This window comes from the organism of the source record quoted next, unplaced genomic scaffold, assembly GCF_019419815.1.
Source record: "Pyrus x bretschneideri cultivar Hongxiangsu unplaced genomic scaffold, Pyrus_bretschneideri_v1 Contig42, whole genome shotgun sequence".
Classification (NCBI taxonomy): domain Eukaryota; kingdom Viridiplantae; phylum Streptophyta; class Magnoliopsida; order Rosales; family Rosaceae; genus Pyrus; species Pyrus x bretschneideri.
In genome coordinates, this window is record NW_025999746.1 from 3,142,730 (window position 1) to 3,206,062 (window position 63,333).

The 63,333-nt window shown below is 35.5% G+C and overlaps 4 protein-coding genes, 1 long non-coding RNA gene and 1 pseudogene across 8 annotated transcripts; 4 read left to right on the forward strand and 2 right to left on the reverse strand.

Annotated features, from left to right (window-relative positions):
* The first annotated feature begins 2,150 nt into the window (after positions 1 to 2,150).
* On the forward strand, positions 2,151 to 5,409 carry LOC103941846 (subtilisin-like protease SBT3.8). The gene is given in 8 exon segments (XM_048566536.1): positions 2,151 to 2,188; positions 2,481 to 2,578; positions 2,662 to 3,488; positions 3,617 to 3,702; positions 3,916 to 4,161; positions 4,253 to 4,367; positions 4,431 to 4,620; positions 4,747 to 5,409. Coding segments are annotated over 8 exon segments (2,157 nt in total). The 5' UTR covers positions 2,151 to 2,165; the 3' UTR covers positions 5,319 to 5,409.
* A 677-nt stretch (positions 5,410 to 6,086) lies between these two features.
* LOC103941847 lies at positions 6,087 to 33,251 on the forward strand (annotated as a pseudogene).
* LOC125469323 (subtilisin-like protease SBT3.3) lies at positions 29,089 to 29,922 on the reverse strand. The gene has a single exon (XM_048566535.1). The coding sequence runs from the start codon at positions 29,642 to 29,644 to the stop codon at positions 29,210 to 29,212; it is 435 nt and encodes a 144-aa protein (XP_048422492.1). The 5' UTR covers positions 29,645 to 29,922; the 3' UTR covers positions 29,089 to 29,209.
* Positions 33,252 to 34,665: 1,414 nt separating the features above from the next.
* Positions 34,666 to 41,984, forward strand: LOC103940330 (subtilisin-like protease SBT3.10). 2 transcript variants are annotated; one of them, XM_009350425.3, is made up of 11 exons: positions 34,666 to 34,824; positions 38,507 to 38,753; positions 38,846 to 38,937; positions 39,045 to 39,142; positions 39,219 to 39,371; positions 39,446 to 40,107; positions 40,190 to 40,281; positions 40,370 to 40,609; positions 40,695 to 40,809; positions 40,905 to 41,097; positions 41,174 to 41,984. In XM_009350425.3, exons 2-11 carry the CDS (start codon positions 38,607 to 38,609, stop codon positions 41,737 to 41,739), a joined length of 2,358 nt encoding a protein of 785 aa, XP_009348700.3. In that variant the 5' UTR covers positions 34,666 to 34,824; positions 38,507 to 38,606; the 3' UTR covers positions 41,740 to 41,984. The 2 variants fall into 2 exon arrangements, with proteins under 2 accessions (XP_009348700.3, XP_048422489.1); XM_048566532.1 differs by lacking the exons at positions 34,666 to 34,824; positions 38,507 to 38,753 and having other exon boundaries at positions 39,050 to 39,142.
* A 4,615-nt stretch (positions 41,985 to 46,599) lies between these two features.
* On the reverse strand, positions 46,600 to 50,455 carry LOC103940326. Of its 3 annotated transcripts, XR_666291.3 has the most exons (5): positions 50,203 to 50,455; positions 50,048 to 50,110; positions 48,649 to 48,710; positions 47,549 to 47,653; positions 46,600 to 47,302 (listed from the first exon to the last, which is right to left on the reverse strand). It is a non-coding gene; the product is annotated as an uncharacterized LOC103940326 (long non-coding RNA). The 3 variants fall into 3 exon arrangements; XR_007251665.1 differs by lacking the exons at positions 50,048 to 50,110; positions 50,203 to 50,455 and having other exon boundaries at positions 47,149 to 47,302; positions 48,649 to 49,586; XR_007251666.1 differs by lacking the exons at positions 50,048 to 50,110; positions 50,203 to 50,455 and having other exon boundaries at positions 47,202 to 47,220; positions 48,649 to 49,586.
* A 1,877-nt stretch (positions 50,456 to 52,332) lies between these two features.
* On the forward strand, positions 52,333 to 53,594 carry LOC103940329. The gene is made up of 3 exons (XM_009350424.1): positions 52,333 to 52,917; positions 53,003 to 53,159; positions 53,374 to 53,594. The coding sequence occupies exons 1-3, from the start codon at positions 52,333 to 52,335 to the stop codon at positions 53,592 to 53,594; spliced, it is 963 nt and encodes a 320-aa protein (XP_009348699.1).
* The last annotated feature ends 9,739 nt before the right edge of the window (positions 53,595 to 63,333 follow it).

The following is a 63,333-nucleotide window of genomic DNA, read 5'->3' on the forward strand; positions in this document are numbered from 1 at the left end:
CATCTTCATGAACATGATCAGGTGTAGAGTGTAGAGGGGTGCTGTTCATGTACACTTCTGGACCGACTGGCACAACTCTAAATTTAGGACAATCTTTGACAATATTCCAACATTCCCACTGGTTGAATGATTTATTTTTGCTTTTGGTTTTGGCAGTGTACCAAACTTGTGCTTGAAGCTCCTACACAATAAAAATAAGTAACAAATAAATAATTATAAATAATACAAACAACATAATTATTATGTAACAAATAAGTAACAATAACATAATTATAATGTAACAAACAACATAATTATAATGTAACAAACAAATAAATAATACAAAAAAACATAATTATAATGTAACAAGCAACATAATTATAATGTAACAAATAAGTAACAATAAATAATAAATTTTGTACGTAACAAATAAATAATACAAACAATAAATAATAAATTATGTAGATAACAAATAAATAATACAAACAAATAATTATAATGTAAATTTGGGTATCAAATAAATAATATATTGTTACCTGATCCGAGTAATTTTGCCCACTTCGAATATTACTACTAGCTTGTGCCAAGGCGTCTCTCCACGTACTAAACGATTGGCTAAGTAATTTCCAACAACTGGACATCGATTCTTTGGTTCTTTTCCCACCAATTTTCTCAAGAAAATTGGTATGAATAAGACTCCACATTTCTCGCAACTGCATCTCATTACCCGTAAGCGAACTATGAGTAACTTCAACCCAGCTAGTACACAACGCAACATATTCAATAAGCGACCAATTCGTACTTGCACTAGTGGTCATTTTGTTGAAAAAAAATGGATTCAAACTTTGAGACAAAGAAAGGAATGTGATTGAAAGTAGTTGAGAAAATATGAAATTGTTGTGTAAGGTAGATGATAATGAAAAGGTATTTATAGAAAAGTAAAAACAATTTTTTTTCAGATTTTTCAGATATTTTTTTGAATTTTTTACAATTTTTTTAAATTTTTATTCAATTAATTAATCTCTGCCGTTGGATATAAAAAAATTTCAATTCCAACACTCCAGATTGTGCCACGTGTCACAATGGTAACTTTTCAGATTTTTAAAACTATCTTTTCATTTATTTTTTAATTTATAAAGCATTTTAATATCCACCGTTGATCTCAGATCGAACGGTGGATATTAAATTTGACTTAATTTTTTTTTTTTTTTACCGTTGAGATCGAACGGTCCAAATTAAGTGACCGTTGAGATCTAACGCACCGTGGGAAGCCACGCGACTTCCCAACGGTAACTGACAGCTTCTTTTTTTTTTTTTTCTGATTTTTGTGTCGGCGACGCGCCCCCACGCGCGGGTGGGGTGCACGCGCCTGACACAAAAAAAATTAAATATTGCGCTGACGCCACCCTGGCGTCAGCCTGACGTCACGCCCACCTCCGGCTCTCGGGCTGGCAATCCCCCATGGGCCCAGAGCTCGGGCTTCCCCCTTCCATCGAGCTAGCCCACGCTGGAGCCCTCCCACCGGCCCTCGGGCCCTTGTTTTGGAGCCTGTCCCCCTAGCCAAACCCAACGATGGGAATGCTCTTAGAATAGTCTTCAAAGACTGCTAACATCAATTATTAGTCACCTGATTTAACAATGAAAAGTCATAATGACACAAGAAAATGTTCTTCGGTTAGCTGCAGCTTCATAAATCCGTCATTCGTATATAATCAAGAGGGGGAGAAAGAGAGAGAGAGAGAAAGAAAGAGAGGGAGAATGGGTTTCCTTTGGCTGAAAGGTAAGAGCAACAAGCTTTACTACTTGTGGCAGTTAGTTTTCTGTTGGTTTTCAATGGCAAGAACACTCTGATTGCACCAGTTGATGCCAAGAGTAGAGTAAGTATATACTGCTTCAAAAGCTTGATATCTGTTTCTCTCTAATTTCAGCAATTTTCGTTGGGAAATGAATTCCACACACTCTTTTTCCCCTTTTGCACACTCTTATTTATTTATATATCTGGATTCTCTTTTGATTTATTCGACTGCAAAGCCATAAATAGACATGAGTGTGCCGTCGGAGAAAAATGGCGTGCAAAACTTTTTTACTATAGTACTTACTTTCTATCCGATGTGTAGCTGCACATAGTTTATTTGGATGAGAAGCAGCATGAGGATCCTGAGCTTTTAACCACTTCACATCATGAGATGTTGGCATCAGTTGTTGGCAGGTACAACAGTTAATTTTGCACATAACATTAGTCCCTCAAACTACTTTAATCTTCTCCTCAAAGAATGAGTACTTAAGTTTCAGATTAAGCGGCTTGAAGTCGCGCAAACAAAGTTTTGATTTCTTGAATAACAACTTGTTCAATATAGACGTTTGTAGATAAAATAGCTTCATTCATGGTTTTGCTGCTTTTCAAACTTAATTGCATGTCTGAAGGTGACTTAATTTAGTCTCTAAAGGTAAATATCTAAAAATGGTTGCTAATTATGCGTGGTTTAATCCATACATCACAGGAAAGAAGCCGTCATTGATTCAATGGTTTATAGCTATAGACACGGCTTCTCTGGCTTTGCAGCCAAGCTTACAGAATTGCAAGCCAAGAAGATTTCAGGTACGTACTTTTGAACTTACAATTATCTATGCCCCAAAATTTTCGGATCATAACTAATGATTATATTCCTGCTGTCCTGTTAGAGTTTTCTGGAGTTGTTCATGTCACGCCAAATAGCTTTTACTCACCACAAACTACTAGGAGTTGGGATTACCTAGGCCTCTCTTCTCATTCCCCCACCAATTTGATGCACGAGACCAACATGGGCGATGGGATTGTCATTGGCATCATGGACTTCGGAATATGGCCAGAGTCGAAAATGCTAAATGATGATGGGGTTGGGCCAATCCCTACCCGTTGGAAGGGCCGATGTGAATCAGGAGAGAACTTCAATGCCACAACACACTGCAACAGAAAACTTATAGGAGCAAAGTGGTTCATAGATGGCTTCCTTGCTGACAATGAGCAACCATTCAACACAGTATTTCGGGAGTTCTATTCTCCGAGAGATGGAGCAGGACATGGAACACACACTGCCACAACCGCTGCTGGTTCCTTTGTGGCCAATGCAAGTTACCAAGGGCTTGCCCTAGGAGTAGTCCGAGGTGGTGCACCACGGGCTCATTTGGCCATGTACAAGACATGTTGGAATGTGCTAAATTTTGTGTGCACTGCTGCTGATCTGCTTAAAACTTTTGATGAAGCAATATATGATGGTGTAGATGTATTGTCGCTGTTTATTGGCAATTACAATCCTAAGTTTGCAGAGGTTGATAAGCGTGACGCGATTGCCACAGGTTCATTCCATGCTGTGGCCAAAGGTATTACTGTTGTTTGTGCTGCAAACAATATTGGACCTGCTCCTCAGACAGTGTCGAATGTAGCACCCTGGATCATAACCGTGGCAGCTACCACCATCGACAGATCCTTCCCCACTCCCATTACTCTCGGGAATAACAAAACTCTACTGGTAACTCATACAAAATTTGTTGCAAATTAACTTCTCTAAATTGATCATTAATACGATTTTCTTTTTCTGATTAAGCATTAATATGTTTTCTTTTTTTTCTCCATTGATTTGTTTGAAAAATATTTTAGGGGCAAGCCATATTTGTAGGAAAAGAGGTTGGTTTCACTGGTTTGGTGTATCCAGAAGGCCCAGAACAATTCCCTACAACATATGGGTAATGTATTTATTTGCTAGTGATGCCGAAGAGAAAAGTTACCTAAAACCACTGTGACGGTATCTCAAGCTAATCATACACCGCAACGTTGCAAAGTTGAATTGCACAGCAGTGGGTGATTGGCTTGGATACCACCATAATGGCATCCTCGTTGTAAGTAAATTCCCCTTGACTTTGGGAACCAAAACCATAACACAAAATCCTCACTTGCAGTGTTTGCGAGTCCCTGACACTTAATACCACACATGCGGCTGGAAATGTAGTCATTTGCTTCACAACGATGCCTGGGCCAGCACAAGTAACCAGCGCTGTATCTGCTGTTAGAAGTGCAGGCGAAGTCAGGGTGATTATTGCTAGAAATCCTAGTAATCTCTTCGGTCCTTGCAGCGATGACTTCCCCTGCATTGTAGTTGACTACGAACTTGGCACCGAGATAATGTTATATATTCGTTCCACAAGGTATCTTGATTTTTACACCACCACAATCATTTTAGAATCAGTATTTTCTTTGTCAAAAAAATGTGACAAGGTTGTTCTTTGTGGTACACAGATATCCTACTGTAAAACTGAGCCCTTCTAAGACACTGACGGGGAAGCCTATAGCGACTAAAGTTGCTTACTTCTCTTCTAGAGGACCTAATGCCATCGCTCCTGCAATTTTGAAGGTACAGTCCTGTTAAGCAATGCATTTTTAGATTCAGCTGAATATACTTTTTTGTTGGTCGCAGCCAGATATAGCTACGCCTGGTGTGAACATATTAGCAGCCAGTTCGTATAATCCTGCTATGGATAGAGGGTTTGCCTTGCTATCAGGGACATCACTGGCAACTCCCCACATTGCAGGCATTGTGGCACTTTTAAAATCATTGCACCCTGGTTGGTCCCCTGCTGCAATGAAATCAGCACTAATCATAACAGGTTGATCTACAACCATAATAGTTAGTGTCCAAGCGATTGGCAAGTGTCCGTAGTGTAGTTAAATTGGATGGTTTTGAGATTAGGTCAGCACATTAATAATAACAAAACTTTTTTCTTCTTTTGCAGCATGGAAGACTGATCCGTTTGGAGAGCCAATCTTTGCTGAAGGGACAGGACAAAAGTTTGCGGATCCATTTGACTATGGAGGAGGATTAGTGAACCCGAACAAGGCAGCGAATCCTGGCCTCATATATGACATAGGCACAAATGACTACATAAACTACCTTTGTGCGTTTGGCTACAACACCTCAACTATTTCTCTGCTTGTTAAACAAGCAACATCATATCCTGTTATAAAGCCTTCAATTCTTGATGTGAACCCGCCTTCCATTACAATTCCAAATCTAAGAAATCCTGTAACACTCACTCGAACTATAACGAATGTTGGCCCTGTCATCTCAACATACAAAGCCCAAATCGAGCCTCCACCAGGCATCAATGTAGTTGTAAAGCCAGAGGCATTGGTCTTCAACTCGACAGTTAAGGCACTTTCCTTTACAGTTGCGGTTTCCACCACCTACCAAGTGAACATGGCATACTTTTTTGGAAGCCTGACATGGACTGATGGGGTGCATGATGTGTCAAGTCCCATATCTGTGAGAACACAAATCATATAATCCTATAGTGATGACAACTGAAAATGGATCATACTCATCCAGTAAATTGTAATAATGCAGATACATGGTTGAATAATCGAATAAGTATAATAACGATGAATATTTCCAAAGACTAGGTCTGCTTCCCTTCTCTTTTGTGAGCATAATTTGTTGATTATATAATTCACAATTGAAATAAGATGAGGGAGTATGAATGCTTGATGAACAACTAACTTTTCCTAGGTCATCCTACTTGAGAAAATCTTGGATGTCACTTGTTGTGTACAATCATATGTTTATCTCTTATCACGTGAGATATACACATGATTTTAAACCTTGAAAGGCCGGCGACTGTGACAAATGTGGGAAAAATTAATTCGAAGTATACAGCATTGGTGCATGCACCTCCTGCTGTCCTGCATAATAATGACAGTTCAGCCTCGATGTGGCTTTAATATTTATGGCAGTTAGTTTTCTGTTAGTTTTCAATGGCCATAACACTTTGATTGCATCAGTTGATGCCAAAAGTAGAGTATATACTGCTTCTAGTTTCAGCAATTTTCGTTGGAAAATGATATCCGCACACTTTTTTCTCCTTTTGCACACCCTTGTTTATTTATATATCTAGGTTCTCTTTTAGCTTATTCAATCCCAAAGCAATAAATAAACATGCGTGTGTAGGCGGAGGAAAATGGCATGCATAACTTCTTTTTATGGATAACTAACTCTAATATTTACTGTCCATCCGATGTGTAGCTGCACATAGTTTATTTGGGTGAGAAGCAGCATAGGGATCCTGAGCTTTTAATCATTTCACATCATGAGATGCTGGCATCAGTTGTTGGCAGGTAAATTTACACACATAACATTAGTCTGTCACGCTACTTCAATCTTCTCCACAAAGAATGAGTACTTAAGTTTCAGATTAAGCAGCTTGAAGTCGCATAGACAAATTTTTGGTTTCTTGAATAACTTGTCCAATAAGGACATTTATAGACAAATTAGCTTTGTTCGTGGTTTTGCTGCCTCTGAAACTTGATTGCCTGTCTGAAGGTGACTTAATTTAGTCCTAAAAGGTAAATATCTAAAATGGTTGCCAATTATGTGTGGTTTAATCATATGTCATAGCAAAGAAGCCGCCATTGACTCAATGGTCTATAGCTATAGACAAGGCTTCTCTGGCTTCACAGCCAAGCTTACAGAATCGCAAGCAAGGAGGATTTCAGGTACGTACTTTTGAACATACAATTATATATGCCCTAAAATTTGGGGATCATAACTAATGATTATATTCCTGCTGTTCAATCTTGACAGAGTTCTCTGGAGTTGTTCATGTCATGCCAAATACCTTATACACACCGCAAACTACTAGGAGTTGGGATTACCTAGGCCTCTCTTCTCATTCCCCCACCAATGTTATGCATGAGACCAACATGGGAGATGGGATTGTCATTGGCATCATTGACACCCGAATATGGCCAGAGTTGAAAATGCTAATTGATGAGAGGGTTGGGCCAATCCCTACCCGTTGGAAGGGCGGATGTGAATCAGAAGAGCGCTTCAATGCCACAACAGACTGCAACATAAAACTTACAGGAGCAAAGTGGTTCATAGATGTATTCCTTGCTGACAATGAGCAATCATTCAACAATACAGAATTTCTGGAGTTCTTGTGTCTGAGAGATGCTGAAGGACACGAAGGACACGGAACGCACACTGTTACAACCGCTGCTGGTTCCTTTGTGGCCAATGCAAGTTACAAAGGGCTTGCCCTAGGATTAGTCCGAGGTGGTGCACCACGGCTCATTTGGCCGTGTACAAGGTATGTTGGAATGTGCCATATTCCATATGCGCTGCTGCTGATATGCTTAGAGCTACTGATGAAGCAATAAATGATGGTGTAGATGCATTGTCACTCTCTATTAGCCCCAACAATCCTAATCCTATGTTTGAGGTTGATAAGCGCGACACAAAAGCCATTGGCTCATTCCATGTTGTGGCCAAAGGTATTGTTTGAGTTAATATTTAACACTGGGCTTTATGACGACGGAGGCCCAAGAACACAAAAAGCAAGAAGGAGATTAGGCTTGGGCAAATAGACAGCCTAGGAAGAATTAAAAACCATTTTTACAAGGAATAGGCAACAAGCCTACGGAAAAAATGAAGACAGCTCACTCCTAGCAAAAAGCATAGTTCGAGGGTATGGGCAAGCAAATAAACTGGTGACTCACCATGGTCTAGAAGCCTTCCCCAAAAGGCAAGGCTTCAGTCAGGCTAAAACATCTATAAAAGCAGCAAGGGACACCAATAACAAGGACACTCAACCAATCAATCGAAAGACATCCCACTTTGCTCTTAGACAAGCCAGAAACAAGAAAGCCTTAGTTTGTCCAAACTTCCCCCTTTTAGTCATAGATTCACCATAGAAAGCCATCTTTTATCAAGTTTAGAAGCTTTGCTACCTTGCCCCAGTGTTATAGTGTCGAATCCCTTTAGGAAATCTTATTTACATTTCATTTTCCAGAAAAAGAACCTTATACAGACTTAACCATCTGTGACAATCCATTGATAACCAAGAAGTCTAATTAACTTGTGGCACAAGTAATTAACCCAGTTCATAACTAAAAAAGAATAGTCTATTATACAAAAATAACAGTGGCACACTCAGATCCATATTAGCTTTGATTGTGAGCCCCAAGGCCTAACAAAGGCCCCACAGAGGCACCATTTAAACCAACAGCAAACTCACATTGCAGCACACCAAGCAGCAAATCTTGCCCGACAGGCAAGAACCCTGAGGAGTTGTGCGAGGGACAGATTTGGCTTGAACAGGTATTACCGTTGTTTGTGTTGCAGGCAATACTGGACCTAATCCTCAGACAGTGGCGATTTGCAGCTACCACCATCGACAGATCCTTCCCCATGCCTATCACACTCGGAAAAAAACAAAACTCTACTGGTGACTTATACAAAATATGTTGCAAATTAATTCTCTAAATTGATCATTAATATGATTAAGCTTTTTCTGATTAAGCATTAATATGTTATCCTTTTTCTCCATTGATTTGCTTGATAAATATTTTAGGGGCAAGCCATGTTTGCAGGAAAAGAGGTTGGTTTTACTGATTTGGTGTATCCAGAAGGTCCAAAACTCCTCCTTACAGCATACGGGTAATGTATTTATTTGCACTTTAAAAAGAGTTTGTTCTCTTGTTTGTTGGTGATGTCGAAGAGAAAAACCTACCTAAGACAACTACGGCGAATCTCAGGCTAATCATGCACTGCAGTGTTGGAAAGTTAAAATGCATGGCAGTGCATTATTGGCTTAGATACCGCCATAGTGGTATACCCGTTGTAAGTAAATTTCTCTCAATTTTGGGAACCAAAACCATAACACTGAACACTTACTTGCAGTGTTTGCGGGTCCTTGAGACTAAATAACACTCCTGTTGCTGGAAATGTAGTCATTTGCTTCACAACGGAGCCCAAGCAAGAACAAATTACCAGCATCGTATCTGCTGTTAGAAGTGCAGGCGGAGTTGGAGTGATTATTGGTAGGAATCCTAGTAATCTCTTGGGTGCTTGCAGCAATGACTTCCCCTGCATTGTTGTTGACAACGAACTTGGCACCAAATTATTTTACAAGGTAACTCAAGCGTGATTTTCTACATTTGTTCCACAAGGTAACTTCATTTTTACACCACTATAATCAATTTAGAATCATTATTCTCTTTGTAAAATTAAAATTTGAAATTTTTTTTTTTTAAAAAAAAGTGACAATGTTTTTCTTTGTGGTACACAGATCTCCTATTGTAAAACTGAGCCCTTCTAAGACATTGACAGGAAAGCCTGTATCGAGTAAAGTTGCTCACTTTGCTAGAGGACCTAATTCCATCTCTCCTGTAATTTTGAAGCTAGAATTTGCTACCAAATTAGTCCTGTTAAGCAATGCACCTTTGGGTGCATTTGTTGCACTGGATTATCTCATATTGGACTATCTTCAGAGACTACACTGGAATGACTTAGATTAGACTAAGCTGGACTAACTTGGTGACTCACTTGGTGAAACGTTTGGTACAATCTCAGACTAAAAAGCAGGATAACGAAAAACCATCACATTCATCACCCAAAAGACCAACAAAGCAAATCCAAAACAAAAGTCATACATTTTTTTTTATATAAAATTTTAATTTAATAAAGAATGATGTTAGGAGCTACACATACGATATGGAGTCATCGAATGAAGTACTATGTTGTGTATACAAAATGTATATATACGTTCTATATAATTTCTATTTGACATACAAACACAACTCGGGATCTTCTCCCTTCTTCCAGTAACTAGTGGACTGGTGCACTTGAATCTTGCATGCTTGAGTATGGACTCTCGATATTTGTTCTTCGCATATGAAAAGAGCTTAACCTCGTGGTCGAAGATAAGGACACGCCAACATTCCTCTCTATACTGAGCATGTGGAAATACACTTGAGGTGCCCATCCAACCCGCTGGTTTAGGAGAGGGAAGGACTGCAGGTAACAAATCGAAGCTGTGACAGTTCCTACAAGACCTCCGACGAAGACCTCCTGCCAATGATTAAGTAATCATCACATGAGAGATTCCCACGAGAGCAGCACATAGTAATGGAAGAAATATAATGCAGAGCTTTGCGGAATGGCCTCTATGATCAAACACTTTGATCTTCTCGGACAAATACCATGCAAGAAAAACCAAGAACTGCAAATAAAACTGAAGTATTTCAGCAAAAGGAATCAAACAACAACATTTTTCTGCATTTATTTACATAACTGAGATTAAATGAACAATTGTAAAAAGCAATTGAAATAGAATCGAGGTATATGAACGGGAAAGTACAACAAACAAAAACAAACAACTAAACCTAGTGCATCAGGCTACTGCCATCGCAGCCATTGTAGAGTCATTGCAAAGTAGATACATAGACAAACAATTAATAAATTTGGCTCTCAGTTTTCGAATTATTTATTAATAATTTACAAAAAACAACACTCAAACTCCAAAGCTCTGCATCTGCATCTAAATTCCTTGTCCTTAATACTAATTTTCTAATCAAAAGCCCTGCATCCACATCCAAAGCCTTGCATATACATCAAATTGTGGACGTGATAGGAATAGACAACAACACCACATGCTGAGGCACACAATTCTTTGTCCTTAATCCTAATTTTCTAATCAAAATTTGCACCATAATTATTGTTTTACTTTTCTCATGGAACACCTAATTATTACTGATATTAATATGAATAAATGTGCAGCCCCGTGCACCAGGCTACTGCCATTACAGAGTATTGCAGAGTCATTGCAAAGTACATAGACTAACAATTTGAACGACGCTAATCACCCACTTGCCTCGGACCACTTAGCCACTAACGATTTATGAAATTCAACCCAAATCAAAAACACCCAAATTTTCACAGTTTTCAAACCCAAAACAACAAATCATCAAACCCAGTAATAATTTAATGATCTGGAAAACAAAAAAGAAGAAATAAATCTTCGGATTCGAAATTTGCCAGATCAGCAGTAGATGATGACGAGCACGAGATAAGGGCGGGCAGTACGAGGATGACGGAGCAGGAAGAGGAGCAAGCAGACAAGGATGAGTGATGAAAGGCTTAGTAGTCCTGGCGTATTTAGGGATCCTCACTAAGAACTCCTAGCAAAGGAGATAGCCGGAGCGAGTGAAGGATACTCTCATTAAACTTAAGTCCTTTTGCCTACCAAACATGGGACTACACTAATAATTAGTGTAGTCTGGTACAATGAAACTTTTAGTGAGTCTAAACAAACACCCCATTCGATTAAGCTGAATATAGCTTTTTGATAGTCGCAGCCAGATATAGTTGCGCTTTGTGTGAGTATAATAAAGCTTTTTGATGGTCGCAGCCAGATATAGCTGCGCCTGGTGTGAGTATATTAGCAACTGGTTCTTAGGACATCTTTAACTGACCCGATCAAAGAATTATAGGGTTAAAAATTACACGAAATAACACGAAAGTTGTCTTCAACCGAAGGCTAGGCTGTAACATTCCACATCGCCCAGGGAAGTAGATTATGTAAGCCTTATATGGATATTCTCATCTTTATCTAGCACGAGGCATTTTGGGAGCTCATGGCTTCGAGTTCCATCGGAACTCCGAAGTTAAGCGAGATTGCTCAAGAGCATTCCCAGGATGGGTGACCCACTGGGAAGTTCTCGTGTGAGTTCCCAAAAACAAAACCATGAGGGCGTGGCCGGGGCTCAAAGCGGACAATATCGTGATATGGTGGAGTCGAGTCGGGGATGTGGTGGGGGCCCAGGCTGAGATGTGACATAGGCCAAAGGGCTCGTGAGCTCCACCAGGCCACAAATGTGAAATCCGGCCAACCGGCCGGCCTAATAATTCAAATCCAACGGCTAAATTAAACTTAAACAACATTAAATAACATTAAACTTAAAAACAATATTAAACAACACAATCTCCACCCTAGTACTACTTAAGGAAGTTATTCAAACTTAAACAACATTAAAAAAAAAAATTCATTTAACAACATAAAACTTAAAAGCCTACTCCATGGTTCTTTTGGCCTAAAGATGTGCAACAAGATCCTGTTGTAGTTACTTGTTTAAGGCATGCAAACGTATTATCCTATGGTGCCTCATATACTTATTTAAAGAGATATTACATGTTCTTGGATCCAAAGGTAAATTAGTGAGTGTCCAAATCATAAAGCGCATAGCCTTTTTGACCAAGAGGGTAACCAACAAATATGCAACGTTTTGCACGGGTATCAAATTTGTGAGTGGGCTAGACAATAATGGCATAACAAAGACAACCAAAAACTCTCAAGTGACCAAGGGATGGTGGTCGATTTTATAGAAGTTCAAAAGGAGATTTGTTAGATAGTAATGGTGATGGTAGGCGGTTAATGAGATAGACAGCGGTTAAGACACAATCACCCCAGAAGGAGAGAGGTAAGTGGGACTGGAAGCGGAGGGCATTAACAACAGTAAGGATGTGCCGATATTTTCATTTGACAACCCCCTTTTGTTGTGGAGTATAAACGCATGTGCCATAGGTTGGAGGGATGGGAGACTTGGCAAGAAACGGGTGTCTCTGCACTGAAGACATGTAATAAAGACCACCATGTTGTTTACCTAAGCCAATCAACTTCCCTGTTGCCAAGTCTACAAGACACAAAAAGTGGGAAACAGTATGACACAACAATTTAGAGAATCACTGATTTGCTGGCATACATGAGATTTAAAAGAAAGACGGGACACATAAAACATTATCCAAAGTAATGTCATAATTAAATAATATAGTGTTGTTGGAAGTGATTAGGGCTATAGAACTAGTGGGTAAATTGACTATGGGTGTAGGTGATGAATTAGTTTTAATGAAAAATGTACAATCAGAAGTGATGTGGTATGTAGCTCCACTATCCAAAATCCAAGGCTTGGTGAATGCAGAATTTACTAAAGGAGCATAAACAGGAGGCAGACTTGCAACATTTGCATAAATATTGTTGTTATCAAAATCACAACTAGAATTTATCACGGACAGATCATGAACCAGTTGTAATAGTTGTTCATTGGAGAGTCCATGTAATGGATTGGATGAAGAAGAGGATGGGGCCCAATTGGAAACATGGGCTATTGGTGTGTCGGCATTGGCATTGGCATTGGGAGCATGATGAGGAATATGATTGTCATGATGGAGGTCAACAACATGTCTGTCGGCTGCATAGGCTAAAGTAAAATTTTTTGTTGGTATTTGATCTTTTCCTGTCATGTCGGTTGTGTTTGCTAGAAAAAATTTGGGTAGTGTTTGTAGCGGAAGTGGGATAAGCGTCTGTCTAGAGTCACCAGGATTGATACTCTGATGCCATGTAAAGAAAATAGAGTCTGTAATTGTTTTGAATGAATTTCTTCCAATTGAATAATTAAATATGTACAAGGTATTATATACAAATATCACAATCAAGCACATAGCCACTATTACGGCATGCATGCCGTGATCCACAATTTGTGGCATTTGACTTGTGCTAGTAAAGGTAAATTATAATATTATATTAACTATGATAATATTTTTTTAATGTTTGACGTAATCAGGAAAATATTATCATAAACACAATAATATTATAATAACTACAATCATTATTTCCTAATAAAACTTCTAGTCTAACTACGGACCAAGGAACAGTCTCAAGTAAATAGAATCTATTAGGCACCGGCCTCCCAATAGGGTGCTAGACAACTTACTCTTAAGGAACTCAGCAAAATAGCAGGGTGACGGCTAGTTTTGGTACATTGGGAGATATCATTATTGCCAGACTAAACCATCGGATTGCTAATCCACCGTACGAGTCTGTGAACTCACTATTATATGTAATAATTTTTAGCAAATTTATTCACGATCGCACAAAGAAGCCTTGATTAGCGATTTTCTGCTCAAGTTGACCGATTGAATTATCAGACACAATGATAATATGAAATTTTTCTCACTATCTAATGCTTGTTGAACCTGATACTCTTTATTCAAATTCCTCGTTCACATATCAAACACCACCGTAGTTGATGCAGTTTAACTTATGGGGACCAAAACAGAAATGAAATGACACCCAAAACCTTAATTTGGACTATTTATGGGAAAATACTTGATGCTGTTCTGTTTATACTCAATGACACCACATGCATGTATAAAAGTTTCAGCAACGCCGTGAAATATGAGAGCCTTCGTGTAAATGTGATTTAATCTGGTTTATTTTTTAGACAAATTGTAATTTATATTTAATTGAGTATGTAATTGATCTTGTAATTATCATACAAGATCTCATGTCAATTAGTTTTATTAGTCCAGCCTTTTAGGATTAGATTGGTCGGTCAAAGATGAAGATTAATTGAGGAAGGACTTTCTAGTCCAAGAAAAGTGTGTAAGGTCACATATTTAAGATTGAGAGGACAAGGCTCGCTAGGTTGTGTACATGGGTCTCGTATGAATCTTGTAAATAAAATTGACATTCAATCATTTAATTTGATTTCTTGGTTTTACTTTACATTTTCACTTCGTCAACCCATTGATAAATTTTTCAGTGATGATAACCTTGACCTAGTTACTGAAGAAGTTGGGAAGGGTTCTACCAATGCTGGACTCTTTTATCTTCAGATTCTCACACACCCTCTCACGTGTAAAGAATTTTCAAGCCAAATACGTGGACAACATGAATTAGGTGACATGGAGCACGTGTGGCCGTTAGGCTTCACATGTGGACCAACCTGCTCTGATACTATAAAAAAATTGAGTTCCACCATAAAATCAATTGGTAATATGGGGAGTAGCTCAACATCTTATAAGCCCTTGCAAAATTTCTTCTTTAACCAATGTGGAACTCTTTTACCTTCACATTCTCATAGTTACATCACCGATAGAATGATGTTTCTGATACTTTTGGAAATCGATTCAATTCATGCTTCTTTTTGCAATAGAAAATCCGGAGCCCCATTGTTTCTATTAATTTCTTGCTCGGTTGATAAGGGCAACGGCATCAAGTGAGCTATAGTGGGGTCATTGAGTGTCATGGACCTCAATAACTCAATGTAATCCGTCTTGTTAAGTTGTATTAAACCCTAGAGCAAGTTTAATAAAAGGAATGTTTTGTAGGTGACTTTAGCATTTTTTGACCAGCATACTCCACTCCAAGCTCATCTAATCTCAGTAGTTCTCCCCCTTCTAGTACAACTCTTTACTCCTATATTTTCTTCTTTTTCTCCTCAATCTCTCTTCTTCTCAAACTTAAATTAAGTCTTAATTAAACACAATACCGAACTAAATTCTTATGATTTATCTTAGCATAATCTCAATCCTTGTTTGAATCTTATAGGAACTAAGAAAAAAAAATACAACTTGCTACATTTTGTTAATGTTTATATCAAAATCACTCTCCACGTTTGACAAAAGATTTCCTTTGTTTTTCTTAAATGTATTAACTTTAAGTTTTTTTTTTTTTTTTCATATGTCTCTTTGTGTAATATTATGACATATCTAAAATATGAAAACACATCATCAACAATATAAATAAAAGTATGATCAATTTTTGAGAGTTTATATTCTAGAAACAAAATTGGTCGCACGAGATCTTTTTCGTAAAAGCATTTTGTAAGTTCTTTAATTAAACTATCAAATATCTCTTGTATTTCACTTTATTCTACTTTTTCTTCGCGCCACACGGCACAACCCTGATATGATCTTTATGATGAGATCATGAGATGACCTGTATTTATGTAATTAACATTCACAAAAACAAGTGTCACTTGTACAGTTGATATTTTTGCAGCCACGAGGACAAAACTCTGTCGCATCTACTGCTTCAACGTGAAGCTCTTTTTCTTTACTCCCACAATCTACAACGCATGTGCATTCACCATGTACACATTTGCCACCCAGACCGCAGTCTTCGTTCCCCACACAGAAAATGGGATCCTCCATAAACCTTTAACAGTGGTGAACCTACAAAATGCAACAGGTTAATATACATACTATTCCATTGGCCTGCACCTTCATGAACGGTTTATGCTTCAAATCATCAATCACAAATTATTTATAAATTAAAAAAAAATTAGACAAACCTAAAACTAATAAGACATCCAATTATACTAAAGAAAAAAAAAACGAACATAGTGTTTCTTGAAAACACTAAAATAACTATAATTTATCCAATGATAATATATACGGCTTCTCACTTGAGTGATTTTCTTTGTACATATAATCTTTTAGAGAAGACTTTAAAAAGAAATATTTTGAAATTTTGAAATAGGAAGCAAAGTGAGCCCTATGAGAGTGTAGAGAGAGAGAGATAGTAAGCCCTATGAGAGTGTGTAGAGAGAGATAGAGAGAGAGTAACAACTTGTAGTGACAAAGAGGAGCAGTAAAAGTATCAATTTGATAGTCGTCGTACTAGGTTATGTGATCAATCAAAAGCTACAAGAGAGGATTTAGCTTGTTGTGTGTAAGTTTGAATTTGTGAGAATCAAAACTGACATAGAATTTAGCTATAGAACGGAAGTTGGTAAAACGGGATTTTGTAGATTTGTTTGAAAGGTTTTTCCTATTTAGAAGATATTTTCTTTCTATGATAAGATTTTTTATTTTCTACATTGACATTTTTGCTATATATTTTGAGGGGGTCTATACTGAATTACTTAAGAAAATCTCACTATTCTTAAAGTTTTAGAAAGTTAGGAAACTATGAAATACTTTTGAACCTAATTTCAATTATGGGAGCTCTATCGATATAGACACCCTATTTATTGAAAAGGAAAATAGATTCATTTCAACAAATATAAAAAAAAATATTATCGTAATAAATAAAAATCTCGACATAGAATGAAATTATCTTCTAAATAAGAAAAACCTAATTTTCAAATTAATACATAATCTCGTGAACAATTTTCTTCTAGGAATAAAATTCTTTCTAAATTTGCTAAATTCTGTCCCAATATATTGATACCCACAAACCCCACCTTTCACATCACAAGCTAAAATCATCCCTCTTAAGTTTTGACTGATTACATAACCTAGAATGTCAACGATCAGGATGACCTTTTAGCTGCTCCTCTTTGTCATTACATGTTGTTACTCTCTCTCTCTCTCTCTCTCTCTCTCTCTCTCTCTCAATAATATGTGTGTGCGTTCTAGCTACCTTGTTTTTTTATTTTTATGTTTGCTGCAAATATAGAAGGGGCTAATGAAACTGTACTGGCTTATCACATTTTGTAGGTTCATCAATTTTGAAGGTGTCTGGAGAATTCTTGATTCCATGTTTGTCGGACCACGAGTGCAATTCGCATGTTTCAGTGCCGAACTGCAAATGCGTAAAAGAGCAATGCATATGCCCTCATTTTGATCATAAAGAAAAAGAGTTTCATAATGAAGTAGTAGATGCGACAAATTGTGCTTATAATCGCGGCTGTGCCTAGTGAAAAAAAAAAAAAAAAGAATATGTTTTTGGAAGTGTAAATGGAGAAATTCATTTCTCCATGATCTTAATTGTAATAAAAAGTAATTTGCTTGCCAAGTGAAAAAAAATTGAATAAAATGTAATAAATTCGCACATTCTTCTTGCAGAATAATTTATTTTTACTTTATTGAAAATTTAGCTCGTAATTTTGGTGAATTTGTACTTGGCTGCATTTCACAGTTGAATTTTTACTATATTTCACGAATTGTTGCAAGTTACAACAAATTAACCAAACTGATTGCATTTTTGCTCACTACTCTTAACTAGTGGTGATATTCACCACTATGTAAATTACCATTAACTGAGTATGATTTAATCTATCAATTACACAAATCTCAAAATTTAACGGTAGTAGTGGGGTAGTGAGCACTACTACAACTTAAAAGTAGTGGTAAAAAATTGGGAGTTTTGATGAAAGGAGCTTGAGGTTAACTTTAATTTAACCAAAAAACCACCCTATATTATTATTTAGGATGAAGTGTTGCTTTAATCCCTGAACTATCACCTTAGTGAAAATTGGTTCCCTAAATTATTTTTCCGGTCTAATAATTCTCTAAATTTATTAAAAATTGCTAATTTCATCCCTATTTTTATATTCAAATTTAATTTATCCAATTTTTTGTCAACTTAAGTCACTTGACACACTTTAAAGTGTAAACGTTATTTTCTTGCCTATAAGCCCTTAACATTTCATATAGGTTGTGAATCTAACGTCTAATTTACCCTCTAATGTTAACTTATACTATTTCTTATGAAAAACTACCAATTTACCCTCCAAATTAACTCCATACACTATTTCTTTATAAATAAATAAAAAAACTACTAATCTACCCTCCAATGTATATCACATGCAAGTAACGTGACTTAAATTAACGAAAAATTGAATATAGTATCTTTGAATATAATATTAGAGATAAAATTGGCGGATTTTTATAATTCAAGGATTGATTTTTCTATAAAAAAAATAGTTTAGGGACCTAATTTTCACTGAGTTGATAATTCAGAAACTAAATTGACAGTTCACCTTATTGAAAAGTTAGCTCGTGGTGAATTTCTACTTAGCTACTCTTAGCGAAAACATCTTAATCAATGGTAATACAACTTTCCCAAACCACAAAAACATATTAAATAACAATTTACAAGTTCTCACATAGCTACCTAATTACAACACAATTTACACAAGGCATGTTTTATTAACACCCTATATATTATTGAATACAACTCACATACTTAATACACCTCATATTTGTTTTTTTAATTAAATTTTTTTTAATATACCCATATATTTTCTCATAATACCCTCACATCCCACACTCTCAATAGACCCCATACTTTCTAGATATACTCAATACTCTTTATATCTTAAATATTTTCTTGGGACTGACACACCCTAACCCGGAATGTCCACAGGGACTCCGAATCAAGCTATGACGAAGCCATAAGGTGTAGTGATGTGGAAAATGTGAATAAATTTAAACTTAAAGTGCCTAAATATAAGAGTGCAGATGTGAGCAGGAATGAACCTATTTCACACGTGATGTCAGAACATAAGTAAAGTACTGTAAAGTAGGATGAGAATCATACCATCGAAGGTAACTACCTATACCAAGATTTCCTAAGAATCCTCGTTGACACAAAAGCTCAGCCCTAAATCCTAGAAGGACGAAAAATAAGGGTGAGTGGGCCTAAAAATAAAGTTTTATGAAAACCTTTTTTGAAAACATTATAACCCCCCACCGTAAAACAAGTATAGTTTCCAAAATATACATATTACATATAGTATGAAAATACTTACCGTAGCCTGCAATATCTCAAGAATTAGATACGTCACAATATTACGTATATAAACACCTAACATCCGGTAATCACATAATCTCGTATAAACAAACATATCATATCGAGTGCTTATCGGCATATGCTGACACATAAGTTCATACAGAGATATTTTGGCATGAACATGACTAGGTGTAATAATGATTTACGCTTTAGTACTACAATTACGTGAAGATTGGCGCTATGCATATCATATACGAGTCCTAATTGCTTATAGCAATCTAGGATAGGATTGGCACCTACAATGGATCCAAAGTGAGCATACGATGTGATGTGAACATACACGTGAAAGACTGGCCCTGGCCTGGGCGAGTACTAACACCAGTGCAGCACACGATAAGCAAATAACGCAAATATGATCATGCAATGGTAAATCGATAATTCGATAATTCAATAATCCTTATCAATGAAATATTATTCATAACCATAAATACCACTAAAGCATCCATACTAATACCCATACCTGTGCATCCCATAGAACGTAGAATAATTGCATGAACTCTATCAATACGGTAATTTTATATAAGTTACCCTAATCTAGGTGTAACGTAGAAAATTCTTTATCAAATATATAAATGGAAACTAACAAATATATATATATATATATATATATTATATAAAAGAAAAGACCCACTCACAGATACTGACAAGGACATAGCCGTTCGAACTAGGAAAGCCTAAGTATCCGATAGTAATTGCACATAAGCATAATATTGGGATCCGTTAGTAAAACTTGATTAAAACATTTGAATTTGGGAAAACGGAGTGTGGATTTGGAATCAGAGCGTTGAAAAACGCTACGAGGGGACCCAGGCAAAATTTGTAAAAAGTTGACGAAAAGGTCAACAGTCAACCTAAAAAGTTAACCGAGACGTCCCGGTGGTCAACTACATTAAAAGTTTATAATTTCACTAAATGGATGCCAAAAAGGGACTTGGGACGTCGAAATTAGCCTAGGAGGGTTTCCGAGAAAATTTCGAAAAAGTAAATAAAAATCAACTGACTGTTAACAGTTAACGGAATATTCCCTTGGAATATTCCCTCTAAATCCCTAAATCGATCCGGGTCGGCTGGTTCAGATCCAAGCTTGGATCTGGGTTTGGTCTTGGGCCTCTTTTTTTTTTTTTTTTTTTTTTTTGAAATCGGGCCAGGTCAACTTGGGACGGGTCGCCGGAATATGGGTAGCAAACAGAGCTTTGTTCGAGCTCAAAATTCAATTATTTTTCACACTCTTCCTACCAATATGAAGATAAACAAGTGTAGTTTGGATTATACCTTTTCGTGGGCCAGTCGTGGCCGGCGTTGGCTGGAGAAATCCTGCAAAATCTTGAGCTCCTCACCGGAAACTGGGGAGTATTTCCCCCGAGTTGATTTCTATGTAAAAGCTACCCAAAACTTGTGAGTAAGCTTGAGATCAAGCTAGAACCAAAAACTAAGACAAAATGGAGGAGTACGAGTCCTTACCGAGGTCTAGAAGTGAAGGGGATCACCAGATCCTCGTCACTATTTTTGTGCAATGAGCACCAAGAGAGAGAGAGAGAGAGAGAGAATGTGTCCAAGTTTGAGACAAGGAGGAAAAAGGAAAATGCACTGCTAGATGGTGGTTGTTGGTGGCGGGCGGTAGAGCTCACCGAATGAGTGATGGTGATGGCAGGCGGTCTTTGTGTTTACAAAGAAAGAGTTTGAAATGAGAAATGAGAGAGGTGAGGGTTAAGAAGAGAGTGACAGTCGACAAAGATGAGATCCGGAGAGTGAGCAGGAGAGAACACAAGGACAAAGGAGATAGAAGACCCATGTAGGTGGGTTTCACCGTGCAGAAGAATCATACAATGAAAAATATGAAAATAATAACTAGGTAGTTTATCTCGAATAATGAACTTACCAAAATGCCTTTGGACTTCGTAAGTCCATAAAATCTCCGTTATAGCTTCAAATTCAATTCCACTTGTGCACACGTGTTCATATCGTCGAGTACTACACAAATACGCTAAAAGAATAAGTCATGCATCTCTTTGAACGATGGTCAACATAAGTCAAAATCCTTGCCTCTAAGGGCATTTTTGTCAATTCACTCATTTGAAATTAATCAAATTGTAAAGTTAGGGATGGGTTGTCACAATCTACCCACTTTAAAAAAATTTCACCCTTGAAATTTGAAACAAATTGCTAAACATAAAATAGTGAAAATATATAAAAACGAAATCAAGTTAAAGCGGTTGCATAAAAGATAATGATGTTCTGTTGCGATTGGATTGCAATGATTCCTCTTTCAGCCTCCAAACTCAAACTTTCCTTCTACGTATAGTATGAAAATACTTACCGTATAGTTTCCAAAATATACATACTACGTATAGTATGAAAATACTTACTGCATAGTTTCCAAAACAAGTATAGTTTCCAAAATATACACACTACATATAGTATAAAAATACTTACCGTAGTCTGCAATATCTCAAGAATTCGATACGTCACAATATCACATATACAAACACCTAATATCCGGTAATCATATAATCTCGTATAAACAAACATATCATATCAAGTGCTCATCAGCATATGCTAACACACGAAATCATGCAGAGATATTCTGACATGAACAAGACTGGATGTAATAATGATTTACACTCTAGTACTGCAATCACGTGAAGACTGGCATTATGTGCATCACATACAAGTCCTAATTGCCTATAGCAATCTAGGACAGGACCAGCACCTACAATGAATCCAAAGTGAGCGTACGATACAATGTGAACATACACGTGAAAAATTAGCCCTGGCCTAGGTGAGTACTAATACCAGTATACCAGTGCAGCACATGATGAGCAGATACTGCAAATATGATCATGCAATGGTAAATCGATAATTCAATAATTCAATAACCCTCGTCAATGAAATACTATTCATAATCGTAAATACCATTACAGCATCCATACTAATACACATACATGTGCATCCTGTAGGACGTAGAATAATTGCATGAACTCTGTCAATACGGTAATTTTATATACGTTACCCTAATCTAGGTGTAACGTAGAAAATTCTTTATCAAATATATAAATGGAAACTAGAAAATACACACACACACACACACACTATATAAAAGAAAAGACCTACTCACAGATACTGGTGAGGAAATAGCCATTTGAACTAGGAAAGCCGAAGTCTCTGATACTAATTGCACCTAAGCATAATATTGGGACCCGTTAGTAAAACTTGATTAAAACGTTTGAATTTGAGAAAACGGAGTGTGAATTTGTAAAAAGTCAACGAACAAGTCAACCAAGACACCCCGATGGTCAACTACATTATAACTTTATAATTTCAGTAAATGGATGACAAAAACGAACTCGGGACCTTGAAGTTAGCCTATGAAGGTTTCCAAGAAAATATCGAAAAAGTCAACTGACTATCAACAGTTAACTTTAACAGATTATTCCCCGGGTTTGGGTTTGAGCCTCTTTTTTTTTTTTTTTTTTTTAAATCAGACCGAGTTAACCCGGTTATGGGTCGCCAGATTGGGTTGGAATCTAGGCAGCAAACCAGAGCTCCGTTCGAGCTCAAAACTCAACCATTTTTCACACTCTTCCTACCAAAATGAAGATAAACGAGTGTAGTTTAGGATTATACCTTTCCCTGAGTCAGCCGTGGTCAGAGTTAGCCCGAGATATCCTGCAAAATCTCGAGTTCCTTGTCGAACTGGGGAGTATTTCCCTCGAGTTGATTTCTATGTAAAAGCTACCCAAAACTTACGAGTAAGCTCGAGATCGAGCTAGAAATCGAAAACTAAGAGAAAATGGAGGAGTGCGAGTCCTTACCAAGGTCGAGAAGTGAAGGGGATCATCGGATCCTCGTTGGGTTTTTTGTGCAGTGAGCACCAAGAGAGAGAAAGAGACAGAGAGAGATAATGTGTCCAAGTTTAAGACAAGGAGGAAAAGGGAAAGTGCACGGTGAGGTGGTGGTCGTTGGTAGCGGTGGAGCTTGCCGAAGGAGTGGTGGTGAAGGCGGGCATTCTCTGTGTTTACAAAGAGAAAGTTTGAAATGAGAAATGAGAGAGACAATCGACAGAGTAGAGATTCAGAGAGTGAGAACATGGGAACAAATGGGATAGGAGACCCACGTGGGTGGTTTCCACCATGTAGAAATACCATACAATTAAAAATATTAAAATAATAAATCGGTAGTTTATCTCGAATAATGAATTTACCAAAATACCCTTGAATTGTAAGTCCATAAAATCTATGTTGTAGCTCCAAATTCAATTCCGTTTGTGCCCACGCGTTCGTATCATCGAGTACACCACAAATACACTAAAAGAATAAGTCATGCGTCTCTCTAAACGATGGTTAACGGAAGTCAAAATCCTTACCTCTAAAGGCATTTTCGTCAATTCACTCATTTGAAATTAATAAAATCGTAAAGTTAGGGACGGGTTGTCACAGAGACCACCCATTTTCTACCAAGAACCAGCCACAAGTCTTCTTCTTTTGCCCACGCCACACCAAATGTTGATTAAAGAAGCAAGCCACATCTTACGATTATTCTATATGATTCATAAACCCGATTTATATAAAAAAAACTCTTTAACCTAGTACAAAAATGTTTACACTCAAAGCATTCCTCCTAGTACAAAAATTTAGGTTGATTCTTCTGAAATCTCAGAGACCCAGTGTGACAACCCGTTCCAAATTTTACGTTTTTATTTTATTTTAAAAGTGTGAATTTACGTAAATGCCATAGAGGCAAAGATTTTGACTTATGTTAACCATTGTCTAGAGAGACGTATGACTTATTCTTTTAACATATTCTCGTAGTACTCGTTGGTGTGAACGCATAGGCGAAAGCCGTTTGCGAGTCCGGATTATAACGGTATAGTTATGGACGTTTGAAAATGGTTATTTAAAGTTTAGTTATAAATTATTTAAATTCCTATCTTGTGGGAATAGTGGACCAATTAAATTAAAGGGACAAGGAACCAATTAGAGGAGAGGAGGAAAGCCTTCAGCCAATCAGAAAGAAAGAAGGAAAAAAAAACAAAAAAAAAAAAAAAAAGAAAGCTCCCTGCTTTCCCGTGCATTTTTCCCCTCACGACCACCCATTTTCCAAGGCCTATTCCGACCAACTCCGATGGATTTTTTCGACGCCACCACCACCATCTTGAAGCTCTCATTTCCCTCTACAAAACCTACCCAAGAACCACCTTGATTAACCACGGTATGTGGCGGTTTGAGGCCACGAAAGTTGGCGGTTCTCACGGTGCTCCGGGCACCCTTTTTGATTCTCCGGCAAATCGGCAAAGTGATGGCCGATGCCACCACTTAGGCTTTGTAGCCCATCATCCCAGGAGCAAAACCCAACCAACCTTGACCCTGTTGGACCACCGTAGATGACGAATCGATGTCGGGAAGTTTTAGGCACCCGCGGGCTTTGTGGGAAAATTTGACCATCTGCCGTCCACTTTTGGACTTCGTGGCAGGTATGAAAGTTGCTCCACTTACTGAGATCTTCATTTCTGTGAAGTTTGAGAATTTTTGGAAATAGTTGGATTTTCCAGCGAGTCGGGGCGGCGTGTGGCCAGTGGGCCGCCAATGCTATTTTTAGGCTATGTCGAATGTTTTGAATTCAGTTTTGTTATTTGAATGACGTAGGTAGATCATTGGAACCTAAATTCGTTACGATACGTTACTTGATAAAAATGTGAATCGACGATCTAACCGTGGGATCGTCACCAAACTTGGATACATTATAATACGTAATATTTAAAGATCATAGGAATTTATGGATCGGGAATCTAACGTACAGATCTCCCCGAATTGGATTTGTAAGTTAGTAAAATAAATGTTAACCGCCACTTGGTTTTGGGCAATTGGTGGAGATCCGACCGTTGGATCGTAATGAAATTTTAATATGTTATTCTAGAAACATATTGTGGATCATAGGGAGCTGTGGATTGGAAATCTGATAAGCAGATCTTCCGGGTCGAGTTATACAGGGTTGTAGACCTTACCATCGATCTTTGATCGACTGTTGACTTGTGGTCAATAGGTCTCAAGCTATTTTAGAATGCCCTTGAGTTTGTGTTTTATGTGAATTACGTATTCTACTGACAAGAGTTCTGAGATCTGATTCGATAATTGGTCACAGGCATCAATCATTCAGGACGCCTCGATGCGTGCGCTAGAGAATCATAGCGTGGACTCCAGGTGAGTGGACCTTTTCCTTTTATCATACATATTATTGATAGTTCCATCAACACTTTTAAATTGATCAGGTATATTACCTTCATATAATTATTATGCATGCTTGAAGTACTAATATGAACTACGAATGGCTTAATCCCTGTTTAGGGTACGTAAGCAGTCTAACGAGACGTTAGATGCAGCCATAATATATTTGAGACAAAAGCCTTATTTGGGAATTTGAGTAATGCGAAGGAAATTGGTAAAGGCAAGTTTTAGTTTTGTGAATTAGTTAGTTAAATTAGTGTTAATTGGGTTGTCATGGATAATTATCCATGAAAATAAGTAGTTCGGGAGTAGGGCGTTATTAGTTGTACATTTCACACCGTATTGTATATAATTGAAAATGCTACAACATGGTTGAGTATTAGATTGCATCATGGTATTTCCATATGTATATTACTTACACATAATTATTGGGAATGCTTTCAAGTGCAAAGGTGAACACAGGACACCCAGGTAAGTTCAGGTGAGTTTATGGTATTAGTTGAATCGATGGAGTTATAGCATGACTACATTTATGTGTTAGGCAACTCCGATATTGTCGTACTGGTTGCCATGAGTTGTACATGTTATATTGAGATGCATTGAGAGCTCATAAACCTGCACCCCGGTGTTGGTGCTCCCGCCCGTGGCCAGGGCACAGTCCTTCACGTGATGTTCACCTCCCGTACCTTACGCTTACCTTGTACTCAAGGTAGGTGCACAGGCCTGTCGTACAGACTACTATAGGTGGTTCTGACTCGAAGGTGACCCCCGATTATTCGCCCTGTCTTCACGTGATCGTAGCACTTGAGCGTACTTATTTACACTCTGTCCTGTCGTATAGACCACTAGAGGTGGTTCCGACACTTGTGCAGGGATGCTTGATGAGATATGGATAAGTCGTACAAGTCATTAGAGATGACTCCCGACTTATATACTTGCATTGATTGATGAGATACGAGTACAGTCGTACAGGTCACATTAGGTGATTCCGGCTGATGTATCATTTTATATTAATTAAGTTCATTTGGCCTGCTTGTTAATGCATTGTAGAGTCTATAGACATGGCATATCCGTGGTTTTGGCCTTTTTTTTTTTTGTAGCATAGGTGGATATATAGATATATATATATATTTATATGTGTGTGTGTGTAGTACTGTCCTATAAAAAACGATAAGGGAATTACAGTGAGGGGTTATTACTGTTAGAAAGGTAATAGTTTTGGGAAGCTTGGTTTTATTGCTTACTCACACTTTCTGTTTTGTACCCCCCTTTAGGTTTTAACTACTGAGTTCGTATCGACGAGGATATATGGCTAATCTTAGTATTGGTGGCTACTTTTAAGGGTATGATTCTTACCGACACTACTGTACTTTACTTATGCTCTGGCATCGGGTGTAAAATGGGTTCACTCCCACTCGTAGCGCACTCTGGCTTTTAGAAACTTTTAGGTTCAAATTTATTCACATTTTTTACACTATCACACTTTATGGTTTCGTCACCTTCCAGGTGTCGGCCAACACAGCTCGATTTGGGGTCCTAGTGGACATTCCGAGTCGGGAAGTGTCACCCAGTCATCGGAGACAATTCCATTTGTTGGTGGACGACTGCACGTCGTCCTGACGATAAGCAATGGCCTTCTGGTTGCTCGACTTCAGGTCAAGGAAGATTGCTGCTTCCAACCATGACATCAGCACAAATTAGGGTTAACCCTTTTTCTTTCCTTTTTCACACATATTACAATTTTAGCAAAATCTATAATTTGTAAAGCAAAAGGTTGGATTCATGCATTATGGTGAAGGTTCATGCAATCAAGCTAAAAAAAAAAATATCGACATTAAGATCGTAGGATTGCGATAATGAATATTGTGAATGGATTTGTAGGATCTGCATTACAATTACCTTTGTACTGAGTGAGGATGACCTATGAGATGGTTTAAGTTCCTTTTCTAGATTTCGGGTTTCCATCTTCAAAGCGTGTATCTCTTTCAACATAATAAATTAATTAATTAATAATCAATAAAATATATGAATTCAATAAAATAAAAGGTTTAATCATAATAACAATAATTGAAATGTAATACTCTTCTAATTGAAATGAACAATTTCTCTTTACCGCAGGGCCATGAGCATGCTGATGATGTGTTATGACCTATTTTATCTAAGAGTAAGAGAGGATGTGTTATGGACAATATGGAGAAGGGTTTGAGGAGTTATGTATATTATTCCGTAGACCTTATGCCCTTATTTATAGTAAACCAAGGAGGATTTCTTGCCTTACAAGTAAAACAATTTATTAATGATCTTCTAGTATCTAAATACAATTTATTAATGATTTACACAATCATACATATGTTGTATCTAAATACAATTTATTAATGATTTACACAATCATACATGTGCTGGAAAAGACCTTATGCCTTTATATTCCACAATTATAATGATTTACACAATTATACAATCTTAAAGTGAAGGGACCTGGTGTGCAAAAGCTTAGAGACCCTGTGCAATGCGCCCTATTACTCGCCCCCAAAGTGCGCACTGGTCTAGCTAATAAGACATGAAAAAATTAATAGTGCCAAGTATTTCCTATAAACAATGTCAAATTTTTAGTGTCGTTTGTTTTGGTGTTTTCGAAATATGATGACATGATTAGGAACTTCTTCAATGTTGTTACTGGTGACGATGGTGTGGTGGTGACAGTGATGATGATGGCGAGATGGCAGGTGGTGGTGGCCATAATTGTGATTATGGTGAAGAATATGGTAATTATGGCCATGGTGGTGATGATGGCGAGACTGTGAAGGTGAAGGTGGTCATAGTGACATGGGTGACGGTGGTGGGCATATACATGACTTCATTTTTTGCCATAACTTTTATGTTTCCTTGAAACTTTAATTTTGTTTTATAATTTATCTTGTATTTTCTATTATTTTGAATTATATTATTTATTAACATATGAAACATCAATTTGATGTTTTGAACTTAGCTAAACATTGTTTTTTTTTTTTTTTTGGTTCATTTTCACAAAACAATATGTCAAGCACATTTTTCACCAATTTTTATATCTGCAAAATATTAACTAACAAACTCTAATTGTCCTAAATGATTAGGTTTGTAACGAGAAAGAATTAAGGTACACATATGGCCTTTCCTTTCCTTTATCAATTGACTGAAGAGTGAAGACTCAAAAGTACCTGGTAAAGGAACAAGAACGCTGAGTTCAGTGTTTTGGGGTGTTTTCTGCCCAAAATGATCAAACCAATTATGCACGCAGGTTTTGACCTATTGGTTTAAAAATGAGTAAATAATTCGTTAAGTACCTTGTAACGTTTCTAAATCATCTGCTTGATCCCATCGTTATATATATTTTAAAACAGTACTAATTGAACTTGTTTATTCTTAAATTTTCAGGCTCATCCATCTCCATCCTCTCTTTCTCGATGTTTAAAACAGTGCTAATGTGATAATGGAGGAATGGTTCCAGTTTCCCAGACTTTCCAAGACATGAAGTCACATTCTGCAGTTACTAGCGCACACTAAGACTAAACATAAAGCAAAAAGATTAGTTTGGAACTTTGGAAGATTATTGACCTAGGAAATGAATAAGTTTATGCTGCAAACAAATTAAAAGGATCGGGATCTAAGAACTTTCCCTTTAATGTAATCTGAGAAGATAGTGTAATATTAAGAAACAACTAAGGTAATTTGAAAGCATCTTTATTCTCCGATTAATTGGATTAGCATATAAACATCCTACTACACAGCACCTTTACTTATCATCCGATGAGGAGAATACATTGAAATTTCCTAACCTCTACGTAGTAAGAAATCCAGCGGCGTCATTCCTCTGTATAGTACGGAATTCGTGTTCTAACTGATAGGGCACTTGTTACCACATGTTCCCCATCTATCCAAGTAAGACTTCCGAAGTAATATCCGGTGTTCACTCGATGGGTAGTGGAAACTTCAACCGTGAACATGATTGTTTTAACGGCAGAATTGAAGACCAAAGTGTCAGGTCTTACAGCTACACTAATGCCAAGTGGAGGGTCTATGTGAGCTTTATACACTGCGTTGACTGGACCGACTTTTGTGACGCTTCTGGTGAGGTTTATATTCTCTCTCAAATTTCGAATGGTGATGGAAGGCAGGTTCATATCAAGAACTGAAGGCCTGGTACTAGAACACGCTGTGACTTGTCCTACAAGTTGAGAGAAACCTGAGGAGTTGTAGCCAACAGCACAAAGGTATTTTATGTAGTCCTCTTTTCCCATGTCGTATACCAAACCAGGATACGCTGCTTCTTTAGGGTTCACAATTCCACCTCCGTAATCAAACGGATCAGCCCACTTTTGAGAAGATCCCTCTGCAAAGATCGGTAGACCAGATGGATTGTTTCTCCATGCTGCATCAAGGAGGTCAGGTTATTCACATTTCATTTGATGGTCTGAGACGAATTGAAAGCTAAACAGTGGTAATTCTAAGGATTCCCCGGAGGTCAAACTTTTGTGTTTTTGTACTGTAAAAATGTATATAAATGAAAAATATTAAATCAAAATAAATAGATGTAAATATGTATTATTTATTAAATATGGATTGTATATATTGTATATTAAAATGTTATTTGTACCAGTAATCGGTTTAAGGATGAGCGTTCTTGGAGTAGAGAAATTTTTAGTTATAACATGAACGCAAGCGGTATACCACGTGTGTTAATAAGAGTGGTGGTAAATTTTATTTTTTAAGTTATTAACATTTTGGTACACATATCCCACTATTTGTATAGAGACATGTAATATACCATCCCGTGTACCGGTCATACTAAAAAATCTCTCCTTGGAGTAGTAGGTCTGGCCCTGAACCTATGTGCGTATGACCAACCAGGATGCATTCCTCTCTGGACCAATCATTTCATGGCCGTTAGATGATATCCTACGGCTAGTAATCAATTTCTTTTAATAGTTTTAAGATAAAAAAGTATCTCTCTTTCCCCTCTCTATTTTTTTCATCAAAAAGCTTAGAACCCAATTTCGCATCAAAACGTCTGCCTTTCTCCCTTCTCTTTCAACATTGCAGTGATGAGCACGCCGTCTCCACGACTTCCCTTTTAGGGGCTGCTCCTCAAGCCTTTGAGTTCCGATCTTCGCAAGATGGGTCAAGCGAAGATCGATCCAAACTATATTTCTCCTCTTCCTCCCTCCCTTGGTTTCATGGTTTCACATCAAACAAGAAATCTGACAAATTTTTTCTTCCTGCAATCAATTATGTGGCTGTTCGGAAAATTTAATTTATGAGTTATAAGGGTGAAGAAAAGAAGTAGGGATTAGGGATGAAGGACGGGGATAAAGATCGGGTTTTGGGGTGTTTAATGAGTTGGCTTGATTGATTTTCTGCTTGTGCAGGAGGCGAGGGGAAGGTCACACTGAGAAGCAAAATAGGACGGAGAGGGAAATATGTCACGCAAGCAACGTCGATTTACTGGTAATGGTGAAGAGAAGAAGCTGAGGATTGAGAGAAGGTGAAGAAGACGATGAAAAAGAAAGAAAAAAAAATCAAATTAATCTTGACCATTCCTCTTTTATTGAACGTTGGTGATTGAAGGATCCCCGGGATCCCTAGAGAAGGGATCCGGAGAGGATCTGATCCCATAATTAACATTCACAAAAACAAGTGCCACGGTTGGTGATTAATTAAGCTTGTCTACGTGCACACATTTGCCATCCGGACTCTTGTCTAATAGGATTTTTACCATCAGCAAAAGTACATGCACAAATTTGCCATCCGGACTCTAGTCTGATAGGATTTTTACCATCAACAAAAGTAGGGATAAAAACACTTAAAAATACTTGCAAGAATACAATTAAAACACTTAAAAATATTTGCAAAAATACAATAAAAATACTTAAAAAAATTTGCAAGAATACAAGATTGTTGTAGTATTGCAGCTCAAACAAAGTCGTTAATGAATAATTTGTATTTAACACCAACTCTTAATTAATTATTTAAAACAAAATTTAGAAAGTGTTGATTTTATTATTTAAAATAATAAAAATGAATTTAAAATAAAGATAATTAAATAAATAAACTAGAGAACAATTTAAAGAAAATCAATTTGTAAAAGCCCTAGGGTTCACCTTAACAATCCTATATAATTCTTCCAATTACTTATGAATTATCCATGCATATTTGAAGGTTAGGTTTTCCTAATATATTATACTTATAACCTCTAACATAAAACGTATATCTAACATGCAACCCATCCGGACGTTCGAATCAAATATGAACATGAAAAACTCATTAAGTTTTATGAAAATCCTTTGAAAAACCATGCAACCCTTAAGACGTAGTGTTCATCCTAGGTGAAATTACTATTAACCACAAGAAGCCAACGTCAATTTCAGGGAACCTTCCAGCCAAAATTGCATCAAATTACTTTTCTAAAGATCCTAATGGTGGTCAAGCATTAAGAAAATTAGATAGTTTAAAATGGTGATCAATAATTCAAAACATGCATACATAATATCATAAGTAAATTAAAAATAGACTACATATTCTTACTAAGGCTCAAGGCTTCACCCTAGCAAACTAAACTAGTTATGAACAATCATAAAACAAAATATTATTGAGAATAAGGATGAAAAACACCTAGAAAATAAACTTGAAAAACTCTCTAAAAGTCATAAGCCATAGAAAACGTTAAAAATCAAAACATCTTTCCAAAAGTTCCAACTAATCATTTTAGAATCATTATTCTCTTTGTAAAAAAAAAATGTGACAATGTTGTTCTTTGTGGTACGCAGATCTATTGTGGAACTGAGCCCTTCTAAGACACTGACAGGAAAGCCTGTATCGAGTCAAGTTGCTCATTTCTCTGCTAGAGGACCTAATTCCATCGCTCCTGCAATTTTGAAGGTAGAATTTGGTACCACATTAGTCCTGTTAAGCAATGCACCTTTAGATTAAGCTGAATATAGCTTTTTGTTGGTCGCAGCCAGATATAGCCGCGCCTGGTGTGGGTATATTAGCCGCCAGTTCTTATGATCCCGCAATGGATGGAGGATTTGCCTTGCTATCGGGGACATCAATGGCAACTCCCCACATTGCAGGCCATGTGGCACTTCTAAAATCGTTGCAGCCTGATTGGTCCCTTGCTGCAATGAAATCAGCACTAGTCACAACAGGTTGATCTACAACCATAATAGTTAGTGTGCACTAGTAAGTATTGATAATGTAACGAAATTGGATGGTTTCTAGATTAGATCAACACATTAATAATAGCAAAACTTTTTTCTTTTCTTTTGCAGCATGGAAGACTGATCCATTTGGAGAGCCAATCTTTGCTGAAGGGGCAGCGCAGAAGCTTGCGGATCTATTTGATTATGGAGAAGGATTAGTGAACCCGAACAAGGCAGCGAACCCTGGCCTCATATACAATATGGACATCAATGACTACATAAACTACCTTTGTGCGTTTGGCTACAATACCTCAGCTATTTCTCTACTTGTTAAACAAGCCACATCATGTCCTGTTCCAAAGCCTTCAATTCTTGATGTGAACCTGCCTTCAATTACCATTCCAAATCTAAGAAATCCTTTAACACCCACTCGAAGTGTAACGAACGTTGGTCATGGCAACTCAACGTACAAAGCCTAAATTGACCCTTCACCAGGCACCAATGTACTCGTCAGGCCAGAGACATTGGTCTTCAACTCTACAGTTAAGACAATTTCCTATTCAGTTGCGGTTTCCACCACCTACCGAGTGAACACAGCATACTTTTTCGGAAGCCTGACATGGACTGATGGGGTGTATGCTGTGACAAGTCCCATATCTGTTAGAACACAAATCATACGATCCTATACTGATGACAATTGAGCAGATCATATACTCATCCAGTAAATTGTATTAATACAGACACATGATCGAATAGTGAGTACGTATAATAACGGGAATATTTCCGAAGATTAGGTCTACTTCCCCTCTCCTTTGTGAGCATAGTTTGTTGATTGTACAATACACGGTTGTAAATAATATGAGGGGGTGTATGAATGCTTGATGAACAACTATAGACTCCATTGTCTTTCAAAGTGGAATTGAAATTCTCATGAAAGTGGAGAGCAAAGGAATTTGATTCTCTTTTTTTGTGTGGGTGCAATGGGGAACAGAGAACCAGGTTCCTTAGTGGGGAGATTAAGGGGCTAAAACCTGCTTTAGGAATCTCACCAAATTTTCTTAGCATTAACTTTTAATGATGAACATGCTCAATTTGTCAGAAAATGTCAGTTGTAACTGCAACTTTTCTAACGTCATCCTACTCGAGAAATTCTTGAATGTCATTGGAGTTGTGTACTATTAATGTTTATCTCTCTCGTCACGTAACATGTGATGGGAAAGATAGATATATACTTATATACAATTGATGCGAAAATCTAATTGCACAATATGAGACTAACATACAATTATATACAACTAGTGATAGGATCGACTTCCTCCGTCACACTCACCTTACGTTGTCATCATGCTTCCCTTTTAAAACATTATGGGGCTTCTACAGAAATGCCTTTCGTCGCAAAACCATCCTGCTTTATCTTGAAAAAGAATACCGAGTCCCACTAATGTAAGGCAAAAGCGGCACTCATAACTTTGTGGGCTGGGGAATCTCACGTCAGCCCTCTCATAAAAAGGCTGTCCAATTTCGACCCCAAAAATAAAAGGCAGTCCAATAAAGGTGTATAAGGGGCCCTACTGCAATACACTGCAGCACCACAATGATTCACCTAAACTCTACATCCTTCAAGTACACTGTACATAAACAAAAATGCCAAGACAACAGTGTGTACAATATGATACACGTTGGCATACTTTTTTTTTTTTTTTCTAGAAATGACGTATGTTCTTTGTGTATATTTTTTTGTTTTTGTTCTCAAAAAAAAATATATATAACACACATTGACATACTTTTTCTCTAGGTAGAATGTCTGTTCTTCGTGTATAATACGATACACATTCTCATACTTTTTCTCTTGATGCATGTCAACCTCAAAACTTATCAATATCTTCTCAATGCATTATCAATCCAATATCCGTCCTTTAATAAATAACAAATGTCTTGTCTAGAGAATCTATTCGTGTTTTTGTACGAGCTGGAAAAGATTATGCTTGGCAATGGTGGTCATGGTTGACGGCATACATCACTGAAAGTGTGTGCCCTACCGTTCAAGTTGACACAACAAAGGGCTGGGGAAGTAGATAAAAGCAAATTATTCAAAGTTTTGAGCAAAAAATTTCTACCCGAAATGATACCCTCACATGGTACAGCATGATTTTCGTATGTGGAGCTTTACACTGGAAAGTCTTTGGCCCTGCATCTTTTTCAATGGATTGAGCAAATATTAAAGGGCAGAAGTAGAACAGTAAAAAGGATTTTCCACTTTTCACATGTCCATTAGGACTATTGCAATTAGACCTGGCAATTTATTACACGACCCATTAACACAACACGTAAACGACACGAAAATAGCAGGTTTCGGGTCAACACGATAACTAATCGGGTTATTATCGGGTCACACGATAATAACCCGTTAATAACGGGTCCTTAACAGGTTTACACGAAAGTGACACGCGGGTAACTTGTTTCGACACGATTAGAAAAATGCTATTTTGATGATTTTAATTTTTTAAACTACTAAAAAAAAACTTACTATAAAATGCAATAGATATAATGAATATGTATATATTGTTTATTAATTATTATTCTATTATTATTCTATATAAATTTTAAAATTTAAGTTTTATTTATTTATTTTTATAGTATATTATAGGCAAGGATTGAGATTAAAAATCATAAAACACATTAAAAATAAAAATATCAAGTAATTTAAAAATACCAAAAACATAAAAAAAATTATAATAATTAATTTCCCGCCTAATATTTCAAGAGTTTCATCCATTTCCCACCTAATGTTTGGGAAATTTTGCAACCTATATCCATCCATTTCCCGCCTAATGTTTAACCCAAAGAAAAAAAATAACCAGCTTTTTTTTTTCTTTTTTTTATCTCTTATAACATTTTAACTTGAATAAAAATAAAATACGTAATAAAAAACATAAATGTAATTTTATTATTAAATATCATCACATACTAATTGAAACATAGTCTAATTAACACTTAAAATATATAAATAATTAATATATTTATTCCAAGTCATCAAAACGATAAGATTCACTAACAATTAAAGTTTATTTATACTTTCATTAAGTATAACATCAATGCATATCACATCAAAATGATGAAAGTATGGATAAACTCTTAAGTGTTAGTGAATTTATCGTTTTGACGGGATACGTATCCTAGAAAACTAATTTCAACAATCCAACCATCAAACTTGTTTATACATGCTTCGAGATCGCATACTCAAAAAATTGCAAAAAACAAACATTCAGGGATGAAGTAATGAGACAAAACTTTTCAACGGTTATAAATGAAAAATCACGATTTAACGGTTATTTTAACTCTGATTTTGATGATTTTGTACAGCTACACTCCTTGACCTTATATGAATACAATGAATGAATTCGATCTTCAATTTAAAATATTTACACTAGTGGATACCACAAATCTTATGTTATACTTAATGAAAGTATAAATAAGCTCTTAAGTATTAGTTAATGCATCGTTTTGATAGGATACGCATCCTATGAAACTAATTTCAATGATCCAACCGTCAAACTTGTTTATACATGTTTCGAGATCGCATACACTAAAAATTGCAAAAAACAAACATTTAGAGATCAAGTAATGAGACAAAACTTTTCGACGGTTATAAATGAAAAATCACGATTTAACGGTTATTTTAACTTTGATTTTGATGATTTTTTACAGCTACACTCCTTGATCTTATATAAATACAATGAATAAATTCGATCTTCAATTTAAAATATTTACACTAGTGGATACCACAAAATCTTATGTTATACTTAATGAAAGTATAAATAAACTCTCAAGTATTAGTGAATCTATCGTTCTGATGGGATACGCATCTTAGAAACTAATTTCAACGATCCAACCGTCAAACTTGTTTATATATGCTTCAAGATCGCATACACCAAAAATTGCAAAAAACAAACATTCAGAGATCAAGTAATAAGACAAAACTTTTCGACGGTTATAAACGAAAAATCACGATTTAACGGTTATTTTAACTCCGATTTTGATGATTTTTTACAGCTACACTCCTTGACCCTAAACAAATACAAAGAATGAATTCGATCTTCTATTTAAAATATTTACACTAGTGGATACCACAAAATCTTATGTTATACTTGATGAAAGTATAAATAAACTTTTAAATGTTAGTGAATCTATCGTTTTGATGTGATACGCATCCTACGAAACTAATTTCAACGATCCAGCCGTCAAACTTGTTTATATATGCTTCGAGATCGCATACGCCAAAAATTGCAAAAAACAAACATTCAAAGATCAAATAATGAGACAAAACTTTTCGACGGTTATAAACGAAAAATCACGATTTAACGGTTATTATAACTCCGATTTTGATGATTTTTTACAGCTACACTCCTTGACCCTAAATGAATACAATGAATGAATTTGATCTTCAATTTAAAATATTTACACTAGTGGATACCACAAAATCTTATGTTATACTTGATGAAAGTGTAAATAAACTCTTAAGTGTTAGTGATTCTATCGTTTTGATGGGATACGCATCCTACGAAACTAATTTCAACGATCCAACCGTCAAACTTGTTTATATATGCTTCGAGATCGCATACGCCAAAAATTACAAAAAAACAAACATTCAAAGATCAAGTAATGAGACAAAACTTTTCGACGGCTATACATGAAAAATCACGATTTAACGGTTATTTTAACTCCGATTTTGATGTTTTTTTACAGATACACTCCTTGACCCTAAACAAATACAATGAATGAATTCGATCTTCAATTTAAAATATTTACACTAGTGGATACCACAAAATCTTATGTTATACTTGATGAAAGTATAAATAAACTCTTAAGTGTTAGTGAATTTATCATTTTGATGTGATACGCATCCTATGAAACTAATTTCAACGATCCAACCGTCAAATTTGTTTATATATACTTCGAGATCGCATATGCCAAAAATTGCAAAAAACAAACATTCAGAGATCAAGTAATGAGACAAAACTTTTCGATGGTTATAAACGAAAAATCACGATTTAACGGTTATTGTAACTCCGATTTTGATGATTTTTTACAGCTACACTCCTAGACCCTAAATGAATACAATGAATGAATTCGATCTTCAATTTAAAATATTTACATTAGTGGATACCACAAAATCTTATGTTATACTTGATGAAAGTATAAATAAACTCTTTAGTGTTAGTGAATCTACCGTTTTGATGGGATACGCATCCTACGAAACTAATTTCAACGATCAAACCGTCAAACTTGTTTATATATGCTTCGAGATCGCATACGCAAAAAATTGCAAAAAAACAAACATTCAAAGATCAAGTAATGAGACAAAACTTTTCGACGGTTATAAACGAAAAATTACGATTCAACGGTTATTTTAACTCCGATTTTGATGATTTTTTACAGCTACACTCATTGACCCTATATGAATACAATGAATTAATTTGATCTTCAATTTAAAATATTTACACTAGCGGATACCATAAAATCTTATGTTATACTTGATGAAAGTATAAATAAGTGTAGATTTTTAAAACCCTCCAAATCTCATGAACAATGTTATTTATTTGAGTGAAAAATTAATAATAATAAGTGTGAAAAATGTAATCACTCGTAATGAAAAGCTTTACAACTTTCATTAAGAGGTCAACTCCGAAATTTAGTATGTATATACTAATTTAATATTATGGTTTACATTTTTTTGGGTCAAATTAGGTTTTTCTTTTCATTTTTATTGATTTAAAATATAATTTTCTTAACGGGTAACGGGTCGGGTCATATTACCTGATAATATTAACGGGTTGATTTCGGGTCGGGTCACATTACCCGTTTACTTTAACAGGTATTACAGGACACGACCTGTTAAGCTATCGGGTATGACACGAAAACGACACGAACACGAGAAACACGACACGAATGCCAGGTCTAATTGCAATATAATTTGGAGATGCAGGGAATGGCTGGATTATAAAAATCTGCAGATTTTACCATGAAGCAATACCTGCAGTAGGAAATCACAAGAGTTTTCATGGCTTTGATCCATACGTTGATGGATTCCGATACAAGAAGAAACCGGATGTGCGGACAAAAAAACTACTCTCTTGTGGTTCTTGCTCTTTGTTTACTTCAACACTATCTCCATGTCTCCGTAACATTTGTTAATGCCACAAGCGAAGTGAGTGTATTGCGTATTTTCAAGTTTTAGCTCCATTTCCTTTTTTCTTTTCGCTCTTTGGACACGGGTTTCTGACAAAGGAATGTTTTCAGGTGCACATTGTATATCTGGGAGAGAAGAAATATGATGATCCTGCATTGACAAAAAAGTTTCATCATAAAATGCTAACCACCTTGCTTGGGAGGTATGGATTTATCCTACATTATTCATTCTTTTATTTCTAATGTCGATATGATTTGCATTCGGTGATATGAAAGACAAAGATAAAAATCTCCTTTTGGTTATTTGAAGCAAAGAAGATGCATATAGATCGATAATATACAGCTACAACTATGGATTTTCCGGCTTTGCTGCAAGATTAACGGAATCTCAGGCAGAAGAAATAGCAGGTATTGTATTTAGCAAGAGATTACATTATGAGCATACTATTTTATCAGCAATCATGGCTAACACAGTAAGCTGCAGAGTTTCCTGAAGTTGTCCAAGTGATCCCGAATCGCGTTCACAAGCTCCACACAACCCGAAGTTGGGATTTCATTGGGATTCATAGGTATTCGTCGGACAATCTTTTAACAAAGAGCATGGGCAAAGGAACTATCATTGGTGTAATAGATTCAGGTACAAACATACCTTCAGATAAATACTAGTACAGTTAAAATTGTAGTCGAATACCAATGCGACTATCTGTGCAGGTGTTTGGCCTGAATCCGAAAGCTTTAATGATGACGCCATGGGTCCTATCCCATCACATTGGAAGGGCATTTGCCAGCAGGGGGAATACTTCAACTCCACAAATTGCAACAAAAAAATTATTGGTGCACGATGGTTTAAAAAAGGTGCGAAGAATCAGTTCCAAAATCTCAATAAAACCAACAATGTGGACTTTCTGTCACCGCGGGATGGAATTGGACATGGCACTCATACGGCTTCTACAGCAGCTGGGTATTTTGTGAAGAATGCCAACTACAGAGGACTTGCTTCCGGGCTAGCCAGAGGAGGAGCCCCTCTTGCTCACTTGGCAATTTACAAGGCCTGCTGGGCCTTCGAAGGATGCACCGATGCTGATCTTCTGAAGGCATTTGACAAGGCCATTCATGATGGAGTAGACATCATCTCTCTTTCTGTGGGCAATGAGATTCCTTTGTTCTCGTACGTTGATCAGCGTGATTCAATCGCAATTGGTTCGTTTCACGCAGTGACGAAGGGAATTACAGTAGTTTGCTCAGCAGGAAATGATGGCCCTATCTCTCAAACCATTGTAAACACTGCCCCATGGCTCATCACTGTTGCAGCTACCACAATCGACAGGGCCTTTCCGACAGCCATTACACTCGGAAACAATCAAACTCTCTGGGTAAACTAGATCATCCTTGGGGTTAAACGTCTAGAATATAAAGCAGTTGGTTAAGATTTCGTGCAATGGTTGTGTTTTGCAGGGTCAATCTATTGATGTTGGAAAATACAACCCTGAATTCGCTAGCATCACATACTCTGAACGCATAGCTATAGACCCGACAGATGATTCAGCGTGAGACATATTCTTTTGTTTCGATTATTATCTTGGTTTATCTTTGCGTTTATGTACCTTGTGTCACAATCTTCCATGTTACTTCAAGCAAGGATTGTCAGCCTGGAAGTCTCAATGCAACATTAGCCTCGGGGAAAATAGTACTTTGTTTCTCAAAATCAGATCAACAGGACATCGAGTCTGCTGCAACCACCGTGAAGGACGCGGGAGGGGTTGGACTTATATTCGCACAGTTTCGTAATGACGGGCTCAGTTCATGCGACATTCCATGCATCAGTGTAGATTATGAAGTAGGGACACAAATACTTTCCTACATCAGAAGAGCAAGGTAAGACATATGAAGATGGATACAGCGTTAGAAGTTACATGTTCACATATATGACACAAACTAATTTTTCCACTACGCTATGAAGGCATTCGATTGCAAAGCTCAGTGATCCGAAAACTACCATTGGGAAATGGGTCTCTCCGCGAGTTGCGTCTTTCTCCGCTAGAGGACCTAGTTCCATGACACCAGAAGTGCTTAAGGTACTGCAAGGCTCGCGAAATAAATACATAAATAAAAGTACTAATATGTTTTTTATATTCATATTTTCATCATGTCATTTGATCTATGAACATAGCCGGACATAGCTGCACCGGGAGTAGACATCATAGCTGCATTTCGCCCACTTGACACTGAACATCGCAGCGGTTATGCGCTGCTATCAGGAACTTCAATGGCGTGCCCTCATGTCGCAGGAATAGCAGCTCTCATTAAATCTGCACATCCAAATTGGTCTCCTGCTGCAATAAAATCAGCTCTAGTCACTACTGGCAAGTCATCAAACCAAAATCATCAACACCATATGTAATTTCGACACTAACCATTCAACTTTTATGAAAATTGCAGCTTCCCAAACTGGAACAGATGGGACAAGTATTTCAGCTGAAGGCTTGACGCGCAAGGAAGCTGACCCTTTCGACATGGGAGGAGGGCATGTTGATCCCAACAAGGCAATTGATCCAGGGCTCATCTTTGATACTAGTACAAAGGATTACATGCAGTTCCTCTGCTCCCTCGGTTACACTAGCGCATCGATTACTAGATTAACCAAGAACACAATAAATTGCTCAACGAAAGGTCATGGAATGAACTTCAACCTCCCATCTATCACAATTCCAAACCTCAAAAGGGCGACAACTGTGACAAGAACCGTGACAAATGTGGGACAAATTAACTCGAAGTATACGGTATTGGTGCAGGCTCCTTCTGGCGTAAAAATGACAGTTGAGCCTCAAAGTTTAATTTTCAATATAACCAGCCAAATTCTTTCCTTCAAAGTTACCTTCTTCTCTACCGAGAGAGTGAATGGAGGTTACAAGTTTGGGAGCCTAACTTGGACAGATGGTGAGCATATTGTCAGAAGTCCAGTAGCGATTCGCGTGATAGGATTCGAATCGTATGTTTATGTATGAGAAATCTAGGAAACAATGTGACTGAATAATAAAATTTGAGATATAGGATTGCTCCAATTTCTGCGAAGGTATTAGCTTTCAAGCATATATCCAATTGGATAGAGTTGTACTTGAAAACTTAATACCTGACCGAATTAATGCAATTGATATTGGCTTGGACTAAATTTCAAACTTATGTCCAATTGGATTGAGTTTCAAAATCTTTGAATAAAATATCGCTAGATTGGATAGTCAAATTATGAAAACACAATGCATTGTCACATTTTATTTATTTATTTATGCAAACTATCTAATGTATGTTTAAGACCCTATGATATTGGACTGGAGATGGTGTCAAATGAGAGATTCTCTTATGCAACTAAGTTTTAATTTTAGTAGCATTATTGTCTAATAAATGCTTTGTCATAAATTTAAAAGTGCACATCATGTTCAATAAATGATTTATACGTTGTAAAATTGTGAAATTACTATAATTTTCTGGGGTTTTATAATTATGAGTTTTGAATTCATGTGGAAGGGCAAGACCTTTGTGCCATTATATATTTTCACTTAATGGTGCAACCACCAGATACGATGAGTTTACTGCAGAAAACTATAGATCCAATCGGGTTTGTAGACTCTAGGATTCGTATTTGAGTGCTTAACAGTAATATTTATAATATGACTGCTAACCACTGTGGCCCTTTTGATGTATGTATCTTCTCTTCCTTGCATTTGGCAGTCATCAACCCGAAGGATGTGAGCATTCTTGGTTGGTGAATTATTAAAATCTTTGAATTATTATTTGTTTCTAAAGTTGTGACCCTTCAAAATTCAAGATTAGGGATTTCATTTTCTTTAATTTTTTTTTAAACGTTACTCCCAACGGTCGTCGAAAAGATTTTCATAACTGTGTGAATGAATGAGCAAACTGATGAATGAAATGGTGAATTTGAATGACTGAGAAAGGTTTAGGTTCTGGTGATTATTGGATTGCTTGGAGTATTGCAATTTTATTTTACAATAGCAGGTAGAAAAGGTTGGGTTTCCCGGTGAGTCTCCGATCGATTTCAAGTGGCTAATTTTGTGAATTTATTGAATCAATTCATTTGTTATTTAGCTTTCTTGCGTTTGGGTATGGGTTTGGTTTTAGGAGAGGGTGGCACCTGATCTGTAGGTTGAATCAGCCTCACTGTTTCCGCTAGAATCGCAGTGAAAGGTCGGTATTTCTAACATTTTTTTTTTTGTTTTTGCTGCATGTTTGCTCTCTGCGATTTTGTTTTTAATCGCTTTTTGTCTATAATTTTATTTTTCCTTTGGGTGCATGTTGATGCAGTGCAGGCTTATTCTTGGTGAGTTGTGTTTTATTATTCAATCTTTGCGGTTATTTTTAGTAAAATGAAATGTTGACATTGATAAAACATGACATATTGCATACTTAGTTAATATCCACCATGCATCTCACAGAACTAAGAATGCAGGGCCAGAACCACCGCACACTTAAATAGGTGATATTTCCTATTTTCATGTTTTTTTTTTTTTTTTGAATTTTTTTTTGAATTTATTTAGTGAATATAAAAGATTATATTTACATTGAAATATGTAAATTACAAACTGTAAATTTAATTATCTAAACCACATTTGCAAATGACAATCAAGGTCAAGCTTTAGGTAATAACAGTGAATGTATTTTGGTGGAGGTTTTGGATTCATTTTTTGGTTTTGTCAAATAAATTTGTTGTGCTGTGTGGTGTGGTGTCAAATCGTCTTAGAATGTTGACGCCTCGGATAACTGATAAAGGATAAGGTGTTATTTGATGGGTTTAGGCACAAGAAGCATCCTGTTCTTCTAATAATTTGTTTGGTGGCATGATTGCTTGATTTCAAGCCTTGAATTTTGTAAACTTTCATTGTTAAAAGTGTGAGTTCATGATTACATGGGCTCATTTTCTTGAAGAATTTAAATTGTGTAACAATATCTCATGATTATGTGAATGTTCTGAAGCATGTGCTATGGCTTTCATGACATTTTTTAATTTTTTTTTTTTCATTCTAATTATGGAATAGTAAACGAGTTATTATTTTCTTTGATTTCAGATTGTAGAAATCATATCTCGATTTGAATGGTTAGTGACCTATTATAAGAGTTCATGACCTGAAACATTGTTGTTAGCAGTTTCTTTAATCATATCCGTTTTAATAGTGTTTCATTGCTCAGAAAATTTAAGAATTTACAATATCATGGGCTAGGGGCTTTAAGAAATATCCAAGTTCTGTAATTTAGCACCTTTGTTCTTATTAGGATTCTCCAACTTTCATTTGGATCAAATTTTTTGGGTCTGCATGCTGTAATTGAGGTTAAAATTCAAAACTTTTATAAATCTTTGATTGATTGACCAAGTTTTACTGTATAGATGATGCAAGAATCAGTCGCCAAGGGTTCGAGAGAAGGGTGGTTTCAACAGAAGTTGAAGCTCTGGCTCTAAGTTTTAAGTTCCATAAATCTTTGATTGTGCAAGTATATGTTAATTTCTATTTTATGTCGATGATCAAAATGTGTTACTTTGTATTAGGTATAGTGATATTCCTCTTTACATGTAAGTGAGAGGTTTTAGGTTCGATTCTCACAAAAGGCGAATTTGAACTACATTGTTACTAGTTCATTATGAGGCCAAACCCATCCCCTTCCCTTAGTGTAAGTAATATAGATTGTTTAAAAAATAATCAAAATGTGATCATAATTTATATATATAGAAAAACTGAAAGTTTTAGCTCCAGGGATTGAACAAGTATGTTATTTTTGAAATTTATTCTGTCATGTATTTTTTTTTTTTTTTTTTTTTTTGGTAGGAGAAGAAAGAAATTACGATTAAAAAGGTCATGTGTAATATGCGGAAATGTGTCACCACTATTAAAGGGCTGGAGCTTTTTGGTGAGCTATCTGTTGTGTTACATCCTACGTCTTTCTATTTGGAGATTCTTATTTTGTTCCTACCATAATAGGTATAAGCTATGTAAGATATTCTACATGTTTAAGACATTTTTTTTCCTTATTGAACATGAGAATGTAAATAGATTTTCATATATTCCACGGGTTTAACACATATTTAAAACCCGCAGCATCGAGTGGTCTGAATTGCTTGTTATCTTTTCTAAAGTAGAAGAGGAATTGGCTGTTGCTTAGCTACAGTCAACGAATTGTCATCCAATTTCACCTTATTTGCAACAATGTCATCCGAAAGGGGCCGGGTTTGGGCTGCCCATCATGCCTTCTGTGGGCTTTCTCATCAATTAGTTTAAGCCCGGTCCTTTGGGAGTCAAAATGACGAGACTGACCATCTGGGTTCAGATCACACGGTAAGGATGACAAGTTAGGGGGGTAGGGTAGTCATTTTGTCCTTAGGGTTTTGGAGCGATTTGGGTTCGGTTGTTTCATCATTTGTTTCTTTCTTGGGTAAACTGCAGTTTAAATCATTGAACTATTTTTTTGGTAAATTAACTTCCTAAATTATTTAAATTAGCCAATTAACCCCTTGCAGTTATATCTGTCCATTATTTCGTCAAATTCAAGGGTAAATTAGTCATTTTATCATCAATTCTTCCTTGTCAACAGCAACCACAAATAAAAGTGAGCTATTAGACTCACCCCATTATCTTATTTTCTCACCCACGTTATAATCTCACCCACCTTAAAAGGTTAAAAAATTAAAATGCTATTTTCTCACCCACTATTATTCCCAAAATAACCTTTAATATATACGTACATATGAAATTATAAAATTGTCTTTTAAAAAATATAACAAATAATATGTAAATGAAAACCACTAAGGTCTACAAATTCAAATGGAAACAACAGAGGTATCCAAATTCAAAAGAATTCGACAACGACAAATTTAAAAATACGATGGATAAATTCACATAACCTGCACACAAATTATTCTTCTACCTTTTCAATGGAAACATAATCTTCTACCTCTTCTGTAGAAGCGTCATCTTCTACATGTTCAATTAAAAAGTCATCTTCTAAGTCCATTGCTATTTTTTTTACTTTCTCTGAATGAAAGGAGATGAAAATATGAGTTAGGGTTTAAGGTAGATAAATTGCCTCCCATGCCCAACCTGTTTTTCTTTTGAATTAAACAAAACAAGATAATTAATGTCTTTATCAGTCTTTTTGTAAATGGACAAATTGGTAAGTAAAAAAATTCATTAAAAGATGGGTAGAAAGATAAGACATTGGGGTGGGAATAACATCACTCAAATAAAATTATGGCACATGGACACAAAATAATGTGTAAAACATATAGGATAATAAGAAACCATAAAAAACCAAATGTTACATAACGGACCATTTCACATTATCATTACACGTTATTTTGTGTCCATATGTCATAATTTTATTGATGGTTATAGCTGACAAATCAAAATTAACAATGGAAAGACTAATTTGCCCTTGAATTTGACAAAATAGTGGATGGAATCTACCGACAAGAGATTAATAGGATGATTTCAAATAGTTCAGATGGTTAATTTATCAAAAAAATAGTTCAGAGATTAATTTCAACTAGGGTAATAGTTCAAGCAGTCAAATGACAGTTTACCCTTCTGTCTTTGCCGCAGGCAATGTGGGTGAGACCCATGTTGTCATAGAGAGAGAGAGAGAGAGAGAGAGAGAGAGAGAGAGAGGGGTTGTAGAGGAAGGGGAGAGAGGGAGAGAGGGAGAGAGGGAGAGAGCGCAATTTTGGTTCAATCTATTGCGAGTAGTCTTTTCAACTTACCCGTTGTGTGGCTGCCTCTTGAGATAGTTGAAACAATATCGTAGATATCTAGTAACATTTAACAAATAATAAATGAGAGTCATTTGATAGCCATTCATTTTGCTTTTAGTATTTACTAGCAAGGGTGCCCGCGCGTTGCTGCGGGAATGAAAATTGTATAACACATAGAATTTCTAAAAAAATTATATACGTGTATACAGTAGACAATACTATTTACATACATGTGCAAATTTATTTACAACTCTATCAACAATAAGGAACAAAATTGGTGTCCATGGGCGAAATGAAGTTTATGGTTGTAAATTGTCAAATTCCATACATGTCAAACTTCATTTAGGAAACTGCAACCATAAAGAATAAAGTGTTTAACACGCAAAACAGTTCACAATATGAAACCGTTGCTTCACTAAATAATCAGTACCAACAAAATCATGCTTGTTTTGCTGCAAAGAATAAAGTAGAAAAAGGGAAACAAAATATTTATTTGTTGTTTTATTTTATGTGGAAAAAACTTGGAAGGAGAAGCGATAGTGAAAAGATCATATTTATTTCCAATTTTTTGACAGAGAAAAATAGTACAGAAACTAACAATGAAGGCACATTCTGAGAAAGTATTGATGAAAACACACAGTACACATACCTGCTTAAACCTTTCCTCCTTTTGCTCAACCTGTCTTTGGAGTAGATTAGACAAAGGGACAAATTGTGTTGCGCAATTTAGAACCTGATATAACAAAAGCATAACAAAAAAAAAAAAAATCCAGAACCTGAAGTGCCTTTTGAAAGGTTGGTCCTACTTTGAAAATCTACAAAGGGAAAAATTGTAAACCCAAATTAAAGCTTCTTCTCTTACTCTAAAGAAAAATGGAAACTTTATATGGAAAAAAATTGAAATTCTGCATAATCAAAAGTGGATCAAAACTCTAAATAGATTATCTTAACGTGTAGGAGATCGTTGTTAGAATTTGAAAACAATTGAAACTTCATTTTAAAACATAGACTTAATCAATTGATTTATATTTAAATGGAAAGAAAGTAGTGGTTAGTTTTACCTATCGTTTGTTTAGTGTCGCTCAATTTCCAATTTGTATTAAAAGCCTGAATTTTTACTTTCCTTCCATTCCCCTGTGCATAATAGTCCAGTAGCTCTTGTTTACCTACAACAAATTGAAAACCATTTGGGGAAAATAACTAAGCCTTTTGTTATTAGATTCTTGGTAGGCAAAGCAAGAAATTTACACACAACAAAACTATTAAAACTTTAAAACCCAATTCCCAAATTAGGTTCTCGATTGGCTAATGATCATATTGGATGTAAATTATCATACCGAACACTGCAATGCTTGATTTTATTTATTTATTTATTTTTTTTTTTGGAACATTCTAGTTAATCATTATTTAACTGAAGAATACAATTCGTAGAACAATAATTAGTAGATAAAACTAAAGGGAACAAAATACCAAAATTTGCAGTTAACAACATAGAGCTAAGTGAAAAATACAAAAAATAAGGACAGGAAGGCAATCAAAATGTGACTCTTATCTGGGTTTGGTTATGCTTCTATCAACCGCTGTCCTTAACTAACGAAATAAGCAATCTCTTAACGTAGCACATTTAGTCATCAATCCCTTACACACACACACACAAAAAGATATTATGTATTACATTCTAATTTTTCTTTACTTACATTTTCATTCTATTTCTTCAAGTGTGTAAATTTACACTAATTCTCCATAATTTTCAGTCAATTCCATTGTAATTAAAATAAATATTGAGTATATACGCACTTATAAACACACAAAATTCAATTTTCCATACGAAAGCACATACGTCAAATCAATGTTCCTACTGTATTCATTTAATCAAATGACGCATCAAATATAATAATTAAATTATACCTCTAATTTATAACCTTTTTATTTCGCTTCATCTGCAGCTAAACCCAAAATTTAGACAGTCCCCAATATAATTCTATCAAATACCAGATAGCAACACCATGTAAAAGTTATATTGGGTGTCCACACCCACACTTATACTTTACAAATAAATTTGAACTTTGAATCACTTGGGCTCCAAAAATATTTGCACATAAATTTGAAAGAAGACGAATAAATTAAACAAAAATCATATCTACTGGCAATTCAGACTGACCTAGAGTTGCTATCGAGCTCTGCCGAAGACAACTCTGCACTGTTGACAAAGTCTAGAACAACCTGAAAATTTAAAGAGATCAAATTTAAAGCCAAATAAGCAATCATTTACTGAAAATCTTCACAAAAAAGTGCTAGTTTCACAAATAAATGAAACCCAGATTAAATTTCTTGATAAAAACTAAGAACTTCAAAGCTTAAGAAAACCCATGAATCCAACCGTAAAAAATAAGCAAACTTTCACACTGGCAAACCATTCATAAACCAAAAATGATATCTTAAACAAAACACATGAATCCAACTCAAAAAAGCTCAAATTTAAAACAACCAACACAAATAAAATATCAAACATGGTTCATTGTCTCTCTTCGCATTTTAAATCACATAGTGTTGCCCAATATATTATCGTATTAACATTTCATATACTCATGCATTAGATAAAAATTATATCTATGTTAAAATTACATGGACTGCTTTATCATGGTTTAAGAAAGCAACCACAAATCTTAGTATCTACATGTTCCTCAAATTATCTAAAATACTAAAACAAAACCCTCACTTCTCACTACATGTTTAAGATACATGAACCCATACAAACCTCTTCACCATTCACCAATACCATTGGTGCTCAAAAACCAAAAGAAAAAAAAAATCATTAAATAAGATGGCTACTAACCAAAGCATCCTTTGAACAAATTAAGAAATTCAAATAAAATTAAACACTCAGAAAAAAAAAAAGAAACACAAAAAAGATATGCTTGAATTGTCAAGGAAATGAAGATACTAATAAATACAAAGATAAGTTTGAATTGTTAATCAAATAAATAAATAAGACAAAGCATTTCCAAACGTTGATTATGTCTGATGAGTTAATGCTATGTGATTGCCCTGGATTCGTCTTTCCATCCTTTTCAAGCCATGAGATGATTGCTTCTGGTGTATTACCAAGAATATGGAGACTGCGATGATAGTGGCCAATTGAGTTCCAAGACATGTTATTGAAGTGGTTTGCAGCATTGATCTGCCCAAACCCAAATCCTATGAAATCGATAACGAAGAAACAGAGAATAAAAGGAAAAATGTCTTATAGCATACTATGTCCTGCTTCATACATATTTAACCCTTCAATTAAACACATTTCCTTTTCATCAAAATTAGCATGAATATAATAGTGCTTCCAGCAGAAAATAAAAGGAAAAAATGACAACCGAAAAAAATTGATAACCCAAGACATATAAGTTTAGAACAGGCCAAACAATGACAACCCAACAAAACCAAAGATTTAATTAAATGAAGCATAATTCAGTAAATCTCATAATTTATTTATTTCATTTTTTGACCAATCAAACATGCCATCACCGGAGAAAGAACCAGCACCAAAAAAAAAAAAAGTTAAATACCTTGATCGCAAACAGCTTGCCAGGTTGTAGACAGAAAGGCCAAAATTCAAACAACTTCTTTTGCTGAAACCAAATATGAAAGCAGATCAGAAAGGCATACCCAAAGCACGAAAAAAGAATCAAACAACATACAATCAGCAAAGCAGAAAACTCACCAAAAAACCTTAGATCGCATTGATAACTTTTCCTGAAACCAAAAATCAAACCGCATCGCAAAGCCACACACACCCAAACAACGAAAAAAAAAAATTGAAATTAGACACGGCAAGAAACGCAAAAAACTCACCAGAGATCGTTAGTTTTCCGAGAAGAAAACGGCCGTGAATAATCGGCGAGACACAGACGCGAAGGACGGATAGCGAGAACAACGAAGGCGTGGGAGAGAGAAAATACCTAGGCTCCAAAATAAGGAAAATATGAAAATGGTGAGAGAGAGAGAGAGAGAGAGAGAGAGAGAGAGAGGGGAACCCAAAGAAAAGGCAGAGTAGAACTGAAGCGGAAGAACCACTGATGACAGACGCGTGGTTTCCAAGGGTAAAATCGTCATTGTACTGTAGAAAAAGCTAAAAGATACCGCTGATGGGAAAAATTTTGGAGGGCATTTTCGTCACTCCACTGTCCGTGAACAGTACACTGACGTTTGGGTTTTAGTATAGAATAATTTGTTGTGCTATAGACGAACACGAAGTGAATGTGCATGAGAGAAATAAGGAATGATTTCTTTTTTTTAAATGATTAATAGAAGCAGCGTGAGGAACGTGAACTTTGTACATGTTCTGCGGACCTTGGATATAGTAATAAATTGGAAGATTAATGTTTCCTCTTTCTGCTTAAGTTGCTTTGGCACCATCAGTCTTATATATATATATATATATATATATATAGAGAGAGAGAGAGAGAGAGAGAGAGAGAGAGAGAGAGATATTCATCAATTTCCCTCCTGAACTTGTGACCATTGACCAATTTCCCCCCTCAACTCTCATAATTAGTCAATTTCCCCCCTCAACTTTAATTTGGCCAATTTCCCTCCTCAACTCTCAAAATTAGTCAATTTGCACCCTACTGTTAATTTTTGTTTTTTTTTTTAATTTTCCATCTATTCTTTTCTTAATTTTCAATCTTTCTAATAACTTCCAACAAAGTACTAAAATTAACATAAACTCACCTGCATAATATAGGGTAAAATGTACGAAAACATAATACAGTTAGTATGTGATATGGGTTGATTATAAGAAAAGGTTATGAATCGGGTTTAAAGCATGTAGAAGAAGAAATAATAAGCCTAAGCTCATGGATCAGACCTATTTCAATAAAATGGGTTATTCTTAATAAGGAGTCGAAAATTATGAATAGACTAGCCATTTTTTCACTAAAGCTCGATTCTCTGCAATTTACTTGAACTTAGCTTTCACTTTTATAAAGAAAATTGTATTCACATACAAAAATTTACACATCAATCCTTTTCGTTATCAATTTTGTATAGTCAAAAATCAAATAAAATTACTCCATACTGATTTATTATGACTAATAATACTATCTATGATAAATTGTAAAGTTCTAAATTTTAATTTATTTGTAATAGGATAAACATATAGGAACATGATTAACATACATCTTATTTAGTTTTTACACACACTTGTTTAATTATGATCAAATTAAAAAATTAACAGTAGGGTGCAAATTGACTAATTATAAGAGTTGAGGGGGAAAATTGGCTAAATTAAAGTTGAGGGGGAAAATTGGCTAATAGTCACAAGTTCAGGGGGGGAATTGATGAATACCTATATATATATATATATATATATATATGTATATGTATATGTATGTATATATATATATGTATGTATGTATGTATGTACATTCATTCCATCATAGTAATAAATTGGAAGATTAATGTTTCCTCTTTCTGTTTTAGTTACTTCTAGCATCGTCAGTCTTATATTTGTACATTCATTCCATCATAGTTAGTCATCGTTCCCACTATACTTTGCGACTAGAGTTTCTTATAGGTTGGTGCTCTTACTGTAGTATAATATATAAATATATCATGTATATTAATATATAGATGGATTATAGTATAATGCATGTTTATCTTGGTAATAGTGATATTGGAGTGATATTTCATGTCTCCTCTTCTTATATGTGAGAAAAGACTTTCCTTGAAGATTTCTACATTATGCAAAGAGAGCATCTTAAGCTGCTTGATTATGGAATATATATTGTGACTTTAACACCCCTTCTTGGCTCGTGTTCTCAAGGAAAAATACTACCCGGATAGACCATTTATGGAGGTAAAACAAGAGAGGCGATCTTCGTGGGGTTGGAAAAGTATACTTCAGGGACATCGTATTTTGGAGCGGGGGCTAAAATGGAGGGTTGGAGATGGGCAGAGTATCAGGATTGTACATGATCCTTGGATTCCAAAGTTATGCGCATTCCATATACGGTCTAGGCATGCGGAGATGCCAGTGATGGTAGGGGAGTTATTTGAGCATTCTATGGGATCGTGGAAAAAGGAGTTGGTACTTAACTATTTTGAAGAGGAGGAAGCAAAACTTATATTGGGGTTGCCAATTAGTTTAGGTGGTTGTCATGATAAACTAATTTGGCATTATTCTAGGAATGGAAAGTACACAGTCATAAGTGGCTATGGAGTGGCTATGGATCTTCAAGCAAATAGGGAATGGGATAGGAAGGGTACAGGAATGGGAAGTAAGAGTATGATGTCTGACCGTGTTTGGCAAGATGTATGGAGGCTAAGAGTGCCAAATAAACTGAAGTTTTTTTATATGGAGGTGTTGCAACAATACTTTGGCGGTACGAAGGAATCTAGCCCGAAGGAGGATGCGAGTGGAGACGACATCCGTTTTGTGTGGTTCGTTTGAGGAAACAAAGGAGCATCTGCTCTTTGGGTGTGAATTTAGCCGGGTCTTTTGGTATTGTTGCCCTTTACAGATGGACGTGAATGTCGTCAAAGGGGTGGATTTTCTGGAAGGTTGGAAGAAGATTGAAGCACGGTTTAAGGATGAAGCGGTAAAAGACGAGCTACTACATGAAGTTGTTTTTGGCCTTTGGAGAATATGGAAATGTCAGAAGGCATTGGCTTTTGAAGGTACGTATAAAACTTCCAAGGGATGTGATCGTTTTATCACGAAGCCATATTCAAGAGTTTAGAGATGCCCAGCCGAAAAAGACAAGGGAAAAGGAGCACTGCGGGAAACCTTCAACGTCGGTTTTCGCTGGGCAACAAGTTCGATGGAAACGTCCTAGTTTTGGGACTTTGAAAATTAACTGTGATGGGGTATGGCGTGGGAAATCAATGTCAGGTGGCTATGGGTCGGTGGTGCGAGATTTTGCGGGACTTTTGCACATGGCTAGTGGGGTGGGAGGCGAGTTTTTCAATGATGCAGCTATGGTGGAAGTGGCTGCAATTCGTGCAGCTTTGGTGACGTGTGGGGACATGCATTATGAGATGGTAGAGATAGAGTCTGATGCTCTATCTCTTATCAACATGATAAATGGGGAATGTTCAATTGATGTAAATTAGCGAGGTGAAATTTATGTATGTTCAGCGGAGTGGCAACCTCGCTACCCATGCAATGGTTTCTTATGTTACCTCGCGTGGTGGTTCGTTTTTGTGGGATACTTATGATCCTGAATTTCTTTTTAATATTTTTGCAGAAGATGTAAACATTTCTATTAGAATTTAATAAAATTTATCCTGTGACAAAAAAAAAAAACCGCTTCTTTAGTTATCTTTTTTATGTGTTTTTTTTTTTCTTTTAAAAGGAGGACAACTGGTGGCAAACCACAGTTATCCATCCCTTTCGGGGCTCGGGAAGACTTACAGAGGCATTTCAGCCTCCTCCTGACCACAAGTTTGGCTTCCACACCAGCAGTGAGTTTTGAACCCGAGACCTCTAGTTTTTAGTTTTAAAGAAGCCTTGTAATCCGTCATTTACTACTGAGCCACTAGTTTGTGGTTCTTTTTTGTGTTTTTAATATGCTAAGTTAAGATGCATGTCCATACATATATGGTAAAGAACAAAAACCAAAATTTAGAAAATTTTATCCAAATGTTATGCTTTGGCTACTGAAACTCATAAGTAAATTACAAAACAACCGTTAAAATCACACAAAGAAACAATTTTTTGCTCGACGTTTGACAGGTTGTATTTTGCTAACATGTGAATATTTATGTCAAGCATTCATATATGATAGTACTTCACGAATAGTTATAGTTCATAATCTCTCGACATAACGTAACATGTTAAACGACAGGTATTAATCAATATATCTAGACCTCAATTATAATCTTAATCTACATAGCTGGTTGTATACCATATTGCCCTTCCCCTTTCTTCAAACGACGAAAAAGTGGCAAAGTTGGAGGTGCCCGTGGCCTTTTCATTTTTTTCATTTTGTTGGTCTGATGCTTAAGTTTGCGGCTTCCCAGGGCATCGCACATGTATATGCGGGTGAAACACAATGCCAAGGATAATCGCATCACAGATGGGACATAAAGGTTCGGTTTGGGTTATTACAGTGGATGTTTTTCCATTCCCTTTATATCGTAATTTAAAAACTAATGTTTCCCTGGTCAACTTATTCGAACAAAATTTAAATTATGCTCCACTACGGTTTTGATATGCATTATGACCAAAATGTTCTAAAAATTCCCACCTAGTGTTGTTTAGGCCCTTCCTAGACGCTAGGTGGCTGGTTCTCGTCCTAATTAATGTCTAGGAGTTTGAAAATTAAAAAAGGTCGCCTAGACCTAGTGAAGCGTCTGCCTAGACCGCCAAGACACTCGCCTAATCCTTCCAGACCCTCCTAGGTTGCGATTCACTTAGACAAAAAATATATAACTTTCATTTTGCATTTTATTTTTTACAATAAATTGTAAGAGACTTTTTGCACACTTGAATAAAAACACATTATTTCATTGTTCCCTATGTTTTCATTATGTTCCAATTATATATATGTCATTCTATTTTGTAATTTATGATGAAATTATATATATTTTAAGTATAAGCAGATACTTTTACACGAAATATAACAGATTTACTTATATCCGCCTAGTCGGCTTAGCTCCCTAGGCGCTAGGCGCTAGACCCCAGCCTGCCACATGACTAGAGCCTAGCGTTTTGTAGAATCTTGATTATGACGATGTGATTTTATAGAAAACACAGAGACCTTATGCAGACCTTTTTTCACGTTGTGCCAGAATTGTTATTACATATTGCAGCAGCTCGTCATTTTTATTAGTTTTTTGCACTCATATATATACCTACAGCAGTTTGTCAGTTTTTCATATTCATATATATATACCTACACCAGTTTGTCATTTGAACACTGTACTCTCAACTGAGAAGTGATAAGTGTAGTGTACAGTTGAGAATTTACCATCTCTAAAATTTTTGCAGCGGTTGATAGTGTAATCTCAGTTGTTGACATTAACCCTCTAACTGAACACTATATTTATTACTCTCAAATTTCTCAGTTGTATAGTTGAACACTATACTTGACTGAATTATGACATACTGCTGATTAGTTCATATTTTGTTCTCCATTTTGAACTGAAATAGTAACATTGCAGTGAAGATCAATAACAGTCAAATAGTGCTCAGAGTACGAATTTCAATCTGCATAAGGGAATAAACATCATTCTACCAAGGTCACATTATGGTAGTGAGTTATACCATATATTCATGACTGCTGTACATGAGGTACGTCGCTACCTCATTCGTTGTGAATCATAGGAAAGGCAATGTACCTATTTCAGTTCATTTCCGGCAAGATGCATCCTATGACCCTACGAAAATAGAGAACGTTATTGGAAAACTTTAAATTGCAACACCGTCGTCTACAATTTGTTAGGAAATTGTTGAGGAGCATTGTCTCTCCTTTCCAATATTATATTGTGGTGAATTGATTCATACCAGATTAATACAATTACAACTAGGAATAGTTTTAATGCATGCTGATGCATTTAGAATCTTTATTGGGGTTTCGTTTTATACAGCATTTCATGTACTTATACGATAAATGATTTTCTGGTTTTTTCAAGGAAAGATTGTCTAAAAAAAACAAATAAGGTTTCGAGTGGACTTATTGAAGTGCCACAACAAATTCCGCAAACTAAAGAAATAGGTGATGATATGGTTTTGAGAAATAAGAAACTAAAAACTTCAAATGAAAGAAGCGAAAATGGACAGCAAGAAAGCCATGAGGCCTTGAAGCAACAAAAGCTTGAGGCTACCCCGTCCAGTTTTTCTTGGACATTGTTGTGTTAGTTGAAATGCAAATTTAACAAGTGATCAATCCTTTTTACATTAAATTTCCACTTCGGATTTATTCAAGTTTGTGATTTTACTTGCTACTTGATTATAAGAATTTAAACTATAGGAAATGAATGATTTACTCAATTTTTAGGCTTTGTATTCTTTATTTGCTATGATTCGCTAAGAGAAATGCAGAATCATATGATCCAATCAACAAGCACTAGCTGTCTTGACAATTGATCCATGATATTTGAGGAGTCAGGACCAAAGAGACCCAACGTGCAGTGCAAAAGGAGCAGTGGGAGCACCGGAGCAGGAGTAGTACAATAATTTACCTGTCTTTTTTTTGTACTAGGATTCTCTTCCCTTATCTTTTCATCCCCTTCCATCATCTTCTCTCACATTTTCTTATTTTGTTTTTTTCTTGTTATAAAAAATTAATATAAGATGTTAACGTGGCTTAATCGTTACTGTTCAAATAGGAAGGAAGAAAAGGAAAGAAAAAAAAAAAAGAGGAAATAATTCTACTCCCCTTTTTTTTTTTTTGATTGATTTGTGAGTCGTAAAATAATTTACCTATCTATCTGCACACAAATTACATTTTACATATTTCATGAGAGAGAGAGAGAGAGAGAGAGGGTTGAGAGAAGAGATTGTACCATTGTTAAAAAAGCTGAAGCAAATCCATCAAACTGACATCAACAAACTTCAAAAATTTTCAGAGAGAGATTTGAGAGAGTTTTGAGAGAAAAAAGATGTAGTGCCTCTAGATTCTCTTTGTGAGAAGTTCGAAAATTCTTTAATTATGTCTGTTCATCGTACATCGTACGATCAATTTTTGTTAGATACTATTTGAGTAAAATTTTAAATAAAATAATTTTTTACCACACAATATACTATAAACAGATACGATTAAAGAATTCTAGGATCCTCACAAAAAAAATCCAAAGAGAATCCTCACAAAAAAGCTCATTCACAAGTAAAAGCCAAGCAAATCCATTCAAACTCGCATCAACAAACCCCAAAAATTTTCACAAAGATTTGAGAGACAAAAGATGGTGTGCCTGCAAGCATAAATTTGTCAGATATTGTTTAATGTTCAGTTTTAAATAAATAATTTCTGACAGCACGATATACGATGGACGGACACGATTAAAAGATTCAAAGAGAATGTTAGGGATAGGCAAAATACCCATGAGTATGAGTAACCGCGGTTACCTGTCCATTTAAAATTCACGGTTACGGTTATAGGTAATCGTTTAAACAAATAAACGGTTATGAGTATAACTGTTTACCAGTAAATTTTAAATGGATGGTTATGGGTATTACCTGCAGTTATAAATGGATACCTGTTTAACCGTTTATTAGTCCAAATGAATATTTTACCCTTGTCTTCACTCGCTTATATATATTTCGTTATAATTCCAATTCGTAAACAATTTTAGTCTACGTGCTCGTGGAATCGAGTTCTATCCAAATATATTTAGCTTGGTCCCAAAAGATTACATGATTTGACGAAAGTTAGAAGATCAGATGGACAACGAAATCCGATCCTCCATGTTAATGGATATGCTGTTCAGAGTCACTAGCTTCCCATGGAGCCAAATGACTTGGTCAGAGCTTTACTTGAATAAGGGCATGAAACATTGTTATTAAATCTAGACTGCACACTCTACCAATAACATTTGATTTTTTATTAATAAGAGCCAAACCAAAAATGCGCATAAAAGCAAATTATCAACTCAAGTGTAACTCGTTATGTAGCTCATTTCTAATTATGAATTCTCTCGGGATTCCAATCTTCTTATCCCAAGAAATGTCAAATGAGACTCATCTGCTATTAAGTGGGGTGATTGTGGGAACCCAATTTTCCAATTATGCCGCGTTTCCAGCTTGCCTTGCTCTTATTAAGAGCCTTTCATCTGCTATGAAATTGAAAACTATGTGCTTAACAATCCTGTAAGGATCACATTAAACGGTGTTAGAAGAAAATTATTATCGAAATTTTTGGATACTTATCCTTTACATGTCGGCAGCGGGAATACTATGTGCTTAAGCATTCGAACGGGAAAACCATGTGCTTAACCATTCGAAGATGACTGACGAGCGGAATGACGATGGACGATGAAGCTTGGTTGATGGCCAGGCTGTGGGCAGCGGGGACGAAAGCTTCATTGGGAGCGAAAAGCAGCTGGAAGGCAATCTTGGCCTCAGGTGTTAAGTAGGTCTGGCAATTCCTGACACGACTCGATAATCCGACACAACATGATACGAAATTAATAGGTGTTCAGGTCGACACGATAACGAATCGGGTCGTTATCGGGTAACCCGATAAACACCTGCTAAGATAACAGGTTGGTTCGGGTATACACGTGGGTAACATGATACACGATAAGCAGAATATTAATTTAATAATTTTATAACCATACAAAAATACTATAATAATTATATATATTAATTTAACAATTTTATACCCCTAAAAACTATAATAAATATATATATATATATTAAATTAACTATAATAATTATAATAATTATATATACTATAATAATTATAATAATTATATATACTATAATAATTATATATATTAAATTTTAAATTAAATTTTATACCCCTAAAAACTATAATAATTAATATGCATCATGCCGTCCTTTGAAGAAAAAATGAGGAAAAAATGAAAATTATAAGAAAAGCTGAAAAGGAAACAAAAAAGAGAGGGAAAGATGAGATCTAGTGGTATTTTCAATTTTGCTTGCTACTAGTAGGGTGGGTTTTTCCACCGTAGTCTCTCAAGTGTGCACTTGTTATTGTTAGGATAAGATCCAACAGCTGTGTTCCTGACACGTGTACATCATTTACCTCTCTCTCTCCTTTTTTTCTTGAGAAATTTTTTATTGTAATGGGAACACAAATAGTACACCATGTGTTTTAATAGAAATGGTGAGAATTTTTATTTTTTTAAGTTATTAACTTTTTATCACACATATCCCACTATTTTTATAATAACACGTGATGTACTACTCCGTGTACCGGTCAATTATACGTACAAAATAAATAGATTTAAATCTACTTAATAAATATATATACACACACACCATTGAACTTGATGGGATACACATTCTACGAAACTAGTTTCAATGATCCAACCGTCAAACATGTTTGTATATACTTGGAGATCGCATACGCCAAAAATTGAAAAAAACAAACATTCTGAGATCAAGTAACGGGACAAAACTTTCCGAGGGTTATAAAAAAAAAAATCACGATTTAACGGCTATTTTAACTCTGATTTTGATGATTTTTTACAGGTACACTCATTGACCCTATATGAATACAATGATTGAATTCGATCTTCAATTTAAAATATTTACACTAATAGATACCACAAAATCTTATGTTATACTTAATGAAAGTATAAATAAACTTTTAAGCGTTAGTGAATCTATTGTTTTGATGGAATATGCATTCTATGAAACTAGTTTCAATGATCCAACCGTGAAACATGTTTGTATATATTTCGAGATAGCATACACCAAAAATTGCAAAAAACAAACATTCTGAGATCAAGTAACGAGACAAAACTTTTCGACGGTTATAAAAAGAAAAATCACGATTTAACGGTTATTTTAACTGCGAATTTGATGATTTTTTACAGTTACACTCCTTGACCCTATATAAATACAATGAATGAACTCGATCTTCAATTTAACATATTTACACTAGTGGATACCACAAAATCTTATGTTATACTTAATGAAAGTATAAACAAACTCTTAAGTGTTAGTGAATCAATTGTTTTGATGGGATACACATTATACGAAACTAGTTTCAACGATCTAGCTGTCAAACATGTTTGTATATACTTCGAGATCTCATATGCAAAAAATTGCAAAAAACAAACATTCAGAGATCAAGTAACGGGACAAAACTTTTCGACAGTTATCAATGAAAAATCACAATTTAACGGTTATTTTAACTTCGATTTTGATGATTTTTTTACAGCTACACTCTTTGACCCTATACGAATACATTGAATCAACTCGATCTTCAATTTAAAATATTTACACTAGTGGATACCACAAAATCTCATGTTATACTTAATGAAAGTATGAATAAACTCTTAAGTGTTAGTGAATCTATTATTTTGATGGGATACGCATTCTACGAAACTAATTTCAACGATTCAACCATCAAACATGTTTATATATACTTCGATATCACATAGGCCAAAAATTGTAAAAAACAAACATTTTGAGATCAAGTAACGGGGAGAAAACTTTTCGACGGTTATCAACGAAAAATCACGATTTAACGGTTATTTTAACTCCGATTTTGATGATTTTTTATAAGTACACTCCTTAACCCTATGTGAATACATTTAATGAATTCGATCTTCAATTTAAAATATTTACACTAATGGATACTACAAAATTTTATGTTATACTTAATGAAAGTATGAATAAACTCTAAGTGTTAGTGAATCTATCGTTTTGATGGGATATGCATTCTACAAATTAATTTCAATGATCCAACCATTAAACATGTTTGTATATACTTCGAGATCGAATACGCCAAAAATTGCAAAAAACAAACATTCAGAGATCAAGTAATGAAATAAAACTTTTCAACGGTTATCATTGAAAAATCATGATTTAACGGTTATTTTAACTCTGATTTTGATGATTTTTTACAACCACACTCCTTGACCCTATGTGAATACAATGAATGAACTCGATATTTAATTTAAAATATTTACACTAGTCGATACTACAAAATCTTATGTTATACTTAATAAAAGTATGAATAAACTCTTAAGTGTTAGTGAATCTATCGTTTTGATGGGATACGCATCCTACAAAATCAATTTCAACATTCCAACCATCAAAAATTGTTTGTATATGCTTCAAGATCGCATACACTAAAAATCACAAAAAATAAACATTTAGAGATCAAGTAAATGGACAAAACTTTTCGACGGTTATCAATGAAAAATCACAATTTAACGGTTATTTTAACTCCAATTTTGATGATTTTTTACGGCTACACTCCTTGACCCTATATGAATACAATGAATGAATTCGATCTTCGATTAAAATATTTACACTAGTGGATACCGCAAAATCTTATGTTATACTTAATGAAGGTATGAATAAACTCTAAAGTGTTACTGAATCTATTGTTTTGATGGGATACACATCCTACGAAACTAGTTTCAACAATCTAACCGTTAAACATGTTTGTATATACTTCAAGATCGCATACGCCAAAAATTGCAAAAAACAAACATTCAGAGATCAAATAATGAGACAAAACTTTTCGACAATTATCAACGAAAAATCACGATTTAACAGTTATTTTAACTCTAATTTTGATGATTTTTTACAGCTACACTCCTTGACCCTATATGAATACAATGAATGAATTTAATCTTCAATTTAAAATATTTACCCTAGTGGATACCACAAAATCCTATGTTATACTTAATGAAAGTATAAACAAACTCTTAAGTGTTAGTGAATCAATTGTTTTGATGGGATACACATTCTATGAAACTAATTTCAACGATCCAGCTATCAAACATTTTTGTATATACTTCGAGATCTCATATGCCAAAAATCGTAAAAAACAAACATTCATAGATCAAGTAACGAAACAAAACTTTTCAACGGTTATCAACAAAAAATCACGATTTAACGATTATTTTAATTCCAATTTTGATGATTTTTTACAGGTACACTCCTTGACCTTATATGAATACAATGAATGAATTCGATCTTCAATTTAAAATATTTACACTAGTGGATACCATAAAATCTTATGTCATAATGATCAATGAAAATTGAGAATTTTGTAAAATGAATAATATGAAAGCTTTGAGTTCCATTGGCAAGGTTTAAACTTTTGAGAAAGGCTGCACAACCTTGAAAACAAAAACTCTTTCATTTTGCATATCCTTGCACATTTAATATTTTTTAATAGACTAGTAGTGTATGGATGTTTGTTTATTAGGCTCTTATTTTCAAGTGTAGATGTAGTACTTAAACGACAAATGTGTTTTAATGTTTTGAAGTAATATTTATGTGGCAATGTGTGGTATGTGAAAACTTAAGGAAAATAATACAATTTTCTTAATGGTTCATAGCGGTTCATAACGGGTCGGGTCACTTAAGGATCCGTTAAGATAACGGGTGTGACACGACATGAGCCGTTAAAATAACAGGTGTTACACGAAAACGACACGAACACGACAGACACAACCCATTTGCCAGGCCTGGTGTTAAGGGTGCCCAACACGCGTCAAATCATGGGCCAAGTCGCTAATTTACAACACGATTTTAGAGAAGGCTGAATTTTCCACTAAGTTTTAATGGAGAATAACTAGCAAAATGCTCGCGCTGCGCAGCGGGCGGTAACCATAATTTTTACTTTTAATTTTTTTTTAGAAGAAATTGTAACCATAACTTAACACTCATATTTTTTTTATAATTTACAACCAATCAAAGTAACTGAATTTACATAGTAAAATAAGTTTTAATTTGCATTCATATTATATTAAATTTACATGCAGTAAAACATAAAAAAGAGAGTCCGCCTGAATTTCTAAATTGAAGCTATATACACTTTCTAAAATTTATAAGTTTATAAGTCTTTCAATTTGCACCTAAATTATAATAACTTTAGACTGACAACCTATATTGAACAAATTTAAACCCTCACCAATTTTTCAATTTGATTAACAATGGCTGAATTATTGGTTTGATTTGGATGAGCGCAAAAGGATGTGGGTTTTGGGCCCATCAGGAAATTTATATATACTTTTTTTATTTGGATTAACATTTTTATATAATATTATTTTATTATTTTATATAATATTATATTAAATATAAAATATTTTTGGTGGCCTCCTTAATTTTGGGGCCCATAAATATTGTCTAATGAGAATCTCATAATAGATGCATTGCATGGAAGCATGAATCCCGATGATCACAACATCGACATTT

What these genes read in the sequence shown, in the direction of transcription:
- LOC103940330 (XM_009350425.3), top strand. Translation starts at nt 38,607, where the DNA reads ATGGCTTTGATCCATACGTTGATGGATTCCGATACAAGAAGAAACCGG. An exon ending in GAAACAATCAAACTCTCTGG is followed by an intron (nt 40,108 to 40,189) that starts GTAAACTAGATC and finishes TGTGTTTTGCAG; the next exon opens with GGTCAATCTATTGATGTTGG. An exon ending in GACCCGACAGATGATTCAGC is followed by an intron (nt 40,282 to 40,369) that starts GTGAGACATATT and finishes TGTTACTTCAAG; the next exon opens with CAAGGATTGTCAGCCTGGAA.
- LOC125469323 (XM_048566535.1), bottom strand. Translation starts at nt 29,644, where the DNA reads ATGGGAAAAGAGGACTACATAAAATACCTTTGTGCTGTTGGCTACAAC.
- LOC103940329 (XM_009350424.1), top strand. Translation starts at nt 52,333, where the DNA reads ATGGAGGTAAAACAAGAGAGGCGATCTTCGTGGGGTTGGAAAAGTATA. An exon ending in GTGGAGACGACATCCGTTTT is followed by an intron (nt 52,918 to 53,002) that starts GTGTGGTTCGTT and finishes TGCCCTTTACAG; the next exon opens with ATGGACGTGAATGTCGTCAA. An exon ending in GAAGGCATTGGCTTTTGAAG is followed by an intron (nt 53,160 to 53,373) that starts GTACGTATAAAA and finishes AATCAATGTCAG; the next exon opens with GTGGCTATGGGTCGGTGGTG.